The 72,089-nt window shown below is 41.2% G+C and overlaps 1 long non-coding RNA gene, 1 other non-coding gene and 1 pseudogene across 2 annotated transcripts; all 3 read left to right on the top strand.

The window, feature by feature from the left end:
- The first annotated feature begins 16,936 nt into the window (after window positions 1–16,936).
- On the top strand, window positions 16,937–28,407 carry LOC131810073 (uncharacterized). The gene is made up of 5 exons (XR_009345396.1): window positions 16,937–19,509; window positions 22,470–22,773; window positions 24,543–24,739; window positions 25,931–26,144; window positions 27,357–28,407. It is a non-coding gene; the product is annotated as an uncharacterized LOC131810073 (long non-coding RNA).
- On the top strand, window positions 17,255–17,326 carry TRNAQ-CUG (transfer RNA glutamine (anticodon CUG)). Its single transcript has one exon. It is a non-coding gene; the product is annotated as a tRNA-Gln (tRNA).
- Window positions 28,408–34,613: 6,206 nt separating the features above from the next.
- Window positions 34,614–55,890, top strand: LOC131810554 (putative neuroblastoma breakpoint family member 5; annotated as a pseudogene).
- The last annotated feature ends 16,199 nt before the right edge of the window (window positions 55,891–72,089 follow it).

The following is a 72,089-nucleotide window of genomic DNA, read 5'->3' as shown; positions in this document are numbered from 1 at the left end:
CCAAATAACTGCATATGAAAACAAAACTGAAGACTATCTATAGGAGTATGAGGCTCTTGGGTGGCTCAGTCACTTAAGCCTCTGCCTTCACCTCAGGTCATGATCTCATGAGCTCAGGGTCCTGGGACCCAGCCCCATGTGGGGCCCCCTGTTCAACAGGGAGTCTACTTCTCTCTCTCCCCCTGCCCCCTCACCACTCATACATGCTCTTGTGCACACTAGCTCTGTCTCAAGTAAATAAAAATCTTTAGGAAAGAAAAAAGAATACCTCTAGGAATACAAAAGTATGCAGTTATCAACAAGGTGAACAGTCACAATATTTGATATCCAATCAAAAATTACCAGGAAATTTTTTTTCTTGTCAAAATGAAATAACAGGGATTAGATTTACCCTCCAACCTAAAACAACTAACCATCCAGACAAAATATATGAAACAATGGTTTTCAGGGAAACCAAACAGTAAAGGACAGTGATCCCTGAATTACAGGAGACAAATGAAGTAAGCCCTTTCGTTGACTAAGCTGCCTTCCTTGAGAATTTCCAGCCTGGTGAACTGCCTCAGTTGAGGACACAGCTAAGAGTCTTCAGAATCCAACACTGCTGGAAGCACATAATGGAGTATTAAGGAGGAGAGAGAGCTACACACAGATAGAGCTTAACTGGCAGCAGAGGGTTCCCTCGCATGTTCAGCAGAGCATTGATCAATGCATGTGAGAAAAGACACTTTCTGGGTCTAGAAAAAGAGCCACCAGAAAGAATAAAAAGAAAATACCCAGACTTCACACGGGGCCAGAAGAACTCTCTGTTCCTACCAGCCTGGTAAATCCCATAATTCATAGAATAATGAGTACAGTATTCAGAGGAGTCTTGCCTTAGTTGTGGGGAACAATTACCCCTAAACAAAATGTTTGTGGTAGGCAGAATAATGGCCCTTCAAAGATGTCTATGTCCTAATTCCCAGAGTCTATGAATATGTTGATTATATGCCAAAAGGGAACTAAGAGAGCAGATTGAATTAAGGTTGCTACTCATTGACCCTAAGATGTGGGGTTAAGTCTGGATTATTAAGGTGGGTGGAACCAATCAAATAAGTGCTACAGAGTGATACAGTGTGAAAAGGACTTGACCTGTTCTTGCCTCTTTTGAAGAGGGAAAAAGACCATAAACCAAGGAATGTGGATAGCCTTTAAGAACTAGAAGAGAGGGACGCCTGGGTGGCTCAGTGGGTTAAGCCTTTGCCTTCAGATCAGGTCATGATCTCAGGGTCCTGGGATCGAGTCCCGCATCGGGCTCTCTGCTCGGAAGCAGGGAGCCTGCTTTCCCCTCTGTCTCTCTGCCTGCCTCTCTGCTTACTTGTCATCCCTCTCTCTCTCTGTCAAATAAATAAGTAAAAAAATCTTTAAAAAAAAAAAAAAAGAACTAGAAGAGAAAAGGAATTTCTCCTATCGAGACTCCAGAAAAAAGAAAAAGAAAAAGAATAAAGAAAACCTAGACATCTTTATTTTAGCCCAGTGAGGCTCATTTTGGACTTATGAACTGAACTGTAAACTAATAAATTTGTGTGTGTGTGTGTGTTTTTTTCCCAAGATTTTATTTATTTAATTGAGAGAAACAGAATGAGAGAGAGAGAAAGAGCTTGAGAGAGGAGAAGCTCAGAGGAAGAAGCAGACTTCCTGCTAAGCAGGGAGCTAGGACTCAATCCCGGGACTGCAAGGTCATAACCTGAGCCAAAGGCAGTTGCTTAACCAACTGAGCCAGCCAGGCACCCAAATTTGTGTTGTTTTAAGACACTAAGTTTGTTGTAATTTCTCATAGCAAGGATAGGAAACTAATACAACACTGCTATTGTCTCGCCTAACACCTCAAACACAAAAGCCATTGGATCAAACTGTTTCCAAGTAATGTAACTGCATCCCATAACAAAGCTAAAGAACATAGACAAATAAATAAATATCCTATACCAATCAAGATAAAATTTAAAATGTCTTGCAACCAGTTAAAAATATATATAAGCTATTTAGAGCAACAGGACGATCAAAGTATAATGAGAAAAAAACAATCCTGGTTTCAGAGGGGAGGGTAGTTCGGGGGTGGGGATAGCCGGGTGATGGGTATTAAGGAGGGCACGTCTCAGGGCCCCTAGGTCACTCATTCAGTTAAGCATCTGTCTTCAGCTCAGGTCATGATCCCAGGGCCCTGGGATGGAGCCCCACATCAGGCTTTGTGCTCAGTGAGGGAGCCTGCTTCTCCCTCTCCCTCTGCCTGCAGCTCTGCTTACTTGTGCTGTCTCTCTCTCTGTCAAATTAATTAACTAATTAACTAAATCTTAAAAGAAAAAAAAAAAAACAGAAGGCACGTCTTGTGATGCGCATTGGGTGTTGTTATATGCAACTAATGAATCATTGAATACTACATCAGAAACTAATGATGTACTGTATGGTGGCTAACTTAACATAATAAAAATAAATAGATAAATAAACAATTAAAATTGACTCAGAATTGACACAAGAGGTTAGAAATAGCAGACGATGAACAGTGGAATAATTATTATAACTTTATATCCCATATGTTCAAAGATCTAGTGAAAAGACAACATTTTTTTTAAAGTTTTATTTATTTTTTTAGAGAGAGAGCATGTAAGAGTGTGTGGAAAGGCAGAGGCAGAGAATCTCAAGCAGATTTCTCACTGAGCACAGAGCCCAATGCTGGGATCATGATCTGAGCTGAAATTAAGAGTTGGATGCTTAACCGACTGAGCCACCCAGGCACCCCTGAACTGTAGGAGGCCACGATAAGGCTTGAGACAAGGACCAAACCAGGCCCTAACTTGTGCCTCCTTTAAAGGCTGAATAGCCAAACAAAAGGCTTAGATCGATAAAGTCAAGTAGCACCGAGAAAGGGTCTGTGCCATGTGTTGTGCGCTCGCCTACGTGACTTCCCTCACTTGCTAGTCAGATAGAGACGATTTGGTCGGGGTCATGAATTCTTGGCTGGTCCCTGCTGTCCTTGCACAGGCCATAAACTACACCATTGTAAAATTGTGCTATGCTTACATAAACTGTCTTGAGTGGCCTTGAAGTCAGTACATCTGGCACTAGAAGGTCTGCTATTGGTGCTTGGGAAATAGATAATGGGAAAGCTTGAAGGGTTTTCTGTGCATGTTGCAAACTCTTTAGTAATCAGCTAAAAATAGATACTTTCTTATGGTTGTTTCTGTTAGCTATATAATACCTCACAGCCTTGAATAAAATCGGCACTATTGGACATCCTCCTTGGTGCGCCTCCTGCCTCCATCTCTTTGTGTCTTAATTTCTTTTCACCATTCTCTCTCTTACCCTCACGTTCCTGATCGATTTGTCGCACCAGCCGCGACACTGAACATTTTATGTAGAGACATATCAGATATGATATTGAACTTTAGAGATGAAAACTAAAAATCATGAAAGGAAAAACATGCTGGATGGAATAAGCACTAGTTCATACACTACAAAAGAAAGATCAAACCCAAAGACATAAAAGTAGAAACTACATGAAATAAAGCAGGATAGAAAAAGACTTGTGAAAATGAAGAGCACATCAGTGAATTATGGAAAAACTTTAAGTGACATAATAATTAGAGTACCCAAAAGATGTAATAGGAAGAGGAACAGAACAAATATTTGAAGAAATAGTGACAATTTTCTCTAAATTTGATGAAAATCATAAAGCCACAGATCTAAATAGCTCAATAAACCCAAACATAAAAAATATTTAAAAAAAAAAACCACTAAGCTAAGGCAAATCATAATCACATCTTTCAACACCTTTTAAAAGAGAAAAGTGTAAAAAATAAGGGGGGAAATCTAGTTATATAGAGAGGAACAAAGATAAGGATGCAGCAGATTTGTCATCAGAAATAATGCAATTTAGAACACAGTGGAAGAACATCTTCAAAGTACTAAAATAAAAAAAAATCCTATCACCTTGAACTATTTACCCAGTGAAAATATGTTTCAAAAAATGAAGATGAAATAAGGACTTCTTCTTACAGTAAAAAGCTGAAAAGAGTGACTTCCTCCTGGGAAGACAGTAAACCATACTATTTCCTATTCTTCCCTCTAAGTACAACTAAAACCCTGGACATTATATATAAGACAAACATAAGACACTGAAAGATAGAAAAAGGCAGGTTGACTAGGGACCTCAGGATGCAAGGAATGACTCAGTGATGAGCTCCCTGATCCCTCTAATCCATGGACCAGCAAAGGGGCAACCTAGCAAGACACAGAGGCCATGCAGAGACCAGTAAAGAGGCCCTCCTAACCCTCCCAGCCTGGGGGTGTAGGGTTTCAGGGGGACATAGTGGAGAGCTAGAATTCCCATCCCTGCTGAATTAACATGGAGCCTTCTCCTGGGTGTCAGTAAGGCTGAATGGGGAACCTGGACTTCTATCCCACCAGTACCCTAACCTCAACACCATCAGAGGAAGCTAGTGAAAATAGATTTAAGTAAGATCCAGAGTCTCATGACATAATGCCCAAATTGTCTAGGTTTCAAGCAAAAGTTACCTGTCACACCAAGACCAGGTAGAGTTCGACTTGAATAAGAACAAAACAACTAGTATACGAGAACAACAAATTGAAACAGATGTTAGAATTATCTGACAAGGACTTTAAAGCAGTCGTCATAAGCACACTTCAATGAGCAACTACTAACATACTCAAAACAAATGAAGTAAGAAGTCCCATCAAAGAAATAGAAAATCTCAGTAAAGAATAAAAGATATAAAGAAACAAATGGAAATTTTAGAACTGAGAAATACAATAACTAAAATAAAATCTCAGTAGACTGACTCAACAGAATGGAGGAAACAGAGGAAGAATCAATGAAATGGAAGATATAACAATAGAATTTAGGACGAACAATAGAGAGAAAATAAACTAAGAAGAAATTATCAGAGCTTCAAAGAACGGTGGCTTTGTAAACAAAAAATCTAGTATGCCTATTATCAGAGTCTCAGGAGAGACGCGTGTGGGGCTTAAAAAAGTACTCAGAGGAATAATGGCTGAAAACTTCCCAAATTTGGCAAAATCTTAAATCTGCAGCTTCCAGAAGGTGATCAAACCCTAAACAGGATAAACCCAAAGAAATACCCAAAACTCATCATAATCAAACTTCTGCAACTAAAGGAAAAAAAAACAAAAAACAAAAAACAAAACACTTGAAACCAGTGAAAGAAATGACACTTTCCTAGAGAAGAAACAATGTGAATGACAAAAGACTTATCAAAACCAGGGAGGCCAGAAGAGGTGGCATAATAACATTTTGCATGTGCTGAGAGAACTCATTCTAGAAGCGCATTTCCAGTGAAAATAATACTACATTTCACAAAGTTTTGTATTACTGAATCATATGGTATTTCTATTTTTAATCTTTTAGAGAATCTCCTTACTATTTTCCACAGGGGCTGTACCAATTTATGTTACCACAGAAAGCTCCTGAGAAATCTCTTTTCTTCATATCCTTGTCAATACTTGCCTTTTTGGGGGATGCCTGGGTGGCTCAGTTGGTTAAGCAGCTGCCTTCAGCTTGGGTCATGATCCCAGCGTCTTGGGATCAAGTCCCACATTGGGTTCCTTGCTTGGTAGGGAGCCTGCTTCTCCCTCTGCCTCTATCTCTCCCTCTCTAACAAATAAATAAAATCTTAAAAAAAAAAAAAAAAAACTTGTCTTTTTGATTTTAGCCATTCTGACAAGTATCATGTAATATTTCACTGTGGTTTTAATTTGCATCTCCCTGACGTTTCTTGCACTTTTAATCTATATGTGCCTTTTATTTAAGTGGGTTTCTAATAATTTTAAAAAAACAGCATGTTTAAAAAATTTTTTTAAAAATGTATATGGAAATGCAAAGGACCTAGAATAGCTGAATCAACTTTGAAAAAAAAAAAAAGTTGGAGGATTAACACTATCTGATTTCAAGACTTATAAAACTACAGTGATCAAAACAGCATGGAATTGGTCTAAAAATAGATGAATAGATCCATAAAACATAATAAAGAGTTTAGAAATTGGTCCACACATGGGGCTCCTGGGTGGCTCAGTGGGTTAAGCCTCTGCCTTCGGCTCGGGTCATGATCCCAGGGTCCTGGGATCAAGCCCCGCATCGGGCTCTCTGCGCTGCAGGGAGCCTGCTTCCTCCTCTCTCTCTGCCTACTTGTGATCTCTGTCAGATAAATAAAGAAAAAATCTTAAAAAAAAAAAAAATTGGTCCACACATCAGTTGATTTTCAACAAAGGTGTCAAGGTAATTAGGGGAAAGGATGATCCATTCAACAAATGGTACCGAAACATTTAAGCAACCATATGGAAAACAAAATGAAAGAAAACAACCCCCCCAAAATACCTTACACCATTACAAAAATTAACTTGAGAACTTTCATAGACTTAATTATGCTAGAAGTATAAAATTTCTAAAAAAAAAAAAAATACATAGGAAATCTTAATTACTTTGGGTTTGGTAAAGATTTCTTAAATATGACATAAAAACACAAACAATAAAAGAAAAAATCAACAAATTAGACTTTACAAAATTTAAACCTTTTCCTCCTAAGAGGATATTTTTATGAAAATAAAGGACAAGTCACAGACTGGGAAAAATATTTGCCAAATATGTATTTGACAAAGTTCTTGTATATACAAAGAGCTCCTGCAACTAAATAATAAGAATATAAATGGGGGAGCTGGGTATCTCAATCAGTTGAGCATCCAACTCTTCATTTTGGCTCAAGTCATGATCCCAGGGTCATGGGCTCTGTGCTCAGCATGGAGACTGCTGGAGAGTCTCTCTTTCCCTCTGCCCTACCCCTGGTCACTCACATTCTCTCTCTCTCCCTCTCAAATAAATAAATCTTTTAAAAAAATAATGTAAATAACACCAAAAAAAAGGGCAAAACATTTGAACAAATGCCTCACCGAAAAAAGTACGTTAATGGGAAATAAGCATGTGGAAAGATGCTAAATATCATTAAGTCATTAAGAAAATGGAAATTTAAACCATAATGACATACCAGTAAGTGCCCACTAGAAAGGCTGAAATTTTAAAAACCTGACCATATCAAGTGCTGATGAGGATGTGGAGCAATGAGAACTCTTACATACTGCTAGTGGAAATGTAATAGGTACAGGTACTTTGGAAAACAGTTTGGTTATTTCTTTAAAATTTCAACTGTTATATGAGCCAGCTATTCCACACCTATTTACTCAAGATAAATGAAAGCATATATTCACACAAAAACTTATACACAGCAACGTTTTTGGTAACAGCTACAAACAGAAAAATGTCAAATGTCCCTCAACAAGTAAATGAATTAAAATGCTGTTGCATATCCATACAATGAAATACTACTCAGCAATAAAAAGAACAACTTTTGACACATACAGGTATTAATCAGGATTCTCCAGAAAGAAAGAACCAATAGGAAATATAAATGTAAACGTGTATGTGTGTGTGTGTGTGTGTGTGTGTACAAACACATTTACATAAAATGAGAATTGGCTCATGTGGCTTTGAAGGCCAAGAAGTGCTATAGTCTGCCCTCTGCATGTTGGAGAACCAAGCCAGGAAAGCCAGTGATACAATTCAGTCCAAGTCCAAATGCCCAAGAACCAGGAGCTCCAATGCCTGAGGACAGGAAAAGATGGATGTTCTAGCCCAGGAAAACAGAGTGAGTTCTTCCTTCTTTTGCCTTTTTGTTCCATTTGGGCCATCCAAAGATTGGATGCTGCCCACCCCCATTGGTGAGGGTGGATGTCTTTACTCAGTCTACTGAATCAAATGCTAAGCTCTTCATAAAGACCCTCACAGACACACACAAAAATAATGTTTTGTCAGCTATTCAGGCATTCCTTAGCCCAGGCAAGTTGACACATAAAATTAACCACCACAACATAACATGCTTAAGTCTCCAAATCATTATGTTGAGCAAAAGAAGTCAAACAGAAAAAGAGCGGATGTATGATCCAGAAATCATATCAATGATTACCTGGGGGAGAAGGTGTAATCGGTAGAGACAGGAGGGAGGGAGAGAGGTTACAAAAGAGCAAGAGGAAACTTTGGAGGAAGATAGTTATATTCATTATCCTGATTGTGGTAATGCTTCACAAACAAATATACATATGGCAAAACATCAAGCATGTGCTTTAAATACATGCAGTTAATTATGTCAGTTATACTCAATAAAGCAGAAAAAAGTGAAAAAGTAAAGAAATGATAGTGCAATGAATGTTTTTAGACAAACAGAAACTGAAGAAATTCAACACCAGCACAGGATGTTACAAATATATTAAAAGTAATTTTTATGAAAGAATGAAAAGATGAAATCCTCATTGGAAACACAGCAATGTAGAATGGAAAGAAAAATACTGGAAAAGGTTGATACATGTGTATAAAAAATTTAATGACTTCAGGAAGGGACAACAACAGTTTGTCAACAACAATGCAAAAGATAGAAGTAGGTAAAGGGAAGAACAGTTCTCTAAGATTCTAGCAGTATTGTGAAAGTAATCATTTGTATAAAAATATAATAAATTGGGGCACGTGGGGGGCTCAGTTGGTTAAACATTTAATTTTTTATTTTGGCTCAGGTCATGACTTCAGCATCATGGGTTCAAGCCCCTCATTGGGTTCTACATTCAGTGTGGAGTCTGCTTGAGATTCTCCCTCCCTCTCCTGCTCATGCCCTGTCTCTCTTCTCTCAAATAAATAAATAAATCTTTAAAAATATATATATATATATATATATATATACATATATATATAATAAATCAAGTATACATGTTGATATTTCTGAAGTAAGCTCTCAAAGAATGGTAAATGTTAACAAGTTAATAAGAAAATAATGTAATAACAAAAAATATTTATCTATCCCAAAAGAAAGCAAAGAAAGAAGTGAAAGGGGAATGTAAAATAGATGGAATATATAGAAATGAAGTAATAAAGTAGTAGATATAAACCCAGTTATAACAGTCATTACATTCAATTTCAACAAACTAAAATCTTCAAGTAAAATATTAAGATTGGCAGAATAGGTAAGAAAAAAGTCCATCCCTGAGAACACAAAGATTTTTCTTTAATTTGAAAGATCCTCTGTAAGAAAATAACTTCACTTACATGCTCAGGAAGAGATAGAAGAGATAGTATGGAGTATTTGATTTTTCCCAGCAACATTCTCAAGCTCAGAAGCACATACCCTGATCCATTTGGGAAACGGGTGAGTGTCAGATGCAGAGAGTATTAGATTCTGGACTTAGGTGACAGAAAAGGTAATTTTCTTCAGATATCTCGTTTTCCTTCCAGCAGAATAAGGCCATCTCTGTCTAATACTGCTGTTCTCATATACGGGTAGACTCACTTAAAAACACTTCTAAGGCCCTTTAAGTTACACATTGTATAAGGTCACCTCTGTGTCCCCCAGTGTAACTAGAATAGTACTTCGCCCACAGGATCTCAGTAAATGCCTGAATTGAGTCCTAAGTTAGAGTCCCAAGATACCTAGACCAGCAAAGGTGCTATGTTTGGAGAAGCAGGTACAGTAAATAAAAGAACAGAAAGAAGAGTGATTATCACATTCCTTAGAGAGGCAAGGTTGTTGAGTGTCTGTAGAAATCAGTAACCTTGGATTTTGACCTCCGTTTTACCTTACAGTGTCTTATTCCTTTGTATCTCAGGCTTTTAAAAAAACAAAACAAAACAAAACAAACAAACAAACAAACAAAACCTTGTTTAACTGTTATTCATTTCCTTTCATTTTATTTTTATTTTTCATCATGAAAATTTTATCCTTTAATCCCCATCCACTATTTACCCCATCCCCCACCAACCTCCCCTCTGGTAACCATTAGTTTGTTCTCTATACTTCAGAGTCTATGTCTAGGTCTGTCTGTCTGTCTGTCTCTCTCTCTTTTTCCTTTGCTCATTTCTTTTGATTCATAAATTCCACATATGCATGAGATCATATGGTATTCATCTTTCTCTGACTGACTTATTTTGAAAGACTAGCATTATATCCTCTAGCTCCACCCATGTTGTTGCAAAACCCAGCTTTTTCTTTTCTTTTCTTTTAACTGAAAACTGAAGTCTATCTTGGGAAAATTATGAAGATTGCATCTACTTTGATGTTGGGAATATCCGAGTGAAATCTGGAAAGCAGTTAGTTTCTCAGGAAGAAGATACATTATCACTCATCACTGCGGGAATGCTCAAATTACAGGACTTATTAAATATGCCTCTTTTTTCCTCCAGCTGATTGACTAAGGCTTCTGATCTCAGCAGTTTCTGGAGATCCTGGCAGTCCTGTCTGCACTGAGCCAGGCAGGAGTCTGGAGAGGCTGAAATCTGCCCTAGACCCAGAGTCCCTGGCCTGAGACAAGTCATTCAGCTGTTAGAAGAAGCAAGTGCAGAGATTAGGAGAGTCAATAACATCACCCCTCATTGGGCACTTCTTTCAAACTTTGCATTTTTTTTTTCTTCATGTTGCTGTAACAACACTTTGCATGCTATTTGGCAAATAATGGCTCCAAGACAAGGGGTGCCTCAAAAGCTGGGATAATGTCTGTTTTTGTTTTATTTTGAAATAAACCTGGATTTGAATTTTGTATAAATAAAATCTTACATAGCATGTACTTTTTAAAGATGAATAATCTTCCATTGCATGTATATCTCATATTCTGTTTATCTACTCATCCATCAATGGATACTGGGGTTCCTTGCATCTTCTGGCTATTGTCAATATTGCTGCTCTAAACATGGGTGTACAAATATCTAATCTTATAGATGAAAAAACTGACACTTGAAAAGATTAACAAACTTGCTAGAGCTCCCATAGCTTCTTGGTGGTAGAGTTAGCTACCTTTATAAATCCAGGAGCTTCCCAGGTCAGTGTTCTTTGCGCCATGCCACACAGCCTCATATTAGAATGTCAGAACCCTATGAAATAAACAATGTTTTATCACTTTTAAGACAAATAAATCAGAAGATTCTTACCTATAGATCTACTTTGAATGCTTAGTCAGCTTTCAATCCTTAGCTGATTCAATTGGACCCAGGAACACATAAGTAATCATTAACATTCATCAGAATTACAATGTTTTTTGTAACTATCTGTATAATGTTTGGTTGTTGGAAGATAATCTTCATGTAAGTAGGACCTATCTTGTCCCCCTACTACACAAGTCTCCACCACAGAGTCAATAAATATTTGTTGCATAAACAATGATATTATAAACAACTAATTTTTACCAATATTCTTTAATTCTCAGTGTATTCCTCACTCAGTCCTTTACTAGGGCTGGAATGAAGTGATAAAACCATGGACTGGAAAAGGACATTGGATTTGAATACCAGATCCACCATTTACTTAATACAGAATAGTAGACAATTTTTTAATCTCCTCAAGCCTCATTATTTTATTTTACAAAATGGAGAATATAATATTACATATAGAGCTTTTGGATGATTTTGTGTGTCCTTGTGTTTCTGTGTGTGTGTGAGAGAGAGAAAGGGATGAACTTCAATGTCTGAGAAGTCACTCAATCAATGTGAATCCCTCATTCTCCAGCTGGCTGCAAACCTAGGGATCACTGACACCAAAATCACATGCAGAACTTGTTAAGAATCTCTGGGCATAGGGATAAAGCAAAGAAATCCTCATGTTCCCCCACAAATTTCTGAGGTAACTCTTCTATGATGGCTGAAGAAGTAAACAGGTAGTTGAAAATCTGAAGAATTGCCTCCTAGATGATCAGTGAATCTATCTTGACATCAAGGAAAATTGCTTTGAAACATGAAAAAGGGGAAGAGAATAACTAGGGCAGGGTTTCTCAATAAGGCAGAGGAAAAGACAGGTGTTGAAATAATATGCGGATGGAGGAAGGAGAGAAAGAGGTACACGTGTTGTTTGAGGAAGGATATTCATTATTATAATTTTATGTTTAGGAAAAAAAGAACTCACTATGTTCATGACACAGGCTATAGAAAGAAAAGTTCAGTAAGAACTCTTTGACAGGCAGGGCTGTCTATTAGGAAGAGGCTATCTTTTGCATTATCAGAGATTCTGAAAGCAACGGGAAAGATTAAACAAATTGGCACTTCAGGTCAGTAACTCTGGGAAATAAAGAAAATAATCCATAATAATATCTTGATATGGTTCAATTATAGGTTTGAATGTGGGAACAAAGCTCTGGTTTACTTGTCCAAAATATCACATACCTAATTTTATTGAAAGCTTATGCTAGACAAGCGATTTTGTGATGATTCGGGATAAAAGGACTGGGATTAGGAATTGTGACATGAAATAAAATGATCACAAAATTATAATTTCTAATATTCTCTAGAGAAAAAACATGGTACAGGGGAAAGGGATGTCAGCTTTGTGCTCTGAGCATCCAAGATTCTAGCACTATTTCTGCCATAGAATATTGTGTGAATTTGATGAAGTCACTTTACCTCAATTTTCTCCGCTATAAAAAGAGGGTAAGAAGTAGATGACCTTGGGGCGCCTGGGTGGCTCAGTGGGTTAAAACCTCTGCCTTCAGCTCAGGTCATGATCCCAGGGTCTTGGGATCGAGCCCCACATCGGGCTCTCTGCTCAGCGGGGAGCCTGCATCCTCCTTTCTCTCCGCCTGCCTCTCTGCCTACTTGTGATCTCTGCCTGTCAAATAAATAAATAAAATCTTAAAAAAAAAAAAAAAGAAGTAGATGACCTCTAAGTTCCTTTTAACCTAGAATTATCCTGTGGTTTGATGATGTTTAAACAATTCATGTCAGACAGTGAGACAAGGGATGAAGTGGTGATGAGAGTCCCTCCAATGCTGTGTGCCAAGGAAAAGCCATCTTCATAATGGTTTCATTTTCAATATCTGGCCCCTTCGCTGAAAGAACAAATGAATTGTCTCATCCTCTCACCTGGCTGCCTCTAGGTTCTGGACAGACAGCAAAAGTCTCAAAGCCTTAGGATGTCACTTGGGAAGAAATGTGAGCTAAAGCGTTAAAAGGAAGAAAATTCTTGTAACAGTGATCAAAGAGGGACTTGAAGAGTTAATCCATGACTGCTTCTAAGCCTGGAGATGGTATTTGGAAAAAATGTGAACAGGTGATGATTGCAGCTCAAGGTATGGCTTGGCATGGTTTTGACCTTCAGGTGTCAAATTTTCCTGGCAGTCACAGAGATAAGTGAAATGAATCCATGGGAAGATAATAATGATGTTTCACTACAGCCACGTAACCCAATTTTACAAGACCCAACTAATATAAGAAGATCCGGCTACTGCAAGAGAACAGAAAATGGATATTCAAAAAGCCCTAGGAGACAAATACAAGCTGTTCATGATTACCATGAATATATCGAACAATTTTTTGATAACCAAAGAGCATGGCATGAACTTGCAGAACTGTTTATCAATGAACACAACTATGCAAAGAAGACTTTTGTTTAGAGGAGCTCATGGTGACAAATCCACACATTTACCCTGTTGTCAGCAGGACATTGAAGTTAAAAATCTTGACCTTTCAGGGATTTTACATAAGCATTGAAAGTATTCCACAAAAATATGAAAGCTTTGTTTGGGCTTAAGTGTACACAAACCACATTGCTTCTGATCCCAAAGCAAGAATAAAATGGAGGAAAATGACATGAAATATGTTCATTGGGCAGCTAAAAAAATAACAGAGTTGATCAGTGTGAAGGTTGAAATAAGAAGGAAATCAAATACAGATAACCCTTGAGCAACTCAGGGGTTAGGGGCATTGACACACCCCCCCCCACAACACAGTCACAAATTTGCAGATAACCTTTGACTCTCTAATGCTTAACTTCTAATAGCTGACTATTGGCTGGAAAGTCTACCAGTAACATAATCAATTAACACATATTTTGTATGTTAAGTGTATTACATACTGTATTCTTACAATCAAATAAGCAAAAGAAAATAAAATGTTATTAAGAAACTCATAAGAAGGAGAAAATACATTTACATTCCTGTACGTTTTGAAAAAAATTACACATAAGTGGACCCATGCAGTTGAAACCATGGTGTTCAAGGGTCTACTGTACTCTCCTTAAACCACTGAAGATATACTGGAAACATTGTGGCTCAGTAGTTCTTAAAGTTTCAAAAGCTAGTGCTCATTAGATTTTACAACTCTTAGTTAAGTTTACTGGCCTGTAACTTACTAAATGCCTAGTGCTACTTATACTAAATCTGTGCTAAGGAGGCAGTTGTGTGTGTGCACGTGCACATGCCTGTGTGTGGGTGGTATGAGAGAGACAGGATGGGGAGAGGGGCAGAAAGAGAGAGACTCTAAAGGATTTAATGCCATTTTATCTGTGTAGCCCCAAGGATGAATGCTTTTCAAACTGCCTGTTAGCAAGGATGACATAACTTAATATCTTAATGGGTACAAAGTCTCAGGATAATCACTGATCAAATTCATTAATGTTTCTTCATCTCTTTCTCTCTCTCTTTTTTTTTTTTTTTACAATTTTATTTATTTGAGAGAGAATGAGTGAGTGAGTGAGAAAGCGTAAGCAGGGGGAGGGATAGAGAGAGGGAGAAGCAGACTCCCACCTGAGCAGGAAGCCCAACAAGGACCTCTATCCCAGGACCCAGGGATCATGACCTGAGCTAAAGGCAGATGCTTAACATACTGAGCCATCCAGGAGTCTCTATTTCTTACTTTATCTTTTTTTTTTTTTTTAAGACTTACTTCTTTATTTTTTTAAGATTTTTTATTTATCCATTTAACTGGCAGAGATCACAAGTAGGCAGAGAGGCAGGTGGGGGGGGGCGGGAGGAAGCAGGCTCCCTGCTGAGCAGAGAGCCGATGTGGGGCTCGGTCCCAGGGTCCTGGGATCACGACCTGAGCCGAAGACAGAGGCTTTAACCCACTGAGCCACCCAGGCGCCCCAAGACTTACTTCTTTATTTTGAGAGAGAGAAAGAACACATGCACAGCAGGGAGCAGGGAAGAGAGAAAATCTCCAGCTGACTCCCTGTTGAGCAGAGGACCTAGAGGGGCTGATCTCTCAACTCTGAGATTATAACCTGAGGCGAAACCAAGAGTCAGACACTTAACTGAGTCACACAGGTGCCCCTCTTCTGTGTATATTTCTTGACCATGCTGAGGTTGGTTATAAGGGAGAATTATCCAGAGCCATTCAGTCTTATCCTACACAGTGATTCTGCTTTTTCCCTTACACAATGCCCTTCTACAAACTAGAAATTGAGACTTCTGAAAGAAATATTAAGAACCTCAGTGACAGACTGTATCCAATATTCATTTTTTCTTTTTTAAAGATTTATGCATTTATTTGAGAGAGAGAAAGAGTGAGTTGAGGGAAGGGCAGAGGGAGAGAATCCTCAAGGAGGCTGCCAGCTAAGAGCAGAGCCTGACACCGGGGTCCTCACAGGGCCCTTGAGATCATGACCCATGAGATCATGACCTGAGCCAAAACCAAGTCAGACACTCAACCAACTGAACCACCCAGGTGCACCTAGACTGTAAGAGGCTGGGAATAGATCCCCAAATAACCCACCTGTAGGTGAATGCCCTCAGTCCAACTGCCAACCTTCTTCCTCTGCCCCAACTAGCTTTATCCCCTAAGATCTTCTCAGGACTCTGGTGCCCACTCAGAGTTCTCTTCCCAAAGAAGCTCTCCTTTTCCCTTCCCCAATTAAAGTGCCTCCGCACTGGCATCTGACGTATCTTTCTCTCATTTTATTTTCATTCTTTTTTTTTTTTTTTTTTAACCCAAAGATCACATTGATGTGTTCTCTTTGTAAATCACATGATGAAAGAATCCATATGGGGAAAATTCCTCTCTTCCACACTAATTTCCACTGTTAGCAGGATAGAAACCACAGCTCTGGCTCTGATCATTTCTCCCAGAATCTGACTAGTATACTTCACTCAGTCTAAGGGGCGAAACCTTTTCCTACCTTTCTCACAAGACCTCCCCGTCTCACCTGCCTAGCCCAACTCGCTGCTCAAGCGTTAGGAATCTCTGAGTGCTCAGATAGATATTGGGGTGTGCAAACATGGTGGCAGGAGAGCTTTGGCTATCTCTTGTTTACCGGATACTTAAAAAGTAGCGAGCTGGCTGCAGAAGGCTGGGGGTTTTAGGACTCAGTCTTCTGTCTGGCTATGATCCCCAGGTTCACATTTGGGGAACTATCCAGTCTGAGTCCCAAACCCCAATCTCAATCGCCTTTCCAAACCGGGCTTGTAGCTAGGAGACAGGAGCGTATCTTATTCATTTTCCATGGATCTATTTTAGTCGGTGGATTGTCAGACTTTTAATTTCAAGGTCCTGAGCATGGCGCAGCGTTCATTGATTTTCTGGCATCTGTGGCTCCTACCGCGTCTGGCCCTCTTTGAGCTGTACCTGGCGTGGCCACGAGAGGGCGATAGGGACGCAGCGCATTCCCCAACACGGGTCGCGGAGAACCGTGCTCCAGGTTCAATTTGGCGGGAGGTGACCAGCCCGCCTTGAGCTGCGCAGAGCCCGGCTCTTTACTATGGAGTCGCCCCAACCCCAGGATGGTCCTAAACCCACTGAAGGCCCCGCGCAGCTAGAGAAAATGGGTGGTGAGGAAGACAGCAAGAACGACGGGAAGGAAATAGGACCAGGAATGGAACGGGAGGGACTAGAATCTCAGCAAGTCCCTGGTCCCTTTCTGTGGGTCACCGGAGCTTCCGGACAGTGGGAAGAGGACATGTGCAAAGGGAAGGAAAGGAACACTTGTTACTGTTTGTTTGTTTGTTCTGTTTGTTTTTCTTTTTCCTTCCTTCCTTCCTTTCTCTCTCTCTCTCTCTCTTTCTTTCTTTTCTTCCTTTCCTTCTTTTCCTTCCTTCCTTCCTTCCTTCCTTCCTTCCTTCCTTCCTTCCTTCCTTCCTTCCTTCCTTTTCTTTCTTTCTTTCTTTCTTTCTTACCGCAGGGCAGGAAACTAGTGATCCAAGCAAAGCAGGTGCACCTGGAGGAGGCGTACAAAGCCCGTCCCTGTCGCTAACCCCCAAACAAACTTGATCTCGATCCCGACAGGCAAGTCCCCGGAGCCGCAGGGAGAACGTGAGCCCCGGAGACTCCTCGCGTGTCCAGGAGCCCAGCTCCGACCCTGAGGTGGGGGAAGAACCCGGCAGGAGGCGTGTCCCAGCAGCGCCTGCGGGAGGAGAGGCTGCCTGCGCACACCTCAGAGAGTCAGCGCGCGGCGTCCCCCGCGGTTCCATGGTGTGATGGTGAGCACTCTGGACTCTGAATCCAGCGATCCGAGTTCAAGTCTCGGTGGGACCTTGCCCTTTAGGCCGAGCCACCGCCAGCTTTTACTTTCCTCTCGATACCCAACGAGGCGCACTTGCTTCCCCCCTCCGATGTCCCCGCCCCCATCCCGGGAGGGAAACTCCGGGGACATCGCGCAGTGCTTCTCCCCCCGCCCCCCTCAGGGGGGTCCTTCGCAGCCGCGCCCTTCGCGCTCCTCAGCCTCCTGCTCAGGAACCAGGGACCCGGAAACCCGCGTCTCAGAGAGCCGTCCGCCGCCCCGCGCCACGGACACTGCGGCCACAGGGAGGGCACCGGGCCACTGCCACCTCTCGTCGGAGTCCCCCTCGGGCCTAGGGTAAAACCCGGCGGCTGCACGGCAAGGGGCATCCGCCGCGCGTCCGGTCGTTGCACCCACTCACCTGCACGGTAGAAAACGATGGCGACGTGAAACAGCGTTTCTTACCTCCGCCCTGCGGTGGTGAGAATGCAGTTTCTAGGGTCCTGGGTTCGAGCCCAAGGGTGGGCGTCTTTCCTTTCCTTTTCCTCGGATCCTTTCCCGCCCCTCTCAGAAGAATCCCGAGTGTCTGTTCAGGCCAGTAGGGGTCGCAGTTGTCCTAAACTTGGTACTGGAGCGTGGGGCTTCTGTCCCGTCAGTCAACCCTAAACCGCGGGAAATAAGAGATTCTGGCTGGGGATTCTCTGGGCCTCACCTGCTGCCGCCCTCGGGGCTCTTCCAGGGCCGAAGGCAACACGAGCCAGGGCAGCTCCGAGTCCTGACCCGTAGGGTGCCCCTCGCTCCTGGGGCGACTCTGCTCCACGGAGAAGACGCCTTACGACTGGACCTGATGGAAACACGCTCGTTCTCTTCTGCTCGGTCGAAAAATTTGGTCACAAGTTCTGAAGGACCTCATAGCTAGTGAAAATGTCCACTGCCACACCTCTCCTAGTTTTGGAACTTCCGCCCGTTTACAAAGGAATGTAAAATACAGTTGTTCTCCAAGGGCTCGCTTTGCGGCTCTGAAGAGCAAAGGAGTGAGAGCCCTAAGGCTGGAGGGGAGAAACGGAAAGCGGAGACAGGAGGAGGAAAAGAGATAGGAAGGAGAAGGGGCGGGATCCGAGGGCGGGGAGCCAGTCTGTTGACCTGCAGACTCCGCTGCCGCTGCGGGCTCATTCTGCAGCGCTGCCGCGTTTGGGTTGAATCTCATTGATCCCCCAGGAACTTTGGCTTTACCTGCAAAGTACGAACGTGCGTGTCTGGCGTTGTCCTTGCTCTTTTTATTAATTGTGGAAGTCGGAGTAGGAGGTTAAATAGACCTGCAAGTTATTGGGAACCAAGTTAGGACCTTACTGAATTCTCTGGCGTTAACTGGAAAGCAGACTTTCCTTCCCTTCTCTCCCATTGCAAGAGGACTGCCGGCAGGACAGGCTTGGAGAGAGTCGAGGCACCCAAGAGCATGAAGATGGCCAAGGACTAGTTCTTTGCTGGACATGTGGTGGCTGAGCAGACTGTGCCCTTCCCAGAGCGTGGATCCTAGGGGTCTGGCCAGGGGACTGAGCAAGGGGACCTGTCAGAGTGAAGCAATGGGCTTTCTCCAAAGCATTGCAGACCTTCCTTTCTGACCTCCATCTTCTGTACTGGACAGATCCTTTTAATGGAACTGCATTGATGCGTAGATTTGGGTACCCTTCCCTGGCCAACTAGAGCCTCTGCCCTTACCAAGACCTGAGCCCCAGACATTGCTTCAAGGAGAAGTTACCCTTTATTTTCCCACCTGAACTGCTCTGGCTCAAGCCCAGCATCTGTCTTGTGATAAAGACAGCCCCTCATCCCTTCAGGCTAGGAGGGCTGATGCTCCTTCACTCCCAGCCCCTCCACAGTCCCACATATGTGTATGGTTTCAACCTACAGAAGCATATCCAAGGCCTACATCTCTCAAATCTCCTTTCCCTTCACCCTGGATCCATACTCTACTCCACACATCCATTGCAGAGTGATAGAGTTTTCTTCTTGTCCTTCTTGTTGCCCACCCAGCACTCCAGGATTCTTCTTCTTTTGTTTTTGGAATTGTTCCTTTCTTGGATAATGTCTTCCGTGTACTATTCATGAAGGTACTCTGCCCCCGTTTGCTCAAGGTGAGGACATGGACCTAAGCTCCATCAATGACCTCCAGTGATTAGAATATGAAAATTCCCTGGAATATGAAAATAGAAGTGGGGTGAGTAAATAAACCTCAGATTTATCCACTTGAAGAAAAGAGTATGTGAAAACACTGGTCTTTGTTCCTCCTATTTGTATCCTATGTGGCCCAGCTATGAATATAGAGATTACATAGTTAATATGATAGGTGATCGATAAAATTATGATACAGATATACTGGACGATAAAGCAAGAAGAGGCATGTTTGGTGTGGAGGTGATATTAGAGGGATATGTGAGAGATAATATCTACAATTTGAAAAACAAGGAACAGTGAAGGGGGGGTTGCTGGGTTTTAAAAATTTATTTATTTACTTGACAGACAGAGATCACAAGTAGGCAGAGAGGCAGGTAGAGAGAGAGAAGAGGAAGCAGGCTCCCTGAAAAGCCTGATGCAGGGCTCGATCTGAAGACCCTGGGATCATGACCTGAGCTGAAGGCAGAGGCTTAACCAGCTGAGCCACTCAGGAGCCCTGGGTTGCTGTTTTCTAAACAAACTTATGAGTATGCATAACTTTGATAAAAACTTGTCCCAAATACAAATTAATTCCTTTGCCATATATGTATGTATGTGGAAATTTAAAGTGTATTGTTGTATCTCGAATATTATTGGCTCTTTTCATATTATTGGCTCTTTTCATGGAGGAATTCTGGGTTTGATGTCTTGCACAGAACAATTTCCCACTGTAGGTCTATAAAACTGTGAGCAAAAATAGGTTCAAACGAAATGGCAGGTAAGGACTATCCAAATTTGGCAAAACATTAGAGAGAAGAATATTTTCATAAAATGTGGGGACTATGACCTACATTTTCTTTTCAGGGTAGTTAGGCAGGCAGTCACAAACTTTGATTGACAATTCCATGCTCGGGACTCTGGAGAGAAGGAGAGGCATAATAATGCATATTAGTATATGCATGTTCCCTGCAGTAGTATGTGTGATCATCAATATTGGAGCCAATTGCATGATCATCAATTAGAGAGACTGTTTGAATAATGACTTACTTATATCAAGAAGGATCTTAACTAAAAAGAACAAAGCAGGTAATGAAAATGCTGATGGCAATGGCGCTGGTAAGAGCTAATGTGTTTTGAACATTTGCCTGTGAAAGTCATTGGCTACGTGCTTTCCCCACACATCTCATTAAAACTATGGACAAGCAAAATACTCCATTTCACTCATCTTACATGTAAAAATGGAAGCACAGAAAAGTCACATAACTTTTTTGGACTGATTAAGTTTCCCTCCTAGAGCTTGTACCTTCACCATTGGATGTGAGCTGGGTTCTCTTGTTCTCTGTTTTAGGGATTTACAGTGTTTCAAATACGTTAAGCTGTAAACCAGGCTTTGGAAAAGTAGGGGAAGATGTAAGGGCAGTTGTAGATTATATGTGCTCTGGAGCTCCAAAACATTTTCCTCAAAGGGGGACTCATTGCTAGTGGTGCCTGGGAAATAGAAAGCATAAATTTGGTATCCTAAAGAGAAAGGGAAAAGGTTGGAAACCCACCTTCTCCGGAAACCCAAGCGTCCCTGGGTGGGATTGAACCACCAACCTTTTGGCTAACAGCCCAGTGCACTAACCAACTGCACCACAGAGACACTCCATGTAATCACTCATTGGCTGGGGGTCAATTATACTATATACATTATGGTTTTGTGTTCCTGGTTGAAGTCTGACAAGAATGCACAACCTGATGGCTATAGTTAACCTTGCTGAATAGTATATTTGAAAGGGTAGTTGTTATGAGTTCTTATCAAAAGGAAAAAATACATTTAAAACCATTTTTATTTATATGAGAGGATGGACGTTCACCCAACTTGTAATCATTTCACAATATAAGTAAGTCCAGTCATTATACTGTATATCTTAAACTTTTAAAGTGCTGTATCTCATTTCAATCTCAGTAAAACTGGGGGGAAATTATATTATCCATAATCGTCTCATTGTACAGAGGTACAGAGAAGTGATTTTTGTGCCCAAGCTAGGGCACCCTCAACTCTTCTGTTTGGTCTAACCTCCCTCCCTGCTCCTGAAGCTTGAAAACGCGGGGGAGATATTGAGGCCTAGAGTTTTGGGTGATGACTTGGAGCCCAGCCTGTGAACTCCCAAGATCAAACATCAGGTGCCCTGGTGACAACGCAGCCTCTTGGTTGGAAGTCATCCATTGTCCAGTTCTATGCTCCACTTCACGTGTCCTGGTCTTCTTCTCTAGTTACTCCAGATTGCGGGAGGCGGGGAGGAGGGTGCGAGCCTGAAGAACCATAATCAGCTGTTCCTCCACCGCGCCAACCCTTGGAGGTCACTAGATGGGGACTCCATGGGGGCAGGGATTTGGGTTTGTTCACGATGCAGGCCCCTCGCTTACAATATTGCCTGACACTTTGGTGCCAAATAAATGCCCCGTGAAGGAGTCCATTCTGCCGCAGGGGCCTGAAGGGGACAGGAGAGGAACGAGGAATTTCACCTTGGACGATTAATTTTAGTGCTAGAGAATTCCCTGTATGGGAAAAAGTCAAAGTCGGCCATTCTTTAAAATCTTTATACCGGAAGCTGATTTAGAGCCAAGTCAAGGTCCTTGGAAGTCATGGAAACCTTTCGAGGACACCACCCAGAACCCCCCACCCAGGGCGGTGCTGCGGCCTCGCCTAGGGGACGCGGGTGGGCGCAGGGAGAAAGGTGATGAGGAGAGCTGAAGAGCGTAGGAAGTGGATGGGAGTGAGGGCGGTCTGGAGTAGGAGAAAGAAAGGGCAAAGGGAGGAGGAGTGAAAATAAAGCCGAGAGGCACCAACTCTAGCCATTGAAAGCAAAACTGGTTAAAAAACGCTGAGGCTATTTAGGTCGGTTTATAGATCTTGACCACAGCGCAGCAGGTTGTCCACGGCCTGCGTTGGTCGTACAGTGGTTAGTACTCGCCTTGCGACCTTAGTAACCCTGGCTTGAATACTCGCTCTTTTCCTCTTTAAACAACCTCCCATCCCAGTAAAGCTGGCCATAGGGTGCGATTTCCCGCAATGAAACTGAAGACTGCGAACAGCTGAATCCGGCTCTGGAGGTCCCACGTGGCGGAGGTCCCACGTGGCGGAGCTCCCAGCCTCAGCTCCCAACAGGGACAGAGAGAGACCTGCCTAACTTGGGGAAAGGCGGAAAAGTCGCCCAGAGGCGAGGTCTGCAGCGCCCAGAGTCCCCACTCTTACCCCGGAGACTGGAGGCAAAGACAGCAAAGAGCCAGATCCGCTTTGAGGGAGAAAGAGCCTGCACCGGGAACCACTCACTTTCATTGATGGGTAAGACTCTAAGAAAAGCACCCAGCTTTGCCTTGGAAAGGGAATTCTTGCTACCCTTAGGTAGAAGCATAAATCCCAGCTTTTCACATCTCACTTGTTTAGTCTGTAGTGTCTGACTTCCACTGATGTCTTTATTATCATAGTGAAACAGACTTTTGTTGGTACAAATTCTCCATAAATTTTAATGTATATGTGTATTTGTGTAGTCATCATCATAATTACAATACATACAGTTTCATCTCTCCAAAAACCTTCTTTGTGCTATCTTGTTACTGTTACAACTCACAGCCAACGGTATGCCTTTGCAATCACTGATCTGTCCATCACTATATATATATATATATATCTATCGATTTGTGGGATATATAGATAGAGATCTATAGATCTATCTCTCTATTTTGTTTTCTGAGACTGTCATAAGAATGGAAGCCATACAGTATGTAGCTTTTTCAAACTGGCTTCTTTTACTCAGCAAGGTGGAGTTGGGATTTGTTTTGTAGATCAACAGTTCCTGTTTACTGCAGAATATTCCATCCAGTGGGTATGCCACTGTTTTGTCTATCAGGTATCCTTTTGAACCACATTGGATGATTGTAGCTTCTGCTCTTACAAATATAGCAGCTATGAATATTCCTGTAGAGATTTTTGTGTGAACACTAGTTTTCATTTCTTTGAGGCAGATTTCTGGCAACCCAAGTTTGCTAGATCATATACTACTTGCATGCTTAACTTTATGAGAAACTACCAAATCTTTTCCAGAGTGCCTATACCATTGTGTATTCTCACCAGCAGTGTTAAGAGAATTCTAGTTACTCCTTATCCCAGATGCTTGGTACTGTCATTCTAATAGATGTGTAATGCCATTTCATTATGGTTTCAGTTTGCATTTCCCTGATGCTTGACAACATTTATGTGCTTATATCCTCTAGAGAAGTCTGTTCATGTCTTTTGCCTATTTTTTCATTATTATTTGTTTCCTTATTGTTAGTTTAAGATTTCTTTATATATTCTTGTCACCAGCCTTTTGTCCTATTTGTGATTTTTTTCTTTCAATCTGTAACTTTTCATTCTTTTAGCTGTTTTTTGGAAAACATTTTTAATTTCAATGAAATACAATTAATTTATTTCCTTTTTCTGGATAGCACTTTGAGTGACATCCCTACAAACACTGCCTAACCCCATTCCATGAAGATTTTCTTCTATAAAATATTTAGTCTGTTATCTATGGTTTTTTTGTTCATAAACTGTATGGTTTAGGTGGATTTTTTCTTCATATGGATGTCAAATTATGCCGACACAATTTGTTGAAAAGAAAATAAAAGTCTTTCTTCACTGAATTGCTTTTACACTTTTGTCAAAAATCAAGTGGGCCTATTTCTGTAGTTCTATTTCTGGACCCTCTATTCTGTTTCATTGGTCTGTATGTCTATCCTTCTGCTCACCCACAATATCTTGCTAACTGAAGCTTTATACTAACTCCAGAAATGGGTAGTCTTATTCTTCTAACTTTATGGTACTTTTACAAAGTATATTTAGTTCTTTTCAGGATTCTATCTCTCTGCCATTCCAGCCCAACAAATCGAGAATCTGTTAATATCTACAAAAGCTTTAAAACTTCAAAGACTCTGTGAATAGAAGGAAAAGATAGTGGTCTCCTTTTCCTATGGTGTCTTGTTGGAGTAGATCCAAGGGAGTAAGAAGGGGGAGACTGTGGGTGGCAGCAGATGAGGCCCAGAGAATCCTCAGCCAGAATCTCTTATTTCCTGCAGTTTAGGGTTGACCAACCAGACCGACTCCCCAGGCTGAGTTTAGGACAACTCCGACCCCTACTGGCCTGAACAGATACTCGGGATTCTTCGGAGAGCTGAGAGAGGAACGGACTGGAGGAAAAGAACATGAAAGACACTCAACCTTGTGCTCCAACCCAGGACCCAAGAAACTGCATTCTCACCCCAGCACGACAGAGGTAAGAAAAGCTGTTTCACACTGACGTCATTTTCTACCCATGCAGGTGAATGGGTGCAAGGTCAGGACGCCCTTGGGAGAAGGCGTGCCACATGCCACTGGCTTGGTATCAGAGAGGAAAGCAAAAGGCAGTGGCAGCTTGGCACAAAGGGCAAGGTTCCATCAAGACCTGAACTCAGTTCGCTGAATTCACAGTCCAGAGTGCTCTCCATTACACCATGGAACCATCTGGGGAAAGAGACCTGCTGACTCTCAGAAGTGTGTGCACACAGCCTTTCCTCCCTCTGGCCTTCCTGCGGCTTTCCACCTGCGGGGTTCTTCCCCCAGCCTCAGGGGTCAGGAGTCACCAGAGATCACATTCTCCCTGCCTATCTGGAGGCTTGCGTGTAGGGGATGGAGATCAAGTTCCTTTGGGGATTAGCGACAGGGACAGGCTTTTTATGCCTCTCCCAGGTGCACCTGCTCTGCCTGGGTGACTAGTTTCCTCACAAGTCTGAAATCCGGATGTCAGCTTGTTATGTTTTCATCTGATGCTCAGGCTCCTCTTCCAAGCTCACTACAGTTACTGGTAGAATTTATTTGTTTCATGTCTCCAAAGGCAAGGGAAACAAGGGCAAAAATGAACTACTGGAACTTCAACAAGATCAAACGCTTTTGCACAGCAAAGGAAACAGTTGACAAAACCAAAAGACAGCTGACAGAATGAGAGAAAATATTTGTAAATGTCTTATCAGATAAAGGGCTAGTATCCAAATTCTATAAAGAACTTATCAAACTCAACACCTAAAGAACAAATAATCCAATCAAGCAATGGGCAGAAGACATGAACAGACATTTCTGCAAAGAAGACATCCAGCTGTCCAACAGACACATGAAAAAGTGCTCAACATCACTTGGCATAAGGGAAATACAAATCAAAACCACAATGGGATACCATCTCACACCAGTCAGAATGGCTGAATATTGGCTAAAATGAGTCAAGAAAGTACAGATGTTGGTGAGGATGCAGAGAAAGGGGAACCCTCTTACACTGTTGATGGGAATGCAGGCTGGAGCAGCAACTCTGGAAAATAGTGTATAGGTTCCTCAAAAAGTTGAAAATAGAGCTACCCTATGACCAGCAATTGCACTCCTGGGTATTAACCCCAAAGATGCCAATGTAGTGATCCACTATCTGTCATGACTCTTTCAGCTTACCCATGTGCCTTAGGAGAAGGCTAGAATTGTGGAGCCCCAGAAACGATCTCTGCTGTCTCTTCTCCAGGAGGAGAATAAATGACAGAGGCCTTCACAAAGGAATGACCCCCGCTGAGGGCGGACATCCCCAGCAATTAGAACAGAGGAGGAAACCTGTAGGGCAGCAGAAGCCCTACAGACCCAAATTGTGGAAGCAGGACCCACATCAGGTAGGAGCCCTTCCTGGAAATGTCCCCATCACCCCACTGAAAGCCATCTTGGATGAAGGACATGGTCTGCTCAAAGCAGTTAGTCTTGTGAGCATTGGGTCTTTCAGAGTCTCCATCCTCAGCCATTTGATTAAAATGGACTTTGTCCATACCTGAGGATCTCCTTCAATTTTTTGTCTGAAGTGCCCTTACCCCCAGGGGAATGGAACAGGCACCATAGTGACTCTGATGGAGCTCTGCAGCTGGTGCCCAGGGATGGGAGCCCTGTCTGTTACATGATATCCCATTTCATATCTAACATTCCCGTGCTTCATGCTGCCTTCTCTAATTTATATCCTACACACTCTATTGTACCTAAGATAAATATGCTCAAAGAGGTAATTATATTGTCCACTAAAGCATATGTGGCATTAGGATCTCACACTGCTTTTTTTTAAGGCTGTGCTGTTCTTGCTTCAGCACAGACCTGGGATAGGGTTTGAATGAAAATATGGTTGGGACTAGAGATCAGTAACTATAATTATTGCTGGGAACTGTTATTTATCCACTGGACAAGTATTTAGTGAATGTTTCACTGGGCAGGAATCACTGGGGACATGGAGTGAGCAAGGTAGACCAAATGCCAGTCTCAGGAAAATGAACTTTGACACTGGAGTTAGATATTTTATAGATAAACACATAAGTGAATTTTACTTGTGATTATGATAGATATTATTTAACACTTTCCTGTTATGTGATCCTAATCTCTTAGCCAGTGATTTAAAAGTGAATATAAGTAATAGCATTATATAATTGTGAGAAAAGATCTGTCCCCAGATAGGCCCTTCTGGTATTTTAAACAGTAGAAATACCTACATTTGATCCAAAGTCTCTTCAAAATTATTTATTTTTAAGTTAAACTTTAAATTTCAGTGTCCCCTGAAATTCAGAAGTAGGTTTCTGGAGGGTGTGTAGGAGCCTAGACACGGAAGCTTACAGCCAAGCCTATGTGGGGGCTCTGCTGCTATCAGCTGGAAGGGGAGTTTGGGAAATTCTCCCAATGTCTGTGGGCCTCAGTTTCCTCATGTGTAAGATAAGGTTGATATTCAAATTCTCCAAAGTCCCTTCCTGCTCAGTTTCTCTGAGTGCACGAGGAATTGAGGTGCCTTTTCCAAAGCTTTGGGGACTGCAGCTGAGACCCGACTTGGTCCCTTCTCTGTGTGTCTCCTGCAGGAACCTGAGCTGAGTCCACACTGAAAGCAGAGAACAGAGGGAGCAGATGGAAGACTGGATATCAGCAGGTTTGGGGGATGAGAATAACACAAAGAAAGACAAGGCAATGGTGGAGCACGTGGTTGCAAAAGGACGGAAGAATAAGGACCATTCGAGTTCAGAAAAATCAGGGGAACCTGAGGAATGAATACACCAGCATCCAACTCTGCAAGGAACTGCCTGAGCTGAGCACGGAGGACCAGGAGAGTAACTTAGTCCATAGTGAACCTGTGCCCCTGCCGAGGAGCCCCACAGGACAGATTGGGATTTGTTTGTACTGCTGGAAACACCCAGTTCTCAGAGGAGGAGGATGCGACCATGAAGCTCTGCCCCAGTCCCCTAGTTTCAACCTTGGAGCTGCCTTCATGGTGGATGTCTTCCAAGAAAGTGTGGGCTTAGAGGGATCAAGGATGTTTGGATAAGGGTTGGAGATGTCCATTCTTACTGAAGGGAGTTATGCCCTTACAAATCTGACCCTAATCATGGCTCTAGGTGCCAAATAACAAAGCAAACCACTTACTTCCATTGGTTGTACAGAAACAGGATGCTCTTAATGCACATAAATGGAAAGTTACTCTGCCTGTAGAGTCATGCAATAGAACAGATAACTTGGGCAGTGGCCCAAGAAGGGTATGGGTTGAGTTTGTGACAGTGTCTCTTAGGTCTTGGAGAAGAAGGTTTGGGGCTTGAAGTTGCAGGTGGGCTGGCTCATGGTAACATTACCCAATCTTGGGAAAACATGTCTAGCACAATTTTGGGTTCAATGGACACTAAATGTTTAGTCCATGAACTGCAGTCATTCTTTCACAGGTTATCCACTATTGGCTTCAAACAAAAGTGACTTTTCTATTCATAGATACCAAGGATCACCTGGGTGGCTCAGTCAGTGAAGCATCTGACTCTTGGTTTCAGCTCAGTCATGAGCTGGTGGTAGTGGGATCAACACTGAGTTGGGCTCCATGCTCAGCACAGAATCTACTTCAGCTTCTTTGTCCCTCTCCATCCCCCTCTGTTCTCCCAGATCATACTACTCTCTCTAAAATAAATAAAATCTTTAAAAAATAACAATGCTCACAAATATGCAGGTTTAAACACATCCTATGATGATTTTGATGAACAACAAGGTAAAGCAGATTTTTTTTTTTTTTTTAAAGATTCTATTTATTTGACAGAGAGAGACCACAAGTAGGCAGAGAGGCAGGCAGAGAGAGAGAGAGAGGAGGAAGCAGGCTCCCCGCTAAGAGAGCCCGATGCGGGACTCGATCCCAGGACCCCGAGATCATGACCTGAGCCGAAGGCAGCGGCTTAACCCACTGAGCCACCCAGGCGCCCCTAAAGCAGATTTTTAATTTTTTTTTTCCAACAGAGAGCAGAAGAGGCGAGTAATATATCATTTCGGCATCAAAAAATAAACAGGTAAAAGAAAGAATGTATGGAATTGTATGTCATCTACACAATGATCAGTTGGTTATAAACAAATTGGAATAAATCTATGTTTATATTGACTCATAGGTCCAGTGAAATTGGCAGAGCATTGGGAAACAAAAACTGGCCAGGGGGGAACCCGGGTGGCTCAGTGGGTTATGCCTCTGCCTTTGGATCAGGTCATGATCTCAGGGTTGAGATAGAGCCCCGCATCTGGCTCTCTGCTCAGCGGGGAGCCTGCTTCCCCCCTCCCTCTGCCTGTTGCTCTGCCTACTTTTGATCTATGTCTGTCAAATAAATAAAATCTTAAAAAAAACTCATCTAAAAGTCATTCACATAATTGGAATTTAGAAAACCATTAAGCAAACCTAAAGCAAAAATATTTAAAGCTGTTTGTGAGCCACATGTTAACCCATCAGGGGTGAACTTTATGAGACACCTAACACTGAATAGATGCTTTGATTTCTTTGAGACCTGTTACCTGAGACCCAGGGAATGTGACCTTGTGAGTTATGCAGGTGAGCAAGTTTTACCTGATAGGATGTTAAGTCCAATGACTAAAGATGTATCTTAAATATGCTACACACACCAATCATTACTTAAGTCAAACATCTTCACTCTTTCTTGGGGAAATGGAGCGGACACAAAGGACTGCAGATTCTGTTGCAGAATCCAGACCTGATGCTTACAGACAGATGGCAGTGGACACCTACTTCAGATCTGGAGTATAAGCCTTTGTCTCATAAGGCAACTGAGTCACACAACTCAGTCACACAAGTGATCACACAAGTTGATCACACACACCCCTCAGCCTGTCACTATTACTTATTTTCATGCTGTTGGTGCCATCCTATAATAGACCACATCAGAAATGAGAAAAATCAGATTTGGGCACAAACTCATGGCATTTGATGGATATATCATTGAATACTGTTCCAAATTTTCTGGCAGTACATAATGCCGGCAATAGATTACTGAAGACTAAATTAAATAATAAGTGGGAACATCAGTCTCTAAATTTTGCAACTGTGGTGTTACAGCTACACACAAGATAAATGGGCAGCCTTGCCAACTGAATGGTTACTCTCAAGGAAAGTGTATTAATGGACATACAAAACATTTTGCATCCATTTGTCCACAAGACTCTGGACAATCTTCCCTGGCATACGACTGGATTTGGTTTGGATTATTCCTTTTCGTTGGGCTGCTGAGAAAAGTGCAAGGGAATGGAATCAGATCCTTCTCACCTAACAAATACCTAAATCTCCAAAGATACGGTCACTGCCAGATCCAGCTTGAATATCAAATGCATTTGCTTGCATCAAGACCCAAGATCAATGTATAAAACTCAGGTGTGATTTATGTGATTGCAATGCCTAACTGAAAGGTGAAAAGCGGTATCATTTGTAATAGCATGAAGCTTGAAATACTGAGGGATAGATCTGACTGAAAATCACAAAATATTTCACAGAGAAGTGAATGAAGCCTTAGAAAATGAAGAGAACTTCCTTATTTGGGGGTGGCAAGATTCAATACTGTTCAAACATCAACTTTCCCCATTTGATCTATACATTCAATTCAATCTTTTGCAAAATCTCAGCCCGTGTCTTTGGTAGAAAGTGACCAGTTGATTTTAAAATTCATATACAAATATAAATGACATCATATGGCCATACACTTGTGAAGCAAAGAACCAAGTTTTAGGGTTAGCTGTACCTGATTTGAAGAACCATTCTGAAATGATAGTAATCAAGATAGATTGGTATTGGCATATGACAGGTAAGTAGATCAATGAAATGGATTACAGAATCCCAAAACAAACTAATACTTATATAAGTGAACAGATTTTTGGCAAATGTGAGAAGCAAGGCACTGTAAAAAACATAATCTTTTAGAGCACGAGGGTGGCCCAGCTGGTGAAGCGTCTGACTCTTGATGTTGACTCAGGTCATGATCTCGGGATCCTTGGGATCTAGTCCCTCATCAGGCACCATGTTAAGAGGGGGTCTGCTTGTGATTCTCTTTCTCTTCCTCTGCCACCCCCACATAAATAATTTTTTTAAAAATATAATCTTTCAACAAGGGGTAAAGTGTAATCTTTTCAACACATGAATATGGACACGACATGGGTATGCATATAAAAATAAATACATAAAATTGGATCCATAACTTACATTATACAGAAATTAGCCTAATATAGAGCATGAGCCTAAACCAATACTCTAAAATGTTAAAACTTTCAGAAGAAGACATAGGAGAAAATCTTTAGGAGCACCTGGGTCACCCAGTCGGTGGCTCATGTGACCCATGATATTGACTCACATCCTGATCTCGTGGGTTGTGGGATCAATCCCAGAGTTGGCTGTGCTCTCAGTGGGCAGTCTCCTTCTGTCCCTTTCCCCACATGCTCTGTCTCAGTCAGTCTCTCTAAAAGTTAAAAAAAATGGGACAGGCAGAGGGACAAGCAGACTCCCTGCTGTGCAGGGAACCCAATCTGGGGAGGGAAGGGCGAAGGGGGGGTGTGGGCAACCCCAGGGCCTTGGGATCATGACCTCAGCCGAAGGCAGATGAGGAAGCAACTGAGCTAGCCAGACGCCACAATAAATAAACCTTTAAAAAAATCCTTATAACCTTAAGTTGGACAATGATTTCTGTTCTTTTAGATTATATTTATTTATGTGACAGAGTGAAAGAGAGAGCACAAGCCGGGGAGAAGCAGAGGGACAGGGAGAAATGGGCCCCCCACTGAGCAAGGAACTTGATGCAGGGCTGGATCCCAGAACCCTGGGATCATGACCTGAGTGAGCCAAAAGCTGACACTTAATCGACAGAGTCACCCAGGTGCTCCTGGACAATGTTTTCTTAGATATTACACCAAAATTGTGATTTTTGAAAGAACAAATTGATAAACTGGATTTCATCAAAAGTTAAAACTTTGTCTCTTCAGAAGCCATTGGTGAGAGAATGCGAAGTCAAGTCACACATATGGAGAAAACAGTTATGAATTTCATACCTGAGGAAGGTCTCCTAATACAGCATTGAAAGAACTCTCAAAAGTCAATAAGAAGCCAATCCAATTAAAAATGGGTAAAATAAAAGTTTCTGGCTGGCTCAGCTGGTGAAGCAGCTGCCTTTGGCTCACGTCATGATCTCAGCGTCCTGGGATCTAGCCCCTGCCGCCCTCTCTCAATCTCCCATGAGCAGGGAGTTCTCTCCCTCTGCCCTCCTCACCCTGCCCCACACGCCTGATCTTGCTCTCTTTCTCTCTTTCAAATGAAAAAATAAAACCTTTAAAAATTAAAATAATAAAATCAAATGGGTAAAAGATGCATAAAGACAATTCAGCAAAGAATATATATGGAAGGTATATAACAACATGACAAGATCTATATCATTAGTCCTTGGGAAAATACAATTTAAACCATTATTTGCCAATAAAATGGCAAAAATGAAAAGGATCTCCATCCCAATTATTGGCAAGGATGTGAGGGAGCTAGATTTCTCATACACTGCAGATGGGAAGACTAAATTCTACTACTCTAGAAAATATTCTGGAAACTTTTTTTTCCCCTTAAGACTGACTTCTTTGAGAGAGAAGAAGTGAAAGTGAGTGGGGGAGGGGCAGAGGCAGAGGGAAAAGGAGAGGGACAGAATCTCACGAAAACTCCCTGCTGAGCGCTGAGCCCTACTTGGGACTCTGTCTCACCACCAATGAGATCATGACCTGAGCCAGAATCAATGCCAAATGCTTAACCAACTCAGGCACCCAAGCACCCCAACAGTTGGGAAATTCGTCAGAATATTAAACCTATACTTACCATTGGCCATCACCATTCCACTCAAATGAAAAAAATATATATATTTTAAAAATCTATTGATTACAACTCTTATTTTTTAATGGTTATTTTATTTTATTTTATTTTATTTGAAACTCTTATTTTTAATTGTCATTCAAATCCATCCACAGGTTAGTGATCCAAACAAATTGTGACATACCCAGCTCATGGAATATTATTCAGTTTTACAGAGTAATCTCTTCACATACATAACAAAATGGGTAAGAAAAAATTTTTTTTCTCAGATAATTATTCTGAGCAAAAAGACATCAGAACAAAACATGTACATAGCATATTATTTCATTATATAAAACCTCAGAAATTGCATATAATTCTATTGTTACAGAAAGCCAATCAGTAGTTCCCTGAGGTGGGAGTATGAGGGAGGAATTGCTAGAAGCACAAGGAAACTTTTGGGGGTGATAGATATACCCACTACTGGGGTGATGCATATATATGTTCAAACTTATTAAATGTGAGACTTTAATTATATATACTTTACTGCATGGAAATTATACATCAATATACCTGTTGAAATAGTTTAAATACAAAAAAAAAAAAAACAAAAAACCTTTCAAACCCTGAAATTCACTAAGTGGTTCTTCTATTTTCAAAAAAAAAAAAAATCAACCATATAATTTTGCAAGCTTGAAGTAAGCAATGAATCATTTCTTTGGATATGAAAATGAATTTTTCTATCTTAACGTTTCTATATGTAACTCTCGAAGAAAAGACAACCTTAAGAGAACATAAAGGGAAGCCACAGTATAGAAGTATGTTTATCTCTGACAAAGGACTTTTTTCTAGAATTAGATATCATGTAGTCTGAGAAGATAATTAATACAATAAAATAATTGGCCGAAAGACTTGACAGAAACTTCACAAAACAAGATATAAGAATGGTTCATTAGCACATGACAAGAGGCACAACTCTTTAGTCAGGAGGGAAAGAAATCAGTATACAAAGAGATACCGTGTGTATCTACTGGTATGTCTAAAGTCAGAAAGTCTGAAATCTGACAAAAAACACTTGGAAGTCTCATGTAGCTGTGGGAATGAAAAATTGTACCACCACTTTGAATAGCTGACTTCCACTTATAAGATTAAATATAAATCCTATGGACAGTCATTCCACTCATAGGTATTTACACAATATGTCTATAGAACGATCAGCATGTGAAAGTTCATAACAGTTTATTTATTATGCCTAAATTATAACTGCCTAAAACCAGAACATGAAAGTCCAGTAACAGAGGAATGTATAAACAAACATAAAACCCTTGAAATCTTACCCAGCATAAAAATGTATCGAAATATTGATTGAGGTAGGGATATAGATGGATTTGTGTTTTTTTTAAGATTTTATTTATTTGCTAGAGAGAGTGAGAGAGCACAAGCAGGGGGAGTAGCAGAGGTACAGGGAAAAGCAGGCTCTGGGCAGAGCAGGGAACCTGACATGGGGCTTGACCCCAAGACCCTGAGCTCATGACCTGAGCGGAAGTTAGATGGTTAACAAGTGAGCCACCCTGGTGCCCCTCCTTTATGCATTTTTTAAAAGACAGACAATTGGCAAAGAATAGACAAGCTGTTCTGATATAAATATCCTTTCTCCTGTCCTAGAAAGAAATAATGTATATATAAAAAGATTGGAGAGGAACCAATTTGTATGGAACAACTTTGCCAAGACCCTGAAGCAGGTCTACTTTCCATTAAGACCAGAGATTAATGGAAGCCCCACCAGTCTGGAGGGGGCTGAGAAAGTCCTAGAACCCTAGAATGATCTGGACTACCAGACACATGTTCCTCAAAAAGATCAACTACTCACCTCCAAAGGCTCTGAGCAATTTGTGAAACTGTGGGTGAGTTTAAGACCAGCACCACTCTAGAACCAGGACTCTCCCTTGAACCAAAGCCAGCATATTGATAGATGCCATTTCGAAAATCACCGTTATAGGCCATGGCATGCTCCACAGTAGGGAAAACGGGTACATGAGCATCAATTGAGAGAAATATCAATCAACAGACAAGAGACTTTTTTTTCAAAAGACATTATTAAATAACGTCCACCACCCACTAAAACCCAGGAAAGTTCTCATTCAAAAACAATGTTTTAAGGAACATATAGGTATGCATCTTCATGATTTGGGGATAGAAGCTGATTTCTTAAATGTACAAGCAACCCAACAAATCAATAGATAAACTGGATTTCATTCATTCATTCATTCATTCATTCATTCAAGTTAAAAGCATTTTTGTTTCAAAGGACACTATCAAGGAAGTGAAAAGCCAATCTATGGAGTGGGAGAAATATTTGTAAATCGTATTATCTGATGAAGGTCTGCTATATAGAATACATTGAAAGAAACCTCTTACAACTAACCAGTCAGGAAAAGGACAGCCAATATAAGAAACGGAAAAAGAGTTTCAGTAGACTTTCTCTAAAGGATAATACCAATGCAACAGTGAACACATGAAAAGATGCTCAGCATCATTAGTCATTAGGAAAATACAGATATAGGCACCTGGGTGGCTCCGTGGGTTAAAAATTCTGCCTTTGGCTCAGGTCATGATACCAGAGTCCTGGGACTGAGCCCCGCATCAGGTTCTCTGCTCAGCAGGTAGCCTGCTTCCTCCTCTCTCTGCCTGCCTCTCTGCCTACTTGTGATCTCTCTGTCAAATAAATAAAATCTTAAAAAAAAAAAAAAGAAAATACAGATCTAAAGTGCAGTGAGATCCCACTTCAACCCACTAGTGGGACTTCAAACAAAGATACAATACATGTGTCAGGAAACTTATAGAGAAATGGAATTCTTACACATACCTCGTGGGAATGCAAAATGGTGTCATTGCTTTGCTTTGGAAAATAGCTTGGCAGTTCCTCATAAAGAGAAACACAGGGTTACTTTTGAAATAGCAATTCCACTGCAAGGTAAATAGCTAAGAAAATTGAAATCATATGTCCATAGGATGCGAAAAGAAGTCTACATAACACAGAGATGCAGAAAGAATATTGAGAAAGTTGGGACAGAAAAAAATTTTCAAAGTTAATTGCATAAACTAACTCTGGTTTCTGTCTTGTTTTTGGTTTTGATTTTGTTTTTGCTTTGTTTTGTTTTTGCATAAAAGAAAGCTTTATTTACTACATACATCCTAATAAAGTATTGTAAATGGAGGAATATCTAAATAAATTGAAAAGCTTTTCAAATACAAAGCAACTAATGATAACTAAACTGCTATCATGCTTCTCTTGTGTTTCTAATGGATAGAGAGAAAAAAATAAAACTAGAAAAGACCTAGAGAAGATCACTGTGATAGTCTATGACTTTACAAATTTCTTTTACTGGAAAAGCCTTAAGATAGGGTTACCTTAAAGAGAAGTGGGATGAGTTCATGAAAGCCCTTGGGAAATCAAAAACCTCTTGGGTGGGTTGCCTGAGTAGTTCCCTTGGTTGAGCATCTGACCTTGGGTTTAGGCTAGGGTCATGATCTCAGGGGTTGTGACATTGAGCCCCTTATCACACTTTCTCCCTGTACCCATGCTCCCATTCTCTCTCTCAAATAAATAAAGAGAAAGAAAACCCAAAACTTCTTGGGAAAGTATTTCTCCCTTGATGATATCATACACACATAAGAATGAACAATGAGAACTATGCTGAGATAATGTTTTAGAAAGAGATGGGAACTGTGCTATCAGCACAAGGGTAGACAACTATTGACATTGGCCACTGAGGGGTGGGACCCATCAGTGGTGACCTTCAGGGGAGACCAAGAAGCCTTGTATACCAGCATGGCCTTAGCAACTGGAAGGCAGGGTCTCCCAAAGTTCCACTGACACTCTGGGCGTTCCATTCTGTTAGTGAAAGTACAGAGTGTTAGCTGCCATTCTGGAGGCTCCCTTGGTCATTCCAGTAGGAGTCTGAGCTACAAGCAGTGCCTTTGGCTCCCAACTCTGCCATCTTGAAACTTGTTTTTGTGGTTACCGATTCTCAAGTGCTATGGAGTGTTGTTCAAATTGTTCCCAACAGTAAGTAAAGAATTTCTTTTTCCTCACCCCTCAGTCCTGATTAAACCTACTTGATGTCACTGGTTTTTAACCCATCATGTGTTTGGGTTTCTTCTCCTTGGTGCTCATCCCTACCTTTCCTGCCACACATCACCATGGCAGCACCTCTTGCATCTCTGTGCAGGACAGGGGCAGAAATCAGTCTCCTGAAAATAAACCAAGGGCTTCAATTCCAGCTGGAAAAAAGCAAGCAAGACTTCTGAGACCTTAAGAAGAAATTCTTTGTATCTGAAGCTACTGCCTACTTCCTGGCCAACCAACTGTAGAAATACAGTAAGTCCTACAAGGTCCTGCTCTACAAAGTCATGGCTGTGTGTACTCCTTCTAAGAAATGAAAAGACTCTTCAGATGCTATCTTCTTCATTTCTAATGTCACCATAAATCTCATTCCGACCACAATGCAGTAATGGTAGAAGTGGGTATTTGACCCTCAGTTTCCTGAGGATGAGAAAATGGAAAACAAGTAAGTTTGCATCCTCCCCAGGTTAGCAGTGACCTATAGGGTGGGTTAGAGCTTTCATCCCAGTGACTGATTCCTGGTGCAGACACAGAGATGACTGGTCCTGTCAGGATCCTCTCTGTCCTATAGCAGACCCTTCATCTCAGTTGGTCTGGGACTAAGGAACTCCATCAGGTCTTGGTTCTTGGATGTTCCATTGGCAAAGCACCAAGCTAGCTACACTGCAGAAACATGCTGATGGTCCACGCAGCACCGGGTTTGTGGGGAGGGGGTAGGACTATAACTACCTGCGTTCCAAGAGAAGGAGGTGGGTTCTGGTTTCCCTGAAACTGTGGTATCCATGAAGGATGCCATCCACGCAGGGACTCCCCAGGTGAGATGGAACCCGTGTTCAGGATCTGCTTCCCGAGTCCATGGAGGACAGGTGATACCTGGTTGGAAGACTGGGGGTATTTCAGGGAATATGAGACAATCTTTGCTACCTCCTGTGTCTCTCCCTGAGCTGAGCAACCTTCAGTGAGGAAGGATGGTCAGCAGGTCCAGGCCTGAGCCATGAGACACGTGGCCAAGTAAAAATGAGGGTGAGTGGGGAAATCCACAGGTCCAGAAACCACCCAAGTCAGTGTATGGGGCAAGCCCTCCCCCACAGTCAGCCTGAATTGGGGAGCTCAGCTGCCTGTTCATTAGGAGGGGGCTGTGGTGGCAGAAGGAACCATGAGAATGGAGCACATGCACAGCTGAATGACAAGAAGAAATGCTGAGGCTGAATTTTTGTCATTCACTCACAGTTTGCCTTCAATACAACAAGGGGAGGTATAATTAAAAATGAGTGAGGCGGTGACAAGTAAAAATTGAAAACTGCTCTTTAGGAAAGTGAAGAGATGATTACCTCTCAGGGAAGGAGAAGCAAAGTTTCGATTGCAACTTTCCTGATAATCATCATGTAACTGTGGAAAACCAGTTGCGAAGATGATGAAGACAGTTACCACCCAAGGGCTTGGGGTGGAGGTAACACAGCACAGGGGTGAAGAGCATGGGCTCTGAGTCAGTCTGCCTGGACTGACAAATCCCTGATGCCTATCTTCCTATGTCTCAGTTTCCCTCTCTGTTAAACTACTACCATTGTGAGACCTACTTCTCTGAGTTGGAATGAATCCTGAGGAATTTTTGTTAAGCTCTCACAAAAGAGCCTGGAACCATGTAAATTCTGTTCATGATTCTACTGCTTCAATGACACAAACATCATGAGGATTTGGCCATGTTCCTTTCAAGTCATTCTGTTTTTTTGCATTCTAGTTCACACAGGCATTTCTGGGAGAATTTTTACCTTTGAGACATTGTTCAGTATAGGAATCCCAGCTCAGGGTACCCATCAGTCATGTAATCCTTGGGGCCTTACATCCTGTCCCTGCTTAGTGCTTTCCTTAAGAGGCTGCAAGACCTTGCTGGGCCATGATCAGTGTTGCAATCAGGAGATACGAATTCTGACTCTGCAAAATACCAGTTAATCAGGGCATTTAGTTCCTCTCTGTGTCCTGGGGCTGTTCTTTCCTGGGGTCTAAAACAGGGAATAATCTACTTTCCTGTATTTGGGAGGCTGACGAAAAAGACATGGAGCTCCCAGCACAGAGCCTGGTTGCCCGGTTCCATTTGTCCTGGGATAGACCCTGCCTCCTCCCTTGAAGGGAGAGAGCATAGAAGCATGTCCAGCTTTCCACTGAGGCAGCCGTCTCTGTTTCTCAGAGTGTGAACAGTCCACCAACGTCATTGAATCCGTGCTGGGGAAGGAGATGCTGTTTGAGATGGGCAAGAAGGCAGACACGTTGGCCGAGAAGCTCAGGTAAGGAGGGCTCTCTGTGGGAGGCTAGAGGGAAGCTGTGGGCATTTCTGACTTGGGGTAGCAAAAGTCTGGGCCCGGAGAGGGGCAGAAACCATCATGGCAGTCACATTATACAAACATGTCCAAAACCAGTAGACAATAGTGACTGGTAAATGATGGAATCTAATGACTGAGAGCCTCATTTCCTCTTAAAAAAAAAAAAATCAAAGTCACCACATACAAGGGAACAATTCATGACATTTAGCATTTTGACAATGTTGTGAGACCAAGACCCCATTTATTTTGCACAGTCAGGACCTGGCTGACTGCAGTCTGCCATCCTTTCTCTCAGAAAATGCTGTCTTCTTGACCTGCCATTCTCCTGAGCACACCAGTTAATGTGAGCCATACTGTCCACACTTCTGTGTCTGGCGTTGTGTCCATTCACTGCACACTGCACTATATGTAGTTTTCTAGGGAAATGTGTGTGCCCCAAGTGAGCATCTGAAGGGACATCTTCCTGATGTGTTCTTAGGAGGACACCTGCCTTTGTTTACAGAAGTAAAGATGCAGGGGAAGTCCAGGCATGACCAGAAGAACACTCTGAATACAGAGGAGGCCTTGTTTTACCTTCTTCTTTCTCTGCCAGACAGGTCACCACACAGGCCAGACTTTAGCTTCAAGGACTCCTTGGGGAAACTCTGCCAGAAACCTCCATAAAAGCTTTTATTATCTACTGTTCAATTACTTGAATTTAACAATTTTCTCTGTCCCACCTTAGGCAATATCATATCCTAGTTAAAGATCAGGATAAAGAGCTGACCTGTTTGTATGAGAAGCTACAGGAAGGGAAAGATGTTTCCCAACTACTCAATAAGTACCTCGAGGACCTCCTCACCCAAAATGACAATGAGCATTGCCAAGGACAGGTCTTCCAAGAGCAAATGGCTGAGGGACACAGGCAGGCCAAGTGCCTTGCCTGAAAGCTCAGTCCAGGTAAGATAGCCACAGACCCTGATTGCACTGCGCTGCTCCAAGTCCCTGGGATCCCAAGAGGCTCCCAAGAGACTCCCCTCCTGCCCTCATACTGTTTGCAGAAGCTTTCCTGGGTTCCCGCCACATGTGGGGCCATGAGAGGACCAGGACTGGGAGGTGGTAGCAGAGAGGAGCAATGCACAGGGTGGACGTCACATGGTCCACCTGCCTTGCTTCATCCCTGAGGGGACACAGTCTTTGGGGCAGGAGGCAGCATGGAACAGATTTAGAGCCTGGAAAGGGAAATGTGACGAGGCAGCTTGTTAGTATGCAAGGATCCCTTGCAGAAGAGGGAGGTTCCCAGACTCAGCCCAGTCTGCATTGACCGTGGGTGAGAGAGTGAGTTTTACTTTCTCATAGCTATCCCCTCATCTGTAATGTATATCAAATAAATTCTTGTCACCATAGTGATCAAATGGGAAAATTCTTGAATGCACTTCAGTAAAAAAAGAAAGGCCCTGACCATGTGGAGTTGGATGTGGTACTGGAGTCAGTATGATTTGAAGGTGGGAGCACAGTTTAGATTGAACACTTTTCATAGACAGACGTCCCCTTGAGGACACTGAAGCCCACGTGGGGGTCATGAAGTCCCTGGTGGAGGGATGTGGGAAAGGCTGGTTGTCCTGTCATGAGGGCGAGGAGGAAGCTCTGTGTGAGTGCTGTGAATGCAGAGAGTCTGTGTCTGGGTGGGACTTGGGGCCTGCAGCAAGACATGCTTGTGGAAGTTAAGACTGAACCTGGACAGTCTACGGCCATACCACCCTGAACGTGCCCAATCTCATCTGAACCTGGACAACAATCCCCTGATATGGACAACAAGAGACAGGAGAAACAGTTGCCCAGGTTCAGTGATGCTGAGCCTCAGAATCACAGACACACCGCCTGATGGATCAGAAACTCAGGTCACAGCAGATCTTAAAGACACTGCCCTAAACTCAGTAGAACATCTAGTCACGCAAAGACACTTATGTCTCTAGGGCCATAAAAGCTGCTGTGCTTATAGTGATGATGTGGGAAATAGCTGAAGGGACAATTCTGGATTACTTTGCAGATCATTAGGACAATCAGAAGGATTAAGAAGAATAGAAAACAACGGCCCAGGTGACAATGCATATTCCGGAACTGGTAACGTGTGGGTAAGAATGCACAGGGACTTAGAAAGAAAAGTAAGTGAGATCAAGAGAGTCCCAGGTGCCAGATGCAAGGATGAGCAGGACTGCAGATGGTCAACCCAGGATGCCCTGTGAGTCTGGTTATCTGTTGTCTTTATGGGGCTTGGAAGACCAAGATGAATTAACAGCCTTAGGATTCACAGTACCTACAAAATAGCCATTCTTCCCTGTAAATGGACGACGGAAGGAGATGCATATTTATTTTCCACAGTCTCTAAGGTCCTTGGTAGGAAGGTGAGCAGCAAAGGAAACGCTAAAGAGGCAACTACCAAAATTAAACACCAAGAGAAGTAATTAACCAAAAAACAAAAACTCAGGGCGTCATGTGACACTAATTAATACAAAGGTGCCAAGAAGGCACACATTTCTGCAGGCTGTAAGGAGTCCAGAGCTGTAACCACAGACATAGGTACATGGTGGTTGCCCCTGGGCTGGTCTTCATCTTCACTTCATGTGATGACTGTACCACACTGGGATGGTTGAGTCTCAGGCCTTGTAGGTCCTTCTGTGGCTGGTGCTCTGAGTATCTGCTGCTGCTACTCTCCCACCCCGAGGCAGCCACACTCTGTCTCTTGTAGAATGGATAGCTTTTTCCCTCTGTAGGCAACGGCCCTTTGCTTCTACTGACACTCCCCACTAACTCCCATCAACACCAAACCAGCTAGAAAGCCACACTGTCTGATCCTCCTGCTGTGGTCTTCTGTCATTCCTGTGTTACGCAGCACAGCAGGGAGCTGCAGGAAGTTGAGAAGAAGGAAGTCCCACAGGACACAGAGGATGAATGTGTTCTGACTCCTTCAACTCTGCCAGAAGGGTGTAACAGTGACCAGTCTTACAATGATGGCGAGTTCCCATTAAATGAACAGGAATTAGGCTCTGCTCCAGATTTAGCCTGTGAATGCTCCCATTCCAAAGGGGATGAAACTCCATGTGCTCCCTCAGGTAGTGTCCATATTGTTTGTTCCACACACCTTGTCTACACTGCAGAAGGTCATCTCTATACACAGGCCCTATAGACACACACATTGCTTTTAAATCAGGACATAATGAATTTGGAAACATAGAGGTCAGGTGGGTCAGGGAGCCTTCAACCATTCTAAGTAGGGACCATGCCTCAGACCCTCCAGCCTCACTGTCAGGTCATTGCCCCGGTGTTTGGGGAAACAAACTCTATCCACCTCAGTAGGACATCCACAAAGTTGTTGTCAGATACCCTACTTGGATCAAATGTCTTTTGCAATATGCACTGATACTTTCTCTTTATGATCAACCTCTCGAGGTTCTAGGCCTGTCCAACATTGTTGGCTGACATAAGGGGATTTCCCTCATTTCACTGCTCTCATTCCCAGTTTCTCTCTTCTCTATGCTGGCTCAACTTAGCTAAGCAGTCACCTGAAAACAACTGTGTCATTACCTTGTGTGTTTGCTTCTGTGGAGCAAGGTTGGGATCTGGCATCACTAAAACCACAAATGGCTTTTGTTTTAGAAGAAGACCAAAGAGTCTTTTTGATTTGATGGTTGCTACAATTGATTCATCATTCTAGTCTCAAGTATAAATTCCTGAGAAGCTAGAAGACCATGATATCTCATGGAATTATCCCCTTTTGCAGCAACACTTCTGTCAGGTGCCTGGGTCCTTCCCCTGCATCTCTGGGGGAAAATATATTATAATCTCTTTTCACAGACTCATATTAGAGAAGAATATTGGGATAATTTGCAGGGGACAAGGAAGAGAATTTCCCCAGCAGGTCAGGGTGCAGTCCTGTCTAATTCTCTGAAGGCTTACCCTTGGATATCCTGGAATATCCCTGCCAGAAGAGTATGGTTTTACACTTAGAATATTAATGTCCTTGCAGTGTGTGTGCTCACTGTGTTGGTAACATGGGAAGTGTGATTTCCTTAGTGTGACCTGCTGTCTCCAAACTTCCTTGCAGAAAGTCAAGATGATCTTGGGGAAGAAAATGGACAACAACCAATATGCTCTAGGTAATTGAATACTATAGACTATGAATTTTCCTGGTGACCCCTGGAGACCTCACATCCAGGGGTAAAGACAAAGTGTTGCCTAGAACTATTTCATCCATACGGCTAATAGAAGAACATCCCCTTTAATCATGTCCTCTATTTCCATGTGGTAGTTGTGGAGGACTCAATTTCTTACTCCCTCACATGTTGAGTAACCTACGGAGAGTAGACACACAGGAACTAACCCAACCCAGGGATTCCTGTAATCAGCTGTCCTCTCCTCAGTGGTGCAAACACAGGTGAGAAGCATATCAGCTTTGTGCCTGTTTGACAGCATCATCTTGGCAGGATTTTTAATAGCAAGGGAGGAAATTGAAGAATAAATTTATGTCCTATCAAAATAGTGGGAAAATATTCATTGGAGTCAGCATGCCTGAGAGTAAGGCCTCAGGAGCTATAGTCGTTTGGGCACTACAGATAAAAGTTAATACATTGTATGTAGAAGAGTTGAAGCCATGGCATTGGATTCCCTCTGTGTTCTGGGAGTCATGACTATGATGGAGAGTTTAGTCTCCTCCTCCATCACTTGGTTATGAGGCCAGTGCACAGAGCATCTACAGCTCTGTCTCTCACCGATCCTCATATAGGATGCCACAGTCTTGTCCTCATATTGGAATAGTTTTTTTTCCTTCAAGGGGAAGCCAAATTGCTTTCTGTGAGCACAACCTATTAACTCTGATCAAAAACAGCTAGGAAGCAATGGTGTCTGATGCTTCTGATTTGATCTTTTATCATTCCTATCTTACCGTCACAGCATGGAGCATCATGAAGGTGAAAAGAAAGAAGAACTACAGGACACAGTGGATATATGTGTTTTGACTCCTTCAATTTTATAAGAAGAGCATGAAAGCAACGAGTGTTGCACTGATGGCAAATTCCCATTTGATGCATAAGAATTCGGTTCTGCTCTGGATATAGGCTCTGAATGTTCCCATTCCAAAGGAGCAGAAACCGCACATGGTCCCCAAGTAATATCCATATATCTTGTTCCTCACATGCTATGTAGATTGAAGGACTTGACCCCCATGAGTCAATCATATACTTACAAACTCTTTTGATTCAGGCTCTAGGACAGAGTTCAAAATAAGATATTCCATGAGTCAGTGAGCTTTGCTCATCTCCTGTCTAAGCCACAGCACTTTTATGTCTGGGCCACTGCCCATCACTGCTCTCAAGGCAGCCCTGCCAGAGAGTACCACTCTAGCCCAGGCACTGGAGGTCACTTCCAGACCTCCTACTTTTGAATTCATCTCTTGTGCCTCTTGCAAGGACCTAATTTTCATTCTTAAGCCATATCCCTGAATTTCAATGCCTGCCAAGGTAGCTGGCAGCCTTTTCTATATATTTGGAGATGTCAGTATCCTGGTTCACTCTGCTCACTTAGTCTGTGTCTCCATTTGTCTTAAGTAAGCAGAGAATCAGAACTAGATCCATGCTATCATGCAGTGTATATTTTCTGGAGCAAGGCAAGATCCTGAAACTTTCCTCACCCATAAAAAGCTCTTGTTTCTTTGTGGCTTTGAAGATTATTCTGATTTGATGGTGTGTAGATTCCATTTTTTGGTTTAATCTCAATGGCTGATTCCTCTAAACAACTAACCAACAGCATTTCAGATGGAAAAAGCCTGAATAGTGCAGCAACACTCTAGGAAGTAGCTGGGTAGTTCCCCAATCTTGGGGAAGAGAATCATTTGTTCTTTGCATAGTCTCAAGGCAGGATGCTGTGATGATGGCCTGACATATCAGAAACATTTGTTTAATGGCTCAAGAGAGCAATCCCAGTGATTGCTTACAAGGACCTAAGTTCTCCAGGATGACTTTTATCACAGTTGCCTGTAATTACTCTGCTTAGATTTCTGCCCTGTGCTACATGGCACACAGGAGTGGGCATTTGTGAAGGGGAATCTGCTTGGTGTCACTTTGTCTTCGTTTATTTGCAGAAAACCCCAAATGGATCAGGATGGACTGAAAGGACAGGAGTCAGTTGCCCCCAGGTAATTCTGAATACTTAGGGGCTGTGAATTGCAAAGTGGCAACCAGGGAAAAGCAGAAAGTGCTCAAGAGAGCTCTATTACCCATTTGGTCAATGACACATGATCCATTTTCACAACATTGTCTGTTTTCATTGTGGTACTGGGATTGCTCCCCATTTCTGAAGTACTTCTCTAGTTGAGTAACTAACCCACAGCCAGCTGACCCAGTTGAACTAATACATCACAGGAATCACTGTGAATGCTCATTGTCCCCGGTCTATTTTACAGAGACATGCATGTCTACTTTCTGCCTATTGGACTTATCAATTGACAGTGTTCATAGAATGAAAATATCATGGCAAGAAGACAAACATATTCTATCATGCCACATTATTTAGAGAAAAGGACCTTCCCAGGCAAGAGATACCTGGGACAGTCACCTGTTCCCAAAGCTGCCAGTGGTTGGCCACTAGATTCAGAATTCAATGCCATTTGAATGAAGGGGGAAAGCCACCATTCTGGAACTCTGTATGTAGTTAGTCATGGCTGGACGCCACAGAGAGAATTCAGTCTCTTCCTTCACAAGCTTGCTATTTGGCTTGTGTACTGAGCACTTATTGTCCTTTCTATCTGCCACAGCTGTCACAAGCACACACCTTGTCCCACAAACACAAGAAGAGTTGTTCCTCTCTTTCCTAGGTTAACCTCTTTGCTTTCTGGACCACTCCCTTCTGCCCTCCATCAAAGCCAGACAAGACAGAGAATTCAGATCCCTCTGAGGTTAATGTTCAGTTGTCCCCATGTAGCAGGCTCAGCAAACATCTGCTAGAAGTGGTAGAGAAGGACACCTCATGGGACTCTCCGGATGAATGCTACTTGACATACTCAGTGCTTCCTGACCTGTCTGACTCCTACTGGCCTTACAAGAGCACTGCCATCTTCTCACCTGAGAACCCAGAAGTCTGCTCCTCTCTGGAAGGGGCCAGTGAGTACTCCATTTTCCAGGTGATAAATCTCCCAGTGGACATCCACACAGATCTCCTGTTCTTTATATCCTAGACCTCTTCTGTGCCCAGACAGGTTATCCCCAGTGGGCAAGCTCTGTAGAGACATATTGATCTGAACTGGGCTCTAAGATGGAGTTTTAAGCCCAGACATCAGGTGGGTCAGGGAACTTTCCTCTCTTCCTACTCCCAGGGAATCACCAGTCACCCTGGCTTCTCTGTCAGGTCACTGGGGCCATGTCAGGAACCACAAACTCAACTCACCTCAGCAATATGACCAGAGAAGATGTCTGTCAGACCTAATCTGGATGAAATTTCTTTTCTCACATTTAATAAGCTGTACATTTCATCTCTGAGCCAGGTCCTTTATGAACCTATGCCTGCCACAGTCAAGTGGCATTCTTGTCCAGGGTTAACTGGTTTTGTTCTTCTTAGCCCCATTCTCTATCTCCTTTAGGTTGGCCTTTCTTCCTAAACAGTTCTCTGAAAACCCACCATCAGTGCCTCCACTGATAGCCTGTTTGTGTGTTTCTAGCAGCACAGCTGTGCCTTGGCATTTCCTTCCCCCCACACAAATTGCACTACAGATCTGTGTAGCACCAAAGACTCACTTTAACTTGAGGGTTTGTAGTTGCATTCCATCTGCTCAGTCTCAGTGTATAAATTCCACTAAGCTTTCAGCAACCCAGCTATCTGAGGAGAGAAGACTGAATACTGCAGTAATCCTTTTAGAATGCAAAGAGGCTGGCTCTCCAGAATCTGTGAAAAAAAAGAGAAGTTAAAGTGTTTACACAGACTTCAGATAGGGGAAACTGGGATGATAATCTCCTACCCAATGGCTAAGGCTGGTAAATCAAGGCAGTTATCACAAGGCAATACACAAGGCATCCTCATGTAATCTTCTCACTGAACATGCTCTCACATTGAGCATATCTGAGTGCCTGGGCAGCATTAGACACTGAACTCTTTTGTACTGAATGTGATCTGCTTAATGACTGGCATGGTCTCTATTTACAGAAAATCAATTCCATTGTGAGGAGAAAGAAGACCAAGACCTCGTAGGTCCCAGGTAACTCTGAAAACTCATGGGTTTTTATAAGAGACTCTTAATCTGGAGAAACAAACTGAGGGCTTCTGGGGGTGGGGGAGGGATGGGGTGGCCAGGTGATGGACATTGGGGAGGGTATGTGCTATGGTGAGTGCTGTGAATTGTATAAGACCGAAGATTCACAGACCTGTACCACTGAAACAAATAACATCATATGTAAATAATAAAAAGAAAGAGTCATGGGTTGCTATTTCAGTGGTTAAATTTAAGGACTGCATTTCAATGAAAAAAATAGAAACTGATGAATGTATCTATTTCATCCATTCTCCAACCAGAAAGTATCTCTTTTAACCATGATGTGTGTCTTCACTGTGTTACATGGCTAAATTCCATTAATGGACCCCTCCATCTCACTAACTTGCATTCAGTTGAACTTGGTGAATTGATTAGTCAGTGGGATTCTCTGCATTCCCCTTTTTGTCTTCTTTTGGTAAATCCACAGTGACAGGCATAGCTGTCTCTCCCTCTTTGGTGTTACCACATTGAGGATATATTCTAGCAAAAGAATACCTAGAAAAAAATTCACATTTTATCACAGTAGTTAGAGAAAGAGTCACTGAACACATGAGATCTCTCCAGGTTAAGGATGCCTTTTAAAATTGGAAGGGGAGGTGAAATATGAGAGACTATGGACCCTGGAAAACAATCTGAGGGTTTTGAAGGGACAGGGGTGGGAGGTTGATGGAACCAGTTGGTGGGTTTTGGGGAGGGCACGTATTGCATGGAGCACTGGGTGTGGAGCAAGAACAATGAATACTGTTACACTGAAAAGAAATTAAAAAAAAAAGTCGTGTTCACTTGATCACTGAACATAACAGCAACAGCATTTATGCAAAAGTGTCAAAACCATCTTTAGGATTCTCTACAGTTACAGTGAGCCATGACTTCCATTTTACAATCGTTCAGTTTTTTGCTCAGAAACTCTGTTATCTGGCCACTATCCTGGGATCCTTCTGTTCTCTAGATAACTCTACTGTCTCCACAGCAGCCACACACTGCTCATGAAACAGGAGGATAATTTTTGCATCAATAATGGCTGTGCTCCTTTGTTATAACTCTGCATCTCCGCTTCCCATCAAAATCAGTAGGATGCTGGGGTGTCTCCTTTTCTTGTTTTAATGTTCAGATCTCCCCACCTTCCCAGGCTCAGCATGATGCTGCCAGAAGTGAAAGAGCAGGATGCCCAAGGGGACTCACTGGGTGAATGCTCTTTGACTGATTCACCCCCTCCTGAATCATCTGACCAGCATGCAACTTATAGGAGGGCTGACATCAACTCATTTAAAGATATGGGCATCTGTTCTGCTCTGGAATTAACTAGCAAGTCCTCCACTGTCAAGGTGATAAAGATCCAACTGGACTCCCAAGTTGACCCCCTATGTTTGGTATCCCAAATTCTGATTACAATGAGATGTCTCATCCCTGTGTAGAAGTTCGGTAGACATAGGGATGTCAGTCAGGCTCTAGGATAGACTTTTCAGCACAGACATCAGGTGAGTCATGGACCTGCACTTTGCTCCTCATCTCAAGCCCTGGTCCTAACTTAGGACACTGGATTCAAGGCAGATGTGACAACTCACACCCACTTGTCTTACACAGGCCAAGGTGTCTTTCTTTGCTCCTGATTTCCATTAAATGTTTCTCCTCATCTGTACTGCTCTTGTTTTCATACCCAATGTCCTTGCACTTTGATGCCTGTCCAAAGATGTCATCAGCCTTACCTATATCTTTGGACTGGTTGTTTCCCTGGTTTGACTGCTCTGATCCCCACAGTCTGTGTCCTCTATGTTGGCTACCTTGAGTGAGTCATCATTGTTGGAGTATCAGGACATCAGCTTCTCTGCCATCAGCTGGCTTGGATGTTTCCCTGAAGCAAAGTTGAGCCTGAGCATTGCCCCTCCCCATGCATGTCTCCTATGTCTGTGTAGCACAAAGGATTTTACACAAAAGATTCCTCTTGATTTGAGGATTTGCAGATTCTATCCATCAGTCTGGTCTCTGTGTTGAAATGCCTTTAAACCATCACACACAGAGTATCTCCTGAGATAAGGGAAGGTGAGAAGGTTGCAGTAAGTTTTTAAAATTCAGGTAAGATGTTCCCCAGAATCTATGGTAAAACATTTCGCTCCATACACAAGACTCTGTCTATATGGCCCGACCACATCAGGGAGCTCATGCCCAATGGCTAAGGAAAGCAAACCATGACACATTCCCAAGACATTCCCTGTGGCCTCCTGGAGGATTTCTCTCACATTATCCTCGGCCCCACTAAGGATAATTATGCCCCAGTGCTAGCTGTAGCAGATATTTAATTTTAATGCATAAATGGTGCTCTGTTGAATGTGATTGGCTCTGTCTCTCTCTATTTGTAGGAAGTCATAATGATCTTTTGGAGGAAGAAGACCAAGACCCGATTTACCCCAGGTAACTCTGAAGAATCATGGGCTCTTATTTAATGGTGACATTTGAGATCTAGGAAAATCTAGAAAGTGCTAAATGTACCTATTTCACCCATTTGGATACCCACAAAATGGTCCATTAGCAATGTTCCCTCTTTCACTTTGCCACTTGTATAGGCCCCATGCCTAATCCCCCCCAAACTTGGAACCTACAGTCCCTTGGGAGAAATACACAGCTATCCAAGCCTCACTCAAAAAAAAAACTGAAAAATCCCGCATACACCAGCTCTCTTTACATCTTAAGGACCAGAAATTCAACAACAAATTAAGTTAACACTATGCACATGAAGGGAAATAATCAAGATTAGAGCAGAGATCAGTGAGATATCTAGAGATACAGTAGAACACATCAATGAAACTAGAAGCTGGTTCTTTGAAAGAATCAATAAGATCAATAAACCACTGCCCAATGTAATTCAAAAGAAAAAAGAAAGGACCCAAATTAATAAAATTATGAATGAATGGGGAAAGACCACAATTAACACAAAGGAAATGGAAACAATCATCAGAAATTATTAACAGTTCTATGCCAATAAGTTCAGCAACCTTGAAGAAATTAATGCTATTCTGGAAACCTCTAAACTTCCCAGACTGAAACAGGAAAAAACTGACAACCTGAATAGTCTGATATCTAGTAACGAGACTGAAGCAGTGATCAAAAACCTCCCAAAAACAAGAGCCCAGGACCTGACGGATTCCCTGGGGAATTCTACTGAACATTCAAAGAAGAAATACCTATTCTCCTGAAGCTGTTTCAAAGAATAGAAACAGAAGGAAAACTTTCAGACTCTTTTGATGAAACCAGCATTACTCTGATCCCCAAACCAGGCAAAGCCCCATCCAAAAGGACAGTTTCAGACTGATGCTGGTAGACCCAGCAATCACAGGATTTCTGGCATTATCACGGTCTCTCTTTGATTTGGATCCAGCCTAAGATGCCATCTGTCTCTGCTGGTTTTGCATTATGATGTTGGCAAGAATTCATGGCAAGAAGAGTGTTTAGGAAAACACGTAGGCCTTGGACACACAAGCTTTCTGGAAATCCACAATGTTGCCGTAGCGAGGGTTGTCTTGGGGTCTTCTGTAAATTTCACCAAAACGTATGCAAAAGAGTTAGTGCTGGTTGGATTGTTTTCTGAGTGTGCTATGTGTTGAGGCTGTCATGCACTGGGGAAGTTGAGACTCTTTCCCTTTAAACTCCCATTTTGGCCATGCTCTGACCACCTCCTGCTCTCTTTCCCTCCATGGCTCCCTGAACTATCCCCAGCACATCCACACTCTGGCCCCAGATGGAGGCAAAATGGCTCATCTCCCTGGATGAGGACTTCCCGTTTGTTTCCTGTGACCAGTCCCTCCTCCTTCTGTCAAAAACAGCTGGGACTCCACATTGACTCGGGCTTTTTGTTGCATCTCCAGTCCTCCTAGTGACAGAAGGCTCCACAGGGAGCTGCCAGTGACAGAAGAGAATGAAGTCCCACAGAGGTCACTGGATGAATGTTATTTGACTTCTTCAGTTGGCCAGGACCTGCCAGACACCTGGAGGCCTTCTTTATACAAGTGCCTCACCCACATGTGAAAAGCAAGAAACCTTCTTGGATCTACATGAGATGGTAAGTACTCCCATTGTGAGGGGAACAATTTTCCCGGGGAGAGGGGGTCCCAGGAAGCCTGGGACCAACAACCCAAACAGGCCAAAAGATGGATCTATGCCAAAAAGCCTTGTAGAATCATACTGGTTTGATCTCTGCTCTTGGATTCAATATTAAATTACATACAGCCAGGAGCTCTATTGTGCTGGAATCACAGGGTCCTCACAGGGACATTCTCCAGTTGGTGTAGCATCTCGTATGAGAGCCAAGGGCACTGAACACCAGCAAGGTCACATCCCTTGCCCAGGATTCTTGGCCAGTAGGTGTGGACGTCAGACCCTCATCAGCCTAGACTATTCACTGCTCTCCACTTGGTCCTATTAGGCACTAAATGGGGACAGGGCTTGCCTTTTCATCTCTGCTTTTCTATCAAATTATTTGAAACAGCTGTAAATGTGAACAAAATATTGTACGACAGTCCCCAATGTCACATGGGATCCAGCCACACCTCTGCCAACACCTACCCTGGGAGTGACTCTGTCATGTGAACAGAGGCTGCGGCTCATCCAGCTCCTCCAGGAGATGAGCGTCTCCATGAGGTTCTCCACCCAAAAGCAATCAGGGCTGAGAGGTCCTAGGCCCTATCTGTTCTCACCAGGGGTCCCCTAGAGGCTCTTGACTAGGATGCCTGACATCCCTGTGTTCTGCACAGTTCGCTCAGAGAAGCTGACAGCCAGGTCTGGGTTCCCAGGGAGGGAGGGATGAGAAAGGTTCAGACACATGTCTCAGAATGCAGGTGTGTGTCAAGCCCCATGATGCTTCAATACAGCAAGGTGAGCAAGAACCTGGTGTTTAGTATCAGCTCTGAACCACGTGCTGGGCTTGCAACTTACTGGTTCTTTCACCGGCCAACTTCTTCCTCTTCTTACATATGTTTCCTTCAGTCCCTTTACTGAAAACCACAGAAAATGGTGTCTTCGTCTCATTGATTGAGAACATGAAATATAATTTCTAGGATCCCTGATCCAACAAAATTGCTCAGCAATATGTATCAACTTGTCCCGTCTAATCCTCAGATCCCTATAGTGTTTCAACTCTTGGAAATGGTTTCAGGGCATTGTTTCATGCCTGGAGGAACAGCATTTAGCATCTCTGCTATCGCTAGAGCCCATCCTGCCTGCCTTTCTCAGAAAGCCTAATGTGCCCAGTTAACTCACCTTCAACATCTTCAAGCCAATCTTCTCTGTTTGGTGCTCCCAGTCACAGTGGAAATACTGGCCTCACAAGACCATCTCCTGCTTATTTTATTTTCCTTTTCTAAGGAAATAAAAGTCTACTTTGTTCCATTAAGTATACACGTCACTCTCTCCTATAATCCTCCATCTAGCCCATCATCTCCCCTCACCTGTGGGGCCTCATCCCCAGCCTCCTGTTCATCAGGATCCACTGCTGCTCGAAATTCCTCAAGACTGAGCTTCTCCACCCTCCTCTCGGTCTGTGTCCCTTACCCTCCAGCACTCTGTGTCCCTTCTTGGAGTCTGGGGTGGCCTGGGGCTCCTCTGTCAGGCACCAATCTCCCTGAGAAATGAAGAGATGCAGTTCCCATGGGGAGGTGACATCAGCAGCAGCAGCACTGTGGCACCAGGGAGAAGTGCCAGAGAAAGAGCTCAGTGAGTGTTCTGGAAGCACAGCCCTGACAATGGCCTTAGAACTTGCCATCCTTACAGTCCTCTCCCTCAAGCCTGTCACTTCTCCTTGGTACCCACTGTCCCAGCCCTGACTCATCCCACTGGCTCTCTTCCTCTCTCTTTGACTCATCTCCCACAGAGGCTGGAGCAGGAAACCAGGCTCCATGCCAGTTACTTTGTCCACTCTGGTTATTATAACAAAAATGCCACTGATGGGCTGACTTCTTTTTTTTTTTTTATTATATAAATTCACAGTTCAGATAACCTGAACGAGCTGGGGTGTGTTCAGTATTTACAATAGTCTCTAATTTTTTTTTAATATAATTTTTTATTTTTTATAAACATATATTTTTATCCCCAGGGGTACAGATCTGTGAATCACCAGGTTTACACACTTCACAGCACTCACCAAAGCACATACCCTCCCCAATGTCCATAATCCCACCCCCTTCTCCCAAACCCCCTCCCCCCAGCAACCCTCAGTTTGTTTTGTGAGATTAAGAGTCACTTATGGTTTGTCTCCCTCCCAATCCCATCTTCATTCATTTATTCTTCTCATACCCACTTAAGCCCCCATGTTGCAACACCACTTCCTCATATCAGGGACATCATATGATAGTTGTCTTTCTCCGCCTGACTTATTTCGCTAAGCATGATATGCTCTAGTTCCATCCATGTTGTCGCGAATGGCAAGATTTCATTTCTTTTGATGGCTGCATAGTATTCCATTGTGTATATATACCACATCTTCTTTGGCTATTCGAGGTCTTTTCTGGTTCCATATAAATTTTAGAATTATTTGTTCCATTTCTTTGAAAAAGATGGATGGTACTTTGATAGGAATTGCATTAAATGTGTAGATCGCTTTAGGTAGCATAGACATTTTCACAATATTTATTCTTCCAATCCAGGAGCATGGAACATTTTTCCATTTCTTTGCGTCTTCCTCAATTTCTTTCATGAGTACTTTATAGTTTTCTGAGTATATATTCTGTGTCTCTTTGGTTAGGTTTATTCCTAGGTATCTTATGGTTTTGGGTGCAATTGTAAATGGGATTGACTCCTTAATTTCCCTTTCTTCTGTCTTGCTGTTGGTGTAGAGAAATGCAACTGATTTCTGTGCATTGATTTTATATCCTGACACTTTACTGAATTCCTGTATAAGTTCTAGCAGTTTTGGAGTGGAGTCTTTTGGGTTTTCCACATATAGTATCATATCATCTGCAAAGAGTGATAATTTGACTTCTTCTTTGCTGATTTGGATGCCTTTAATTTCCTTTTGTTGTCTGATTGCTGAGGCTAGGACCTCTAGTACTATGTTGAATAGCAGTGGTGATAATGGACATCCCTGCCGTGTTCCTGACCTTAGCGGAAAAGCTTTCAGTTTTTCTCCATTGAGAATGATATTTGCGGTGGGTTTTTCAGATGGCTTTGATGATATTGAGGTATGTGCCCTCTATCCCTACACTTAAAAGAGTTTTGATCAGGAAGGGATGCTGTACTTTGTCAAATGCTTTTTCAGCATCTATTGAGAGTATCATAGGGTTCTTGTTCTTACTTTTATTGATGTGTTGTATCACATTGACTGATGGGCTGACTTCTTAACAACAGAAATCAGTATCTCACAGTTCTGGAAGCGCAACAGAACCACAATCAAACAGGGGCACATTCTGGGCCTGGTGACACTGCCTTCCTGGTTCAGAGGTGGCCACCTTCTGGCTCTGTCCTCACAGGGCACAGAGGCGATGGAATTTGGTGGGGTCTTTTTTATAGGGCATGGATCCCTTTTATGGGAGGATCTGCCTCCCAAAGGCTTACCCCATAGTACCATCACACTGGGGATTACATTTCAGCCTATCAACTGGAAGTGAATGCAAACTTTTGCACTGTGACAGATGGTTTTACTCTGATTTGTTCCCACCAGCTCCACCAATACCCTCCCATGCTCACCTGTTTCTCAGCATCACTTTTCTCATTCCTGTAGATTCCATGTGTTTTTTCCCATTTCAAATGAGCAGAAGTGGGGTTGGAATATTATGTTCCATGTCCCCCAAATCCATATTTAATCATTGACTCAGTTAAATATAGATATGTACATACAGACAGACACACACATTTAGAACTTATGTCACATACATGATGTCTATTCAATGTTTATATTATACATAGTGCACATGTGTGAAATGTACAGCATGTTGAAGTGTGTTGTGTAAATTCCCCAGCTTTCTCTTCCCTGGTTGCTCCCAAAAGGCTTCCCTTCAACCTGGACTTTGGCTGAGCTCTGTAGTCTCTTCTCTCCAACAGTGCAGCCTCTTTCCAGCACAATTTCCTTGACTTTGTCTTCTCTTCCCCAGAACTATTTCTTTTTACCAATTCTATTTCTCTTGATTTCACATTTGTCCTTTGTGAACATGTTGGCCTCCTGGCACCATTATCCGTACGGGAGTGTGAGAGAGATGAACACAACAGGGAAAAATCGAAGTGTGTCCTTTGGTGTCCCCTCACCTGTGAACTGTCGGATGGCCTGTCTTATTCTGCCCACTGTCCCTCTTTGACATCAATGTAGGTGGAGGCTCAGAAAGATCATGAATCACATCCTGTTGTCCTTTTCTTTTCAGAGCTGGCTTTGGATGCTTCCATCTGCATGAAGAACCCTCCCAAGCCTGAGTGTGATGCTGGTGAGGACTCAAGGGATGGCCGGGATGTTTGTCTAATCTTTGGCCACATGAAAATCCTCGGTGTCTTGAAACAGAAGATTCCCAAAAGAAAACTGTAGTTTGACAAGTGGAGACAAGCATATAGATTCCGTGGCCTTTAAGCTTAGGGTGCAGAGGTAATCACGTCTTTGGCTCTTGGGGCATGGATTCCTATTGCTCTCCATCTGATTAGAGCTCCACCGTCCCCCTCAAACACACCCATTGTCTGTTCTCTTCCTTGTTTGGTCATTCCCACAGCTGGTGCTACCTCTGTTTCACACGGGAGCTGCCACCCGGCTGGTCCTTCCATCTCCATCACCTGGTTGCATCTGAACTCTGCTGTGTTCCTGCAGGGGCTGTCCTGAGATTCCCTCACCCCTCTCCTCGAGGCCATGGGGAAGCAGGCCCTATGGCCCTCCTCAGCAGAGCAGCATTATTTCCACCCATTAAACACTTAGAACTTGGCCTGAAATTACACTCTTTCTTGGCTTCTTTGCCTTCCTTCCCTGCTTCTCCAATTGCAAGGCTTCATTCTCCCAGGACCATTGTCTTAATGAGTCACTTGCACAAGCATTCTCCTCCTGGGATACTCAGGGAATCTGAACTAGGAGGACACAGAACCCTCAACTTCCCCATGTGAATAAGACGTGTTAAAACTGACAAGAAAGAGCCCCCAAGGCAAAATCTAATGAGAACCCAAGTCTCAGCTGGGAGTGCCACAACGAAAAGCTGCAGTCAGGTTTCCCCTCGTATATATAAAACATAAATATATTTTTTCTTTTTTATGGTTGTCTACAATTTTAGTGCCATTGAAAATATGAAGTTATTAAGTAGTAAATATGCACCATTAGCCAATAGTTCCTGTTATCTTTCTCTTACTTTTTTTGTAATTTACAGCTATCTTTAAGAAACAAAAGATTGTTTTATGTTTGAATCTGTTGCATTTCAGTATTCAGTTTTTTCTCTTAATTTCTTTTATTTTTTTTATAAACATAAAATGTATTTTTATCCCTAGGGGTAAATCCCCTGTGAATCGCCAGGTCAGTGTTCAATTTTCAGTTTCAGGTCAGTATTCAGTATTCAGTTCTCATAAAACAAATAAAACATCTTGGAAATTATCAAACTGAATAGCGTTCCTTTTCAGTGTGTATGTTGAGGACAATGTTTTCATCACATCTGTGGAAGTTAGAGAATTTAGTAGTAGGCAATCCTGAGCTACAATGATGCTATTGCTACTGATTGCATTGTGTCTGTTTTGAGGAGTCCCCACCCCCAGGTTTGAAGGCTCCTATTGAGATATTCTCAAGCACAGAGATTTTTCCCCTCTTCTTTTTAAATTTATTTTTAAATTTATTTTCAGCATAACAGTATTCATTGTTTTTATACCACACCCAGTGCTCCATGCAATCCGTGCCCTCTCTCATACCCACCACCTGGTTCCCCCAACCTCCCACCCCCCTACCACTTCAAACCCCCCAGATTGTTTTTCAGAGTCCATAGTCTCTCATGGTTCACCCCTCCCTTTCAATTTCCCCCAACTCCCTTCTCCTAACTCCCCATGTCCTCCATGCTATTTGTTATGCTCCACAAATAAGTGAAACCATATGATAACTGACTCTCTCTGCTTGACTTCTTTCACTCAGCATCATCTCTTCCAGTCCTGTCCATGTTGCTACAAAAGTTGGGTATTCATCCTTTCTAATGGAGGCATAATACTCCATAGTGTATATGGACCACATCTTCCTTATCCATTCGTCCCCTGAAGGGCATCTTGGTTCTTTCCACAGTTTGGAGACCGTGGCCATTGCTGCTATAAACATTGGGGTACAGATGTCCCTTCTTTTCACGACATCTGTATCTTTGGAGTAAATACCCAGTAGTGCAATTACAAGGTCATAGGGAAGTTCTATTTTTAATTTCTTGAGGAATCTCCACACTGTTCTCCAAAGAGGCTGCACCAACTTGCATTCCCACCAACAGTGGAAGAGGGTTCCCCTTTCTCCACATCTCCTCCAACACGTGTTGTTTCCTGTCTTGCTAATTTTGGCCATTTTAACTGGTGTAAGGTGATAGCTCAATGTAGTTTTAATTTGAATCTCCCCGATGGCTAGTGATGATGAACATTTTTTCAAGTGTCTGATAGCCATTTCTATGTCTTCATTGGAGAAGTGTCTGTTCATATCTTCTGCCCATTTTTTGATATGATTATCTGTTTTGTGTGTGTTGAGTTTGAGGAGTTCTTTATAGATCCTGGATATCAACCTTTTGTCTGTACTGTCATTTGCAAATATTTTCTCCCTTCCGTGGGTTGCCACTTTGTTTTCTTGACTGTTTCCTTTGCTGTTCAGAAGCTTTTGATTTTGATGAAGTCCCAAAAATTTATTTTGGCTTTTGTTTCCTTTGCCTTTGGAGACATACCTTGAAGGAAGATGCTGGGGCGCCTGGGTGGCTCAGTGGGTTAAACCTCTACCTTTGGCCCAGGTCATGATCCCAGGGTCCTGGGATTGAGCCTGCTTCCACTACCAACCCACACCTGCTTCTCTGCCTACTTGTGATCTCTCTCTCTCTCTTTGTCAAATAAATAATTAAGTAAAATCTTAAAAAAAAAAAAGAAGTTGCTGTGGCTGATTTCGAAGAGATTACTGTCTATGTTCTCCTCTAGGATTCTGCAGGATTTTTTTTCCTCAGCTGTGTCCAGTCTATTAACAAACCCATCCAAGGTGCTCTTCATTTTTGTCAAAGTGTGTTCTGTGTCTAACATCTCTTTTGGGTTCTTAGGATTTCCATTTCTCTGTTCACATGGCCCATGTATTCTTGCATGCTCTCTGTTCCATGCATTATAACCATCAGAATATTAATTACAGTTGTTTGAAATTCCTGACCTGATAATTCCAATATCCTTACCATGTCTGTTTCCGATGCTTGCTCTGTCTCTTCAAATTGTGTTCTTTGCCCTTTTGGTATGCTTTGTTTTTTCCTGATAGCCAGACATGATGTACTGAGTAAATGGACCAGCTATAAATAGACTTTTGCAGGATGCCTGGGTGGCTCAGTTCGTTAAGCAGCTGCCTTCAGCTCAGTCATGATACCATGGGTCTCCCTGCTCCATGAGGAGCCCGCTTCTCCCTGACTCTCTGCTTGCTGCCCTGCCTGCTTGTATTCTCTGTGTGTGTGTCAAATAAATACATAAAATCTTAAGGAAAAATAAATAGACCTTTGGTGTTACAGTATGAGTATGAGGAGAAGGGAAGCATTCTATATTTCTATGATTAAGTCTCATGATATTTTAGTGAGTCTTTTAGATAATGATGTCTCTTGTGAACTTTGAACTTCAGAAGCTTTTCTCAGCTTTGTTTTGTTTGTTTTTTTCCTTTCCTTTAGGTGGTACAGGATGGCTAGAATGGTCTATACTTGGCTATTTCCCTTCTTTCCCATAGAAAATTAGACTGGCTGGACTTGGCTATTTTTCTTTCATCAGGTGAGCTGAATCTCCTAACACCCCAGCAGGTTAGACTGTGGTTAAATAGTTTCCCTAGAGGGCAGGCTTTGTTGAGGGGAAAGCAGGTTGCTCTGGTTAGTTCTTTTTCTTTTCAACTTTTTAAAGATTTTTAACATTGTTTTTATTACTGTGGAAAATTTCAAACATTTACTAGAGTAGAAGAAATAGTATAATAACTTCCAAAATACCGAGAATATCATCCTGAATAATTATCTACATTTACCAACTTCAAATTTTCCCTGGCCCTGCCAAAAACACAAGTGGGGGAGGTTTTTTCCATTACTTATTGAGGAAACCTGGTCAAGCTGCTGGAGGTGTATCTGGTGAGGGGCATTTTAGGTCTCTTATTCCTGGGAGTTTTTATCTCTCAGAGTTGTGTTGAGCCTGTAGGAACTGAGTGACTATACTTCGGGGTTTCCTACCCTAGTTCTCCTTCAGTGGTGATTTCTGCTGGAGTCTGTACTATGGTAAGTTTTAACTCCCATGTATTCCTGTGTTTGTCTCTCCAGTGTTTGCGACAGTTGATTTTTTGCTCTGTGTCCTGTCTTCTCTTAGAGAGCCATGAAGAGTTACTGCTTTTTCAGTCTGTTTAGTGTTTTCATTTGCTATAACTTGGCAAGAAATGACATGTGGAACTGGGACTGGAAATTAGGTGTTTTTTTTTTTTAATTAATAGGTTATATTTTAGAATAGTTTTGGGTTATAGAAAAATAAATCAGAAACTGCGAATTTGATATATATCATTTGCCCCCACATATAGTTTCCTTTAGTTTCTTGTGTTAGTAATTTACTGCATTGTTGTGATACTTTTGTTAAAACCGAATCTTTATTGACAGATACACTATCATTTCCTGAGGTCCATAGTTTATGTTAGAGTTCACTCTTTGTGTTGTATATTCTGGAAGTTTTGATAAATGCATAGTATGTATGTAGTTTATTACAATGTGCTACAGAATATTTCTCTGCCCTCTAATTTCCTGTGCTCTGTCTACTTATCTTTCACTCTTATACCTAAATACCAGAAACCACTTATCTTTTTACTATCTCCATATATTTGTCTTTTCAGAATGTTATTTAGTTGGAAGGATACTGTATGTAGTCTTTGTGGACAGGCTTATCTGTAGTAAATATTGAGGGTTTCTCCCTGTTTTTTCAAAACTTGATAGTCTGTTTCTTTTTATTTCTGAATAATTTTCTGTTCCTGTGATGTACCAATTTATCTGTTCACCTATTGTATGACATTTTCATTGTTTCCCATTTTTTACAATAACGAAGAAAGTGATATAACTTTTATGTGCAGTTTTTTTTTTTTTAAGATTTTATTTATTTATTTGACAGACAGAGATCACAAGCAGACAGAGAGGCAGGCAGAGAGAGGGGGGAGAAAGCAGGCTCCCCGCTGAGCAGAGAGCCCGATGCGGGACTCGATCCCAGGACCCTGAGATCATGACCCGAGCCGAAGGCAGCGGCTCAACACACTGAGCCACCCAGGCGCCCCTTATGTGCAGTTTTTGTGTGAAGATAAGTTTTCAACTCATGTGAATAAATATTTAGAAGAGTAACTGTTGGATCATGGGATAAGACTGTGATGAAAATAAAAATTGCAAACTGTATTCTACATGTAAGTGGTCAGACCATTCTCTTTGATGCAAGCAATGAATGAGAAATTCTGTTGCTCCACATTCTCATCAGTATTTCGGTCTTGTCAGTGTTTTGGGTTTGAATCATTCTAGATGTGCATTGATATCTTGTTGTTTTAATTTGCAATTCCCTAATGCCCTAAGACACTGTGTAGCTTCTTCTGGGCTTGCATTTGCCCCTTGCTTTTTCTTCTCATCTTCCGTACCTTTTATTTTTTAATTTATTTTTTATTTATTTTTGGCATAACAGTATTCATTATTTTTCACCACACCCAGTGCTCCATGCAATCCGTGCCCTCTCTAATACCCACCATCTGGTACCCCAACCTCCCACCCATCCACCAAGTCAAATCCCTCAGATTGTTTTTTAGAGTCCATAGTCTCTCATGGTTCACCTCCCCTTTCAATTTCCCCCAACTCCCTTCTCCTCTCTAACTCCCCATGTCCTCCATGCTATTTGTTATGCTCCACAAATAAGTGAAACCATACGATAATTGACTCTCTCTGCTTGACTTCTTTAAATAAAAAATAAATTTTTGAAATAAAAATAATTTTTAAATAAAAAATAAATTAAAAAAAGATTTCTCAAAAAAATAAATATTTGAGCAAAAAAAAAAACAAAAAATCCCTTTTTTTTTCTTTTAACACATTCACCATGACTTTAAGAACAAATGGTAGATGTGTAAAATTTTTAATTCATTAAGTGACCAAATAAACGTAACATTCACTTTCCTTACCAAAATTTGTGTTTAAGTTTGTTAAAATGAGACTAGTATATGAACAGACTAAACTTAAATTGTATTTATTTCTATGCATGAAAATTTTGCTTCTAATTAGGAGTCCTAAATGAACAGCCCTTCTTGTGTCCTATATTGACTTTTTTGGAGACTTTTATTTATACTATTACTATAATATGTATGTATGTATCATACAAAAACAAAAACACAGTTCTGAAGTCAAAGTTCTTACATTATAGAATGATTTTAGTAAAAAGTGGGTATGTGGATAGTTGGTATTATTAATAAAAACTTTTAAAGGAAATTTATAAAAATTCATTAATTCTCCAGAAAGGAAATACTTTCACTCTGTTTTATATTCATGAAATTTAATATCATGGTCATCCAAAAAGTTCAAACCTGTTCGTGAAAAACTGTCTTCAACCTAATTAACATCAAATTTTGGAAATGTAAAGTCTATGCTTTGAATACTGATATTTCTGGTTAAGAACAGCAAAAGTAAGACTTGGTAGAATTTAAGAGGCAATGTACTACTGTTTAGTTTCAAAGAATATTGATCCATACTTGGAACTTTTTTTTTTTTTTTAGACTTTAATTTTTTTTGTTTTATAAACATATATTTTTATCCCCAGGGGTACAGGTCTGTGAATCACCAGGTTTACACACTTCACAGCACTCACCAAATCACATACCCTCCCCAATGTCCATAATCCCAGGCCCCTACCCCAGAAGATCAACAAGAAATCCAGCCAGAGACCAAGTTCACCTACCAAGGAGTGCGGTTTCAATACCAAGGAGAGCAGCAGAATTCCAGAGGAGGAGAAAGCCAAGCATGGAACTCATGGCTTTTTTCCTGTGACTATCATACTTGGAACTTTTATGTAAGTTTTCAGTGCTACACCATTGCTATAAATCCATTTAGAATTTATTATACCATTTCTCTATTCTAAGTGGAGATAATTTGTCCCTGTTCCCTATAATCTAAAATGTAATAGTTCACCTGAATATTGTTGAGTAACCCAAGGGTTGATTCCATGCAATCTCAAAATGATCTTGCTTTCAACAGCAGATGGACACATCTATATAGATACGCAAGTCAATTTTTTACCAAATTTTTCTTCAGAATGCATAATGGATTTATGTGTATATAAATAGTTGTCCTATGAAAGCTTGATCTTATGTTTTAACTATTTAAATATTCCATTGTGCTGAACAAATTGGTTTTGTTTCATTTTTTGTTTTCTGTAATTGGCTACTACAATATTTTTCAGAGTTGTTTTTTTTTTTTTTTTTAACACTATCATGTCCAAATCCTCCCTGTGTGTTGTCTTTTCTAGTTGGTCCATGTTTTTACCTTTGATCCTATGAGTCTTGTTATGCTCTCTACGATTTAGGAATGCCTGCTTTATCCTTAAAATCCAACTTAATTAAATTCAAAACTCCTATATTGAGTTAGGAGCTGTGTTCAGCTCTGAGGCCAAGTAGGAGAACAGTACTCTATGAATTTCTCTTGGAAGTGGACAATAGAATAGGAAAGGAGGCATGGAAACAAATAATTATGATAAGTTAGAGATGTAACAGACTTAGGAAAATATTTGCTTTATGTGACAAAAGGATGACAGTACTACTACACTACAGAAGAAAGCTGTACCGATAACATCTGATTGTCTTATATAAAGCCATAGTCTATAAATCTATATAATATCCCCAAACTTAATTTCATTAGGAGTTAATTGTTTCCTTATTTTCTCCAACTATGACAGCTAGAAATATATCATTTAGTTTCTTAACTGATTTTTAAGAGTACAACGTATTTTAATAAATGATTCAAGAACTACTTTTATGGTCCTCTTTGAAGCGAAGACTGTAAAATCATCTCTCTGCAGTGACTCTGAAAGTTCTGAGAAAGCATTACAGATGACTTAGAAACCCCACATATGTCCCCTAGTTTCCTGATAGTAGAGACCACACTGAAAATGGAGATCAGCTGCTACATTTTAATTTTGGAAAACCCCAAATAATATTGATATTGACAAGAGCTGGAGATACGTGTGTGTGTGTGTGTGTGTATTTATCTTTATATATGGAAAACATGTGAATGAGAGACTTAAATGTTTATCCCTTATGTGGATTATTGTGGTGGTTAATTTTTGGTCTTCATAATATCTTATTTTCAAAATACCATTCTGGTTCTTATTTTCTTAGCTATTAAAATATTATTCTGAAGTATAATTTGACTTTAGGACTATTGACTTACTGAACTAGCTCTATAGTCTTGGAACACTGTTTAATTTCCCTGGTAAGACTGAAACATGTCTTGTTCCTCGTCATGGGTCAGGTGGTCTGTATGTCAGCATTAATTAGGGTATCAGCTCCTCTACTCTATGGTCAAATAATCTTCGACAAAACAGGAAAAAATATACAGTGGAAAAAAGATGGTCTCTTCAAATGGTGCTGGGAAAACTGGACAGCTATATGTAGAAGAATGAAACTTGACCATTCTCTTACACCTTACACAAAGATAAACTCAAAATGGATAAAAGCTTTTGGCTTCAATTTTGTTTTTGAGATTTGATTTAGGAGGTTGAGAAAATTTGCTAGTATTCTTAATTTACTGAGCAATTTTATCATGAATGCATTTTCTCAACTGCACTCACCACATCTTTTGCAGTTAGCAGATAATATTTCTCCTTCAATTTTAATGGAATAAGTTAAATATGTAGAAGGTTTTTTTTTTTTTTTTTTATGTTGACAACTTTGACTCTGGGATTATTTTGTTCAGCTAGCTTCTTTAAGATTTTTTGTTAAGTCATCTCAATACCCAATATGGGGTTTGAACTCACATCAGGAGTCACAGGCTCCACCCACTGAGCCAGCTAAGTGTCCCTCCACCAATGTGGAAGTTTATATCCTTGGATTGGACCCCTTTTTCTTTTTTCTTTATTGCATTTAATGCTATAAATCTAAGCACTGAATAGCTTATGAGACGACTTTTAATAAGTTGTGTTTTCCTCAATTATTTTTTGAGTATTTTTGTTATTTTCAGACCCATGATCCATTAGAAATAGGTCATATAATCTTCAAGCATGAGGAGATTTTCTAGATATATACTACTCAGTGAATTAGAATTGGATACTACTGTAGTACAGGACAAATTCTCTACAAATTCTCTTCTAACAAAATGTGACCTGTTTTGTGGCTCATCATATGGCTTTTATCACTGAGTATTTCCAGTACATTTGAGAGAAATGTGTATTTTACCAATATTCAGTATGATGTTATATAATATCAATTAAGTCAAAATAGGACCATTCTTCCAATCTGCTATATATTGACTGACTTCCTTTGCCTAATTAAAGACTGGAGGAAGCTGAGTGAAATAAGTCAAGCAGAGAGAGTCAATTATCATATGGTTTCACTTATTTGTGGAGCATAACAGATATCATGGAGGACAAGGGGTGTTAGAGAGAAGGGAGTTGGGGTAAATTGGAAGGGGAGGTGAACCATGAGAGACTATGGACTCTGAAAAACAATTTGAGGGTTTTGAAGTGGCGGGGTGTGGGAGGTTGTGGTACCAGGTGGTGGGTATTATAGAGGGCATGGATTGCATGGAGCACTGGGTGTGGTGAAAAAATAATAAATACTCTTTTTCTGAAAATAAATAAATTAATAAAAAAAAGACTGGAGGAAGGATATTAATGAGGCCAACTATTGAATTATGAAGAGGTTTTTTAGTGTTTTTTTTTTTTTTTGAAATTGTTGTATTTACCATATATGTATTCTTCCAGGCATTGTTATCTATTCAGAATTAGTTTTCTAAATGACATCTTTTCTCTTCAGTCTAAAGAAATTCTTTCAACTCACTTGATTTAGCAGGTCTGCTGGAGATAAATTCTTCCACATTTCATCTGAAATGTATGTATTCATTGATCTTTATCTGCTATTTACAGTTCTCTTGAAAGCCCCCAAAAATAAAAATGCCTAATGTGATTTTTTATCGTAAAATTTCTATTCAGTGCTTTTGAAAATTTCCATCTCTTTATTGAAAAGCATTATTTATTCCCTCATGATACTTACTTCTCTAAATTATTTAACATGTCAATCGTAATTACCTCATCCATTTCTGATAATTCCAAAATCTGGACATTTCTGGGTCCAATATCATTTTTATTATAGTAATATGTTTTCACATTTCTTAATATTTCATTCAAAGTGAGGGACTTTGTATAAAAAAAACTGATAAAAATTGTTTCCCATAAAAATGAGACGGTTTCATCTGCCACATTACTCCTCTGGGATTGAAGGACAGAGTGCCTGATGCCTTGTGTAAAGTTAAGCCACCTGTTAACTTTCTCCTACTCCTCTACATACATCCTTACTCTACCTGGCCCCTAGCTGTCCCTTGACAACAAGTGACCCTTATTCTCATGCCTCAACTCTAGGGACAGACAGTCATTCACCATGTTTAAATTTTAGCTGCTTTCCTCTTAACAGCATTTAGGGAGGTTTCTTCCTCCTCTCACTTCTCTGTTAAAGGTTAAATCCACCATGGATCTCATCTAGCAGGGGACTTGTTACTTTTCTGTATTCACAGGGTTCATATTCCCATGTTTATATTCTAATGGCATAATATAACTATGACTTTGAGTATTATTTGTCTTGAAATAATTACTGAGTCTCAAGTGGAATTCTTTAGTGATACCTTACTAGCCTGGTACTATTTTTAAAATGGCACATGGAGATTGGATCTTAAATTAGTTGTACTTGAAACTACTGTGAATATGTGTATCAGTATTGTGCTAAAATACCCACTGTGGGTATTTTAGTCACCTCTAACTGTGTTCCCAAAATTTGTAGTTTGCTTGAGCAAATTTTTGGGAATAGAAAAAGGAAAAGACCATGTGACATGTATACTGAGAAATACAGGTTTACGTTTTCTAAGGAATTAGGCCATAAGGCTTCCCAACTGAGTCTAATAAGTGCTGAAAAAATAGAGTTGGTAAGTTTGGGGCTACTCTACATAAACGTTCATTCCTGCTATTAGAGTAAAAATGAGAATAAGCCTTCTTATAGGAGGTCATTGAGTGGACAATTCTTATATCTTGCCAAATACATATTAATTGAAACAGTCTGATTATATACTATGCAAATCAAAAAAAGATGATAATCACCAAAAAATAACAACAAACATAAAAGACATTGGGGTGTGTCTGCTTGACCAGTAAAAAGACCTGCCAATCTGAAAAGAGGGAACCAGGCCATACTTTAGAAAAGATAGTTGATTAATAATCAGAAGACAACTTATTTTGGTGAAATCCCATTGCTTTATTTTAACTTTTGTTTCCCTTGCCTCAGGAGACATATGTAGAAAGAAGTTGCTATAACTGATGTCAGAGTTTACTTCCTGAGTTCTCCTATAGTACTTCCATATTCTCCTATGGCTTTATGTCTCACATTTAGGTCTTCAACCCATTTTGAATTAATTTTGGTGTATGGTATAAGAAAATGTTCCACTTTCATTTTTTTGCCCTTTGTTATCAAGTACTTTGTCAAAATAAATTCTTCTGCACAGTGAAGGAAAAAACACACTAAAGGCAAATTACAGAATAGGATAAGATATTTGCAAGTGACAAATTTGGTAAATGGTTAGTATCCAAAATGTATAAAGAACTTAAACTCAAACCCCCAAAATGAATAATATAATTCAAAAATGAGCAGGAGACATGAATAACCCTTCTTCCAAAGATATACAAATGGTCAACAGGCACATGAAAAGATACGCAACATCACTGATGATTAGAGATATACAAAACTATAGTCAGCTATCAACTCAAATGTGTCAGAATGACTAACCTCAAGAACAGATGAAATAACAGGCATTGGCAAGAATGTGGAGAAAGGGAACCAATCTTGCATTGCTGCTGGGAGTGTAAAATTGTGAAGCCATTCTGGAAAACAGCATGGAGTTTGGTCAAAAAGTTAAAAATAAAACTACTGTACAATTCAGCAATTTTACTACTAAGTATTTATCCAAAGAATCCAAAAATACCAATTCAAAGGGATACATGGAGCATTATCTACAATAGCCAAATTACAGAAACAGTCCAACCATCTGTCAACTGATGAATGGATGAAGGATGAAGGGGTGGTGCGCATGCATGTGTGTGTGTGTGTGATTTCATTATTTTTATGGATGAGTAATATACAGTGGGATATTATTCAGCCATTAAAAAAAAACAAAAAACCTTGCCATTCACAGTGACATGGATGGAGCCAGAATAAATAATGCTAAATGAAATAAGCCAGTCAGAATAAAACAAATAGCATATGATTTCAGTCATGTGTAGAATTTAAAAATCATGTGTAGAATTTAAAAATCAAGGAAAGGAGAGAGAGAAAGACCAAGAGACAGACTTAACTATAGCAAAAAATGGATGGTTACGAGTGGGGATGGGTGAAATAGGTTACGAGGATTAAGGAGGGCACTTGTCGTGATGAACACAGGGTATCTTACAGAAGTGTTGAATCACTATATTGTATACCTGCTACTAATATTACACTGTATGTCAACTAGCTAGAATTTAAATAAAAAACTAAATTCATTTTAAGTTACTTTTTAAAGTTCATAGTAGAACACAAATTCATGTAATTCAAGCAAAAATTCATAAGGGAAGAAAAGAATGTAAGAAAAAAGGAAGTGAGTGAATAATGCAGAATTCAAATTATTTAGTAATAAAATGATGTATTACATTGTTATTGTAAATGAGGCAGAAACTGGGCTTTAAAAAATCAAAAAGACACTCACCATTGAAAATAGTGAGGTAGAAAAACATGGCTGTCAAGGTGGTCATATTTCCAGAATAAGTTTTTTCAACGATAGATGATAGAACAATTCGAAAAGACAAATGTAAACCATAATTTTGAGATGAATGTAATGTTTTAAGACAGTTTTTGATTTTTTGTAATAATGATTTTACTATATATATATTTTTGTTTTACTATATTTTACAACATTTTTAACAACCACAGAAAGAATAAAGTTCTTATCATGCAGAAATCATCATGGTTTTCAAGTACAAAATTCTACAAAATTGTCACCATATCAAATTTATATTTTCAAATAGAAATTACTCTAATTTTATAATCAGTATAATAAAGACTATTGTGTTCACTATTCAGAACCTAAAAAAATAGCTTTGATATAGTAGCTGTTACTAAAATTTATAAACAAATAGTTTTTGTTTAAAGGACTATCATTTCTAAAAGCAAAAAAGGAAAACACATCTGTAATCACACTGCAGCTATACTGTTAATTTTTTATCTAAAGCTTCCCAGACTTTTATCATAAATGTGTATGTATATTTAGAATCCTACTATATCTACACTAAAATGCATATTTAATAGGATTTGAATATACTTCTCAATCCTTCCTAGCACAATATCTCAGAGATTCTCAAAGCCCGAGCTGGGATGGAAGAGGGGATGTTTAGCTCCAAACTGTGCTGGAGTCCAAGTATTTGAGGAGCTAAACAAAAACCATTGAAGGGGCTTCCCCATCTTCCTCCGATCTTGCACATGCTTGAAAATGAAATCTGTTGCTTCACTAATATCAAATCTTTTTCCCCCTAAGGGAAAATGTGAATATGAGTGTCCTCCAGCAACTCTGAGGTACATATAAAAATGTTTGTTTTCGAATTCCAGCAGAGAGCGAGGTGAGAAAAGCAGCATGCCCATGGATCCCAGGGCCCTACAGGCCCATCAGCATGAGGCTGGCGGGTGAACTGGGGGGCCCTGGGACAGGTCGCGGGCTGTGACCTGCAAAGACCCAGCGCCCTTGCCGTGGCTGCCCACTGGCAAGGACCAGACTGAAGCAGCTGCCAGCTTCTCTGTACCCGACCTCACCTTGGCACGGATGGCAGCAGCCTTTGGGAGCCCAGACCTCACCTGCTGCCTACCCTTGGGCGCAACTCTGCAGGGCCTCGACCAAGCTCCTGCCCAAGCCCCCACCTCCGTGCGCAGCGCCTTTGGACGTCAGGTGTAGAGGAGCGAGAAGAGTGGTGCCCACACGAATGCCGCCCACTGGGCCATTGAGGGTCTGAGAAGGTGGGTCTGTGGGGATGCTAGCTTGGCCACCTTTGGGCCTTGCAGCCCCACAGGTCTGGCCCTGGGAAGACCACTTTGTCACCACTGGAGGAAACCTCACCTTCTATAGAGAACGGTGGACAGAGGCCCTAATGGGCCCAGAAGGACGGGTGGACAGTTAACGGGCCACAGGCAGTTGGGTCTTCGTTCCACCAAACATTGATGTTGGAAGATTGAATGGCCGTTTTTAGAAAGCCTGTGTATGTAATATGAAAAAGCTGCTCTCCGCTCCCCACCGCCCAACCTTTCAAAGGAAAACTTTTGCCACATCCAGGCCTTCTAGATGTAAAGATGTTGCAGACATATGATAAAGTAGAGTTAGAAAAATCACACGTCTTGTAAAAGCTTTTTTTTTTTAATCATAAAAAAGAAATGTCTTTTGAAAATGACTTTGAAATTGAATTGCTAAACCACCTCTTGAAGGGACATCAGGAGCGACACACATCCACATTTGTTCAGTGGTTAAGAGGACGTGAGGTAGATGACCTTGAGGAGGAAGAAAAGAAGGTTCTGTGCCAGACTGGTCATATTTAGAAGACATTTTCATATTACAACCATTGTTTTGTGTCTGCATTTTATCCCTCAACTACTGTATATATAGATAACAATGCTAAGTACAATTTTGAAATATCTACTCTTTCCAGATATTCTGAAGTGCCTTATAGGTGTTGAAAATAGAGGTAGTAAAAAGACATTCTAATAATATCTTTTTGTTAACATTCATATGGAATGCTGTTTAATTTGGGGGGAATGGCCAAAACACCTCTTTGAATAGACACATTGTGTTTGTGCACTGGTTCAAAGGAGGAGGGAGGAGAGCTCTGCCAGTGTGTTCATAGTGAGGGAAGATTAACCATTGTCCTTTATGTTCCTGCATTTTGGTTTACTTGGCTGTGTATATAGTGTATATACTAGACAAATGAGTCCTAATTTTCAACATCTAGTCTTTCTAGATCTTAAAGAGGTTGGCAGTGTATGACAAATTAGTAAAATTAGCATATTCTGTACACATTGCTTTGAAATTCAAAGGAAAGATTTTCTTCTATAACTGACCTTTGGCTATGAATTTGTTCAACCACCTTTAAACATTACACTTGCCTGTACTTGTCTACTGGATTTTTGGTGGAAAGAAGGAAGTGAGGGAGAGACTAGTTTAGTCCAAAATAATGGTCATATTTAGAAGGTATCTCCAATTATATCCATTATTAAGTGTGTGCGATTTAACAGGGCTGTTGTGTACATAGTGGCCAAGTACCTATATGAAATATCTAATCTTTCTAGTTATTTAGAAATGCTTGATGTATTTAAAAGTAGGTTAATGCCTCCTATAAATAGCTTTTAAAAACTGATGGGAAATATTATCTTTGAAAGTGGAATTTCTAAACCACCTCTCTGAACAGTATACTTGTTCCTTGGTTTGAGGGAAGTGGGAGGGAAAAAATTGCAAAAATGCTTGACTAGTGTGTACTAGGAAATTTCAGCTTATCCATTGTCCTATCTGTCATGTGAATTTAACTTGACTGTATATTTCTTATACAGAAATATACAGAAATAAAAATAAATTTCTATATATACTAGACAAGTAGGTCCTAATTTTACAATATCTAGTCTCTAGATATGAAAGAGGTAGCCAATGTATGACAAAAGTAGAGTTAGTAAACTAACACATTTTGCACACTTTGTGTTAAAATTCATCAAAAGGCTGCCTTCTGAGAAAGACTTGAAGAGATGACATTGTAGTCACATCTAAGTGACACGTGCCTATTTGTACTCACCCGCTGGCTTGGCAGTAGAGAGGAGTTGTGAGAAATGAAGAGTTCTAGACTGGAATGTTTCCATGCAGAAGACACTTTCAGATATAACCCATTGTTCCATATGTGTAGTTGATTCAACACTACTGTGTATACAGTGGACAAACTTAAGTCCTAATTTGAAACATCCAGCCTTTCTAGATGTTTAGAAGTGCACAAAGTATGTTAAAAGTAGAGGTAGTAAGATAACACATTTTGTAGATAATCCTTTTGTTAAAATTCATATGAAATATTATTGTCTAGAAAATGGAATGATCAAAGTGATCAAACCACCTCTCAGAGCAGTACACATTCTGTGATATTTGTGCTGGTTCAAGGAGGAAGGAGAAGAAAGAGCAAAGGAATTTATACCAGTATGTTTATAGTTAGGGAGGATTAACCATTGTCCTGTATGTCTGCATTTAGTTTTACTTAGAGGTGTATGTAGTGTATATAAAGGACAGATGAATCCTAATTTACACTACCTAGTCTTTCTAGATGTTAAAGAGGTTGCCAGTGTATGACAAAAGTAGT

The sequence above is a fragment of the Mustela lutreola genome, chromosome 10 (assembly GCF_030435805.1).
Source record: "Mustela lutreola isolate mMusLut2 chromosome 10, mMusLut2.pri, whole genome shotgun sequence".
Taxonomy (NCBI): Eukaryota; Metazoa; Chordata; class Mammalia; order Carnivora; family Mustelidae; genus Mustela; species Mustela lutreola.
Note: the sequence above shows the minus strand (reverse complement) of the source record. Positions and strands in the feature narration are given on the sequence as shown.